The sequence below is a fragment of the Fundulus heteroclitus genome, chromosome 2, assembly GCF_011125445.2.
Source record: "Fundulus heteroclitus isolate FHET01 chromosome 2, MU-UCD_Fhet_4.1, whole genome shotgun sequence".
In the NCBI taxonomy this organism is placed as follows: domain Eukaryota; kingdom Metazoa; phylum Chordata; class Actinopteri; order Cyprinodontiformes; family Fundulidae; genus Fundulus; species Fundulus heteroclitus.
The window spans coordinates 12117347-12189435 of NC_046362.1; the positions used below are offsets into that span (position 1 = coordinate 12117347).

Sequence of the window (72089 nt, forward strand, 5' to 3'; positions counted from 1 at the left end):
TGGTGATCCAGGGGCAACTTTCCATGTTGGGTGTAGTGGGGAAGTTTGTATATATTTTACTCTGCATAATTCATAAAATCCACAACTACTCCAAGCTTCAATACTTAATTATTTCAAATTATTGAAGTATCACGGTAAAATACATTAGCCAAAAGCAAACAAAAGCTGAAATAAAGTATTATTATTATTATTATTATTATTATTATTATTATTATTTATCTCATAGCAAGTATAGCACTTTACAAAGCCTTCAAATGTGAAACCTATCATCAGCACATTTTATCGGTTCTTCCCAGTCAATTATTCGGCCATATTTAAAAATCAATATAGCCCATAAAAAACAAAAATCAACAACCTAGAATAAGATAAGCATGATGTGATGTCTCGCTGCGCTGTCAGGATCTGACCTCTTCCGGTGTCTGCTAACCCGTCGGCTTCTCTCTCCCATAATTTGTATTTTGCGACTGACTGCAGTTTCTGTGCCAGCGCTGCTGCTCATGTACGCAATCCCTGGATAGGTGGTTGCCATGGATTCCTGGGTCACATGCGTGGGTTTCCTATAGCCAGAAGCAGCAGAAGATGCTTGGACCAAAAAATTCACAGCCATTTTCATTCAAGAAAAGGAGCGGATCGCGTTGCTGACTGACTGGGGGGGTGGCAGGACAACACCCGGTTGTTCTTATTTCCAACTGAGCTGTTTTGTAAAAAAAATAAAAAAAAATCTTTTGTAATATTTTTCTAGAATTCGCAGCAAACCGGTTTTGTCCACATCCATAGACTGAAAACAGGAATGAGTATAGAAATTCCTGAGGGACTGACGGAGCTGTTACAGAGCTTTACCGTGGAAGTGTTGAGGAATCAGCCCAGGGATCTGCTCGAGTTTGCGCTACAGTACTTCACCCGGCTGAAGGACAGCGAGACCAAAGAGGCCTCCTTTGGCAATGACCAAAATTCGGCCCCGAGATCTGGGAAAGCGGTCAATTTCATTGACGAGGCCATGCAGATCGATTCGGAGAACGGAGAGGAAGAGGACGACGACGACGAGGAATTCATAGGTGAGCCGATGTGTGTTTTTTTTTTTTTTTTTTTGACGTGAACGTATGTGAATGTGGATTACCGTAACGCATGCTGGAGCATGTGCATGCAGGGCAGCGTGCACGGCTGCTGCTCGCTGGGAGATAATAGGGACGCGGCGCAGAGATGCTCGCCACCTTGCATCCACCACCGCCGCGCTGTCATTCGCCATATATGGTCACGGAGGCTGAGAGACGGGCTGTGTGCGTCCCGCGCCGCATCTCCAAACCTGTTTTATTCAAGTTAAAATGCATTGCGATCACAACAGCTGCGGAATCCTTTCATATTTTTGCTGTATCAGAGGGTTGCTTTTGGTATTTTCTGCTACAGCTCCAGGCCACGATGCAGCGGGCCTGTCCACCCCCATATATGCATGTGGGGGGAAATAAGGAAAATCATAAGATCTAAGCGACGAACAGCTGAACTAACAGTCATTTGGTCTTTCTTGGAGTGTGATTGTATTTCACGCAACTGTCTGTGCAGAGCTGCTATAGCTGCAGCCAAACAGACCTGACACAGCATCCCAATGAGCGGCGGAGTTTCAAAGGCTGGCGCTGCAGGGCCGGTCTGAGATTATATGGGGCCCTAAGCAGAATTTGATTTTTGATCGCATTTGCAGATAAAATTGCCCACGACCACCAGGTACCGCTTTCTTTCCTCCTGAGGGTTGGTTCCAGAAAATTTTGTAAAATATACCATGATGAGTCTATTGGTGACCGAGCATTATAAGCCTATGACAATGTATTCTGTTCTATTTAAACAAAAAAAAAAACAAAACAAAAAAACTAAATGCGCAATAAGTAGGACATTTATGGTAAAGTTTATCAAAAAATTCTCTAATTTGTCACACAGAATGTAACATTCCCTATAAACAACCTGTCCTCTCCATCAACAGTGTCTTATCAAGGTTTTGTCCTTTCAAAATTAGAGTTATGGTTCGGAATTTTGGTGCGATGTGGAACGCGTGTTTACTTCCTGGTTCCTGAACCAATCATATGCAAGTTCCCAGGGTTGTCAGTACAGCGCGCTGCATTTGGTATTTTGCATGGCAAAAGTGTTTGTACAACAACTTACCTTGGCTGAAGCGTCTTTTGTGCTGTTTTGTGTGTTGTTCCGATTTGAAACATTAGGTGTCATGATTACTTATTGCTCCTTTAAGGAAAATTTTCATTGCGATTGTACAGTGCTTGGTTGGTGCTTGGAGTGAATGACTGACATTCAAATAAAGACAATGTGATGGATAGAGAGACACGAGGTGCAGGAAATGGGTTTATAGTTCATGCTAAAATAAGAATAATTAACTACACAAGTTGCAAAAATGAGGACAGCTAACACCGGTTTAAAATCTTAAACAATTTAAAATGCTAAATCCAACACTTAAAACTGTAACTATGGACATAATGGGATACATTTCAAAGCTGGCTCATTCTTGACACACTTGGATAAAAACAACAACAACAACAATTTAAAAATATATTTTAGCTGTTTGGGGTTGTGTGTGTGTGTGGGGGGGATGGGGGTGGGGGGGGGGGGGCATCTAAGAAGCGGCTTAGTTGTAGCTTTGGCCTACTCTGACTGGGTGTAGTGCTTACATAAGGGCAGGTGCACCACATTCATTTGTTAAATCAGTGGGTTTTTGGGTCACGTTTGATGAGCTTCTTTTGGCCCCTGCACGGCTGGGACGCTATCAATAGACTTGGCACTTTTGCTGTGTTACATTTGAATGTTTTTTTTTTTTTTTTTTCACCTCATTGAAAATATTCAAAGACCTAAATCCACATCAAAGCATCTGTCCTCATTCAGGTTTTAGCATGATGAATATGGATCCCTTGAGTTAGGCTCCACAGGGGCATTAGCTGAGAAATCACAGCCACCTAAACCTCTTTTCCCTAATAGCTTTCAGAGCAATTCAGCTTATGATGAAACTGAACATGTGGCTTTTCATTGTTTACAGCACCCGTGATAAACAGATTCATCAGAAGAGCATCAGGTGAGTTGCAGTTTGTTGCTTGTTAATGTTGGTCCTTAAGATCCTGGAGCTGTGGTCTGTATAATTTCAGGGGGAATGAACAGCTTCCCTGACAAATTAAACTATTCTTTTTCCATCTGTCTTTTGTCCGCGTCTCCCTCTTATTATAATAAGGTTGATTTATAAGAGCCTGTGAAGCCGCTCTGTCTTGAACCTGGTTTATTATGACAGTGAGTGACGTGGGGGAGGAAATCAGGACAAGTGATACTTATAATTATCTCTCACTCACAATAGTGGGTGAGGTTGTGGCCCTGGTAGAAACATGGCTGCAGTTCTGCTAATATAGAACTTTGTACTAGTGTGTAGTACAACAACATACTGGATTGGCTATTTGTTTATATAGAAGTGAAGCTAATGCGCAATTAGATGTAAAAAAATAAATAAAATAAAATCAGCCACTGTATAATTTGAAAGCTTTATTACAGGACTCCTTATAGAAAAATATTTTACATACCCCCGCAAGTGCCTTGCAAAAGTTTACACACCTCTTGAACATTCTTCATGAGACAAACACAGACTTCAGTAAATTGTTTCGGGATTTTATGCATCAGACAAAGTCAGTGGCATGCATTGCATTCAACCCTCAATACGCTAACACTCAGTATAAATAGCACTGTTCTGTGAAGGCTTTGTTATAGTAAATTAGTAAACAAACGTTGTTGAAAGAAAGCCCCTCGACTTCCTGTTTCTAGCTTGCTGCAAACCATGTAGGGAATGCAGCAAAGATTCTTAAGAGGGTGCTCAGGTCAGATGAGACCAAAACTGATGGAAAAGCACTGTGTGTGGTAATAACACCTGAAGTCACCATTCCCATTTTGAAACACGGTGATGGCAGCACAATGCTGGGGTGATGCTTGGGCTAGAATGACTCAGTCATAGTCCAGTACTTATCTTTGTCAAGATTAAAAAATATATATTTTCACAGATACTCTCCATTCAGTCTGCATGAACTTGAGGTATTTTGCTTTAAAATGTGGGCAAAAAATATGTATTTTTAGCAAAGCTAGTAGAGACATACCCTAAAAGATACAAATCTCTCAGGGTAGTACAGCAAAACGCAGTACTACTAAGTTTTACGTAGCTTGTTACAAATGTATGCCATACTTTTCAGTTTTTAAGGTATTTGGAGAAAAGTATGAAAACCATGCATCAATTTCCTTCCAATTTGTATTTATGCACTCTTCTGTGTTGGTCTGTGAAAAAAAAAAATACATCAATGGGTGTAGTGGGACAGGGTATGAAAAGTTTGAAGGCTGTGAATACCTCCGGCATTTACTGTATTGTGAATGCCATTTTGATTTGATGCATTCAGTGACGCGATAAAAGGAGGGAGAACAACACTATTCATCTTTATCGTGTAGAAAGTGCTGTACCAGTATGAATAAACACAGCTTGCACTGTAGTAAATGTACACTGTGATCCGCAAAGCACAGTATAAATGTAACTCTATTTATGTTTGTTGCTATCTGTAATACAGTGTGTGCAGAGGCGTTCAACCCTGACGAAGATGACGACGATAAAGAGCCAAGGGTAAACAACAATCAACCAAAATTACGATTGAGTTTAGAATCCAACGACAAATTGGTCCAAAATATGACTCTTTACTTCACCATCAACCGCTGTAAGGAAGACTCACAGAAAAGCATTTTCTCTCACAGGTTACCCACCCCAAGACCGACGAGCAGAGACAAAGACTACAGGAAGCTTGCAGGGACATTCTTCTGTTCAAGAACTTAGATCCAGTGAGTACACGACCTGAACTTAGCCTCTTTAAGGTGCTTGTTTTGTACTCTGTACTTCATTTCAAACGGTGGTCAGTTTTAGTGGAAATATAGGTGTGTTTATACAAAACAAAAATGCAACCGGCTTTGTTTCTCTCACTCTCAGGAGCAGATGTCTCAGGTTTTGGACGCCATGTTTGAAAAGTTCTGCACAGAAGGAGAGCACATCATTGATCAAGACGATGACGGGGACAACTTCTATGTAATTGAAAGGTGCTTTGAGCAGTTACTTTTAAAGGATTTCCAGAGTGATTGTGGGTTTGTATATAATTGGTATACAAAATGCCTTATTTTGTGGCTTTGCTTCCATTCAGTGGGACGTACAACATTTTCGTGAAGGTCGAGGGTGCGGAGAAGCTGGTGGGCTCCTACGACAACAAAGGCAGCTTCGGAGAACTGGCGCTGATGTACAACACCCCCAGGGCAGCCACGATAATTGCAACCTCGCCGGGAGCCCTTTGGTGCCTGGTGAGTCAAACATTACATACCCGTGCAGCAGCACAGCTTGCTGCTTGCTCAGGGTTTTATGACATACAGTGTGCAGTCAGCTGGCACAGTTTAAACACACACCTCGGCTGCTCGTGGCCATGTTGCAGCGTGGTGCAAAAGAGGGAGATGGCGCAGTCCAGGCTGGAGAATGTAATGTACAGTGGAAAGCATAATTTTACTTAAACAGTATAAAAAGACACAAGCCTGCCTTGCTCCCTCTCTCTCTCTCCCTCTCTCTCTCTCTCTCTCTCGCTCTCTCTACACACACACACACACACATCAGGACTTAGTGCTTCCCTGTCCATATTGCTGAATTTGAGGTCAATGTTATGGACAGGGAATGTTGACAGATTTGGGCTCAAACTTTAACTTCCTGGCTGGTGTCATGCAATGTCAATTTAATATATCCTTATAAGGTCCTTGGATGGCATCCCTCGTGATGCCATCCAACTTGTGGAACGCACCAGTTCCTTTGGCAACCTAAAACCCCCACAGCATGATGCAACCACCTCTGTACTGAACAGTCGGAATGATTATCTCTGGCTTCACAAGTTTCCTCCCTTTTCCTCCATTGGTTGCAATGGTTCCAGTTTAATCCATCCGCAGGGCACGTGTCCAGACGTGTAGATCCCTGGGTGCATTTGGAAGCTACTATAATATGGCTTTTTATGTACTTTTGTAGTAATGGCTTGCCCATTCTCTGTAAGGCCTTTCAACGAATGTCGGTGCAGGACTCTCTTCTCTGTAGACAGCGACACTCTCTTATCAGCTTCAGTCATCATCTTCATGAGGTCTTTTGCTTTTGTTCTTGGTCGTAACTCACATTTCACACCAAAACAAGTTCATCTCTGTCTCCGTACTGAGCAGTACGGTGGTCGAATGGTGTAAAATTGCTGCATATCACTGAACAGTTGAATGTGGCACCTTCAGCCATTCTGAAGTTTTATGAATGGATGAACCAGATTTTAGGGGACTCATAATATTGTGCCTGATATCTCGACGGACTTCTTTCTATCCTCCATGATCCCACACGAGGACGCAGTGTGTTTGGGGTGTTGCCTTAAAATACGTTCATGGGTTTGCTGTTTAACTTAAACTTAAAATACTAAAAGTATTCAAAGTAACCTTAGTGTATGTAAATGTTGAAATTGAAGGACAAAACATGACAAAAAAAATTATCTTGCTAATTTTTCTGGCGTTGGTAAACAGAAAAAGATTTGATAATCCTGACTGGCCTAAGAGATGAGTGATTTAATGCCTGTGAGAATGAGTGAGAAAAAAGAAAGAACCATAACCTATGTGAATATCTGGTTTCATCTGTATGAAATCCATTGAGTGTGAGGATAACATAAATTTAGTAACTGTACTGCTTGATATGAATTTACATATTCATTAACACTAATTCTAAAGCTAATGAAACTATGCAAAAATAATTTGATAGGGTCTGATTGTCAGTTTTTAAAAAAGCTTCTTGTGGACCAATGAGCTGTTTGACCTGCCGTTGCAAGTCGGCCACTCCATGTCGAACATCCCACTTATTCATGACTCAGCAAGGTTTTGTCCTTAAAAAGCGGCTAACAGCTCTGTTATGTCATCGATGGGAGACGAGGGATGATGGTGCTGAACCCTCTGCTGACCTGAGAGTCTTATAGTGTGCAGCTTAATCTGTGAACAAGCAGGGAGGAGCAGTGGTGCCAGGGAGTCTCTGAGCTAACAGAAGATTACACTGGACATGTTATTTGGGGTCTGACGCGCACTGGTGCTAACCGTTTTATTAAGGCATGTGGATCACAAGCCTGTCATGGTGGGTCTTGGCTAGAGGGTGCCCTCTGCAGCTAATGATACTTCCCACATTGTAGTTTACGTTACTGCATGTTGACACCTTGTTCTCTGGTCAATATTTGACGTATTAAACCTTTTTGCAGATGGATCGCACAAGCAGAGGGACCGTTTCAGTGTCTTTGTTCTTTTTACTATTTGAGTAAATGCTTCTGTTGCCAAAAATAGGCGGCAGCTGTTTTTTCTATTTGGTTTAATTGAAAAGTGTTTAGCGGTTAATATCTTACCTGCATTGGACACGCCCCTTTACAATTTAATATGTAAATTGATTAGATTTTCTTGAAGCCTGCAGCGAATCAAAGGTGGACTATGAGGAAAGTGGACATCGTCTACCATCCTAAACCTGCAATCAGAAAGATTTCTGGAACATAATTTTATCAGACATGGAATTGTGTTCATATATTTTATCTTTACAAACTGCAAATTTTCAGCCTGTCAAGTTAAATTTCATATGTTTTTTTGGGCCACCAGCGCCAACTAGCTGCAGATATTGCCAATGCTTCAGGCTATGCAAGACAACACGTGATTTTGGTTTCATGTGAACATCAGGACACAAGATCTTTTTTTAAAGGACGAAATTACTTAAAATCTTATAATTTTCACAAAAACAGTAAAAATTTTCTAAAATTCAAATTTTAGTTTTTAACTCCATAATCAGTGTACGGTTATCCATTGAAGGTTTGACCTGTTTTCATAGGTATAGTTATGCACCTATTCTGGTTTTAGAAATACTGTAGAAATAAAAATCATTTTGAACTCGAGCTCATCAACTGCAGTCTGTACAAAAGTTCTGAAGTAGAAGCAAACTTTACCCTTGTAAGCTGCTGGTGGTTAGCCAGTTGGAGTAATTTTTACAGTGTTTACAAATGGTTTTTATCTGATCTACAAGGTACCCACAATGCTGACACAATAATGATTTAAACATGAGATAAGAAATTCCTTTATTGTGCCACAATGGGGAAATCCAGGTGTGACGGTGGCAAAGACACAGACAGAGTTACACAAAAGTGACTTCTTCAACGTATTTGTAACCAAGTAATGCCAGCCAGGTGACTTGATCAACTCAGCAGGTAGCTTAAGAACTACCTTCTTTCTTACTTCACAGTGAGTATCTGAAACTAGGTGTCAAGATAAAAGCCCACAGCATTAATTAGGCCCGAGCAGCGAAGCGCTGCGAAGGCCTATTGTTTCTGTGTTGTTTCTTATTATTATTATTATTATTATTATTATTATTATTTTTATTCTGCCCCCCTAAAGAGGGGCCTTTTTGGGGGCTTTATCATATTCAAAAACTCACCAAACTTTGCAGATGCATGGTGACTGTTTAAAAATTTTGTATTTTAAGGTCGTCACAAAAATCTAAAGAAAAATGCCTCAACGGCGCCACCTAGAAACTTTCAAAGGACCCTTTGCTATTCACTTACTTCATCGTAGAGTAATGAAATTTTGTACAGTTGTAGATCTAAGCAAGACGCTCAGAATTTACAATTAACGTCATAGTGCAAATATCACAGGAAGTCGGCCATTTTAGATTGAAGGTCGTAATTTCACCTCATTTTTGACGTTTACAGCATTGGTATTTGATCAAACTCGTCCTAGGGATTTCGAGCGAGCGGCTTGAAACTCGGTCAGTCTGATCATAAGGCATGGCCAATTAAAAGTTATCAAAACGGTGAGTTTTTGAGCATGTTGAAGGGGCGTTAGCAGGGGTCAAAGTTCACCTACTCGCCACAAAACAGAAAACTGTTATATCTCCTACACAGAAACACACAGAGGCACCAAACTTTCTGTGATTGATCATCATCGGGTCTTCTACAGTATCCAATGGTCAAATGATGACATCACTTAGGCCACGCCCCCTGACAACAGGAAAAACTGTTATATCTCCTACACAGAAACACACAGAGGCACCAAACTTTCTGTGATTGATCATCATCGGGTCTTCTACAGTATCCAATGGTCAAATGATGACATCACTTAGGCCACGCCCCCTAACAACAGGAAAAACTGCTATATCTCCTACACAGAAACACACAGAGGCACCAAACTTTCTGTGATTGATCATCATCGGGTCTTCTACAATATCCAATGGACAAATGATGACATCACTTAGGCCACGCCCCCTAACAACAGGAAAAACTGCTATATCTCCTACACAGAAACACACAGAGGCACCAAACTTTCTGTGATTGATCATCATCGGGTCTTCTACAATATCCAATGGTCAAATGATGACATCACTTAGGCCACGCCCCCTGACAACAGGAAAAACTGCTATTTCTCCTACACAGAAACACACAGAGGCACCAAACTTTCTGTGATTGATCATCATCATAACTTAAAATTACCTTAAAAGGACAACATTTTTAAAAGTCAAAAGGCTTATTTAATGCTTTGAGAACATCTCTTCTATTCGGCTACAAAACCAACCAAAACAGGATGATCTTTTAAGCTATAAGACCATTTTTAAGATGTCAATACATAGATTTTAAGCTGGTGGGTCGCCACTGCCTCCGGTGGCCAAATGCATCGCTGCATCAACTGATCTGCACCAGTTTAATCTCGTCATGGCAAAATTATTTTTTCTCTACATGTGTGGCCCTAATACTCCATCGTAAGAACACCGCTGTCGTTACCGCGGGTCCTGGGGAAAAAAAAAACGCTGCTCCTGGGGGGAATTTTTGATTATGCTCACGCATAGATGTGTAAAACTTCACATTGCAATTCAGACAGGCGCAGACTGAACTGTGCAGTTCATTTTTAAGAGGCAGTTTTGGCGCATATTCCGATAGAAACGGGCTGCGGGGAGCCTAAGTGTGTTGTCGTGGGCGTGTTTACCCGCTGCAGGTAACCGCTGTGAAACAATCAGAAAGATTTCCCTGATTAATAACATCTTTATGGCGCTCATCTTTATTGTTACTATGTGCTGCTTTACCAGTTCTCTCTCTCTCGCTCGCTCGCTTGTCATCGGACAAAAATCAAACTGCTTCGTGTTTGTATTTGAAATTGTGCGTCAGACTCAGATTTAGAAGTGTTGTTACGACGTTTGAGCTGTAACTGCAACCGTTTTATATATATATATATATATATATATATATATATATATATATATATATATATATATATATATATATATATATATATATATATATATATATATATAGTAAATTTACTGAATTTGCAGCTTAAGAAGATTGGGTTTGACAGACAACACCAACTGTCCCCTCAATCCAGTGCACACAATACCACAACAGACCTCATCATGCTCTACAGTACATCAAGAAAACTAAATCAACTAAAACAAGTTCACGAGTGCACATGAAATGAAGTTAATCCATATTTGTGTGTCAGGGTGTCTAAGCATTCTCCAGAATTTGACATCTCAGCAGAGCCTGTAATAATTATAGAAAGTAACATTATAGTTGTTCTGCCTTTTGTTAAGACAGCAAGGAATTCATGTCGTGAATACATTACATAAATAAGATAATAATTCTTAGTCAGAGGAAATCCAAGGCAAAAACAGTTAGAAAAGTTTTGGGTTCATATTTAATCAGAGTGAGACATCACAACTTTGTTAGATCTCTATGTGAATTACGTGAGATAGTGAGTGCTCTCACCTTAAAAAAAGATCTTTGACGTATTTTGCTCCGGTTAAAAGCTGCTTTTCAGCGATGAAGCTAGGGAAACTGCTAATGTTGAAGTTGAATTTGTTCTACACGCTTCTGCCTTGGAAAAATATTCGTCTTTTTACAAAAAGAATGTTTAAAGCCAGATTTGGGAACAAAGGTTATTCAGAGAATGCAAGAAAAGGAAGCTTTTGTGGGGAATTTTTGTCCTAGCTGTCTAGCTGCATATGGCCCCAGGACAGCACAATAGTTTTCTTGAAGTTTAATTTTGGAGAAGTAGAAACAAGTATTAATTTCAAAAGGTAGGTAAAAAAGGAAAAAAGTTTTTACAAAATCTTAAAATGTTGGATAGTCGTTATTTCCATCTTGCTGTGAAAATTGGTGAAATATTATCATTTTTAATGCTTAGATATAAAATCGCAAGGCCATTACTAAAATTGCCTTTTGTTGAAAATGTTTTTTGGCATGCCATACTTTATATTTATAGGTAGCCTAGATGTGCATAATAAAAGAGTGGAACTAAAACCTGGTCTAAAATTATTATGGAGCTTTAACTTGCTAAGAGTAATACTGTTAGATGATTATATCTTTAAAATGAGATAACTGTCTCAAAAAATGTGATAGTTTATTTGGTCTGAAGAGATGATGCAATTCAATGTTATTTATATAGCGACAATTCATGAAATATGTCATCTCAAGGCACTTTACAACGTCAAAATCAATCAGATTGTACAGATTGGGTCAGATTATACACATTGGTCAAAAAATTCCTATATAAGGGAACCAGTTCATTGCATCAAAGTCTTGACAAGTAGCATTCTCTCTTGAAGAAGCGTAGAGCCACAGGGAGAGTCGTCTGCATTGTCCATGGCTTTGCAGCAATCCTACCTACTGAGCAAGCATGAAGCGACAGCAGGAAAAAAAACTCCCCATTAACGGGAAGGAAAAACCTCCAGCAGAACCGGGCTCAGTGTGAACGGTCATCTGCCTCGACTGACTGGGGTTAGAGAAGACAGAGCAGAGACACAACAAGACAGACAAAAAAGCACAGAAGTTCTACATTAGATGGTAGTAGCGGGTCATTCAAAATTGAAGAACAATAGACCCTGATGTCCTGCAGTAGCCTAAACGTATAGCAGCATAACTATAGAGGTAGCTTAGGGTAACATGAGCCACTCTAACTATAAGCTTTTTAAAAAAGGAAAGTCCCAAGGGCCAGCTTCTAGTGGAGAAGTTCAAGTATCTTGGGGTCTTGTTCACGAATGAGGGGAAGATGGAGCGGGAGATCGACAGGCGGATTGGTGCGGCGTCTGCTGTGAAGCGGGCGCTATACCGGTCCGTTGTGGTGAATCTGCACCAGAATTTTTATTGAGTCGTGGGGGAGCGCTGCCGAACACGTTCGTGTAAATCGCCCAGTGGACGGGCGGGCAAAATGCGTGACAGCATCTGCGGTGGCGGGCGGCCGGCGGTGCGCAAATCCCAGCGGTGGCCAAGGCCGGAGCGGCGCTTTGCTGCGAGGGCCGCTCATCACCGCTTGCGGTTTTAATATTACTTATATTTACTAAAGAACACATTTCATGTTAACAAGAACTGACAGGTCTTTGTGAGACAGACTTAGCTCTGACTAACCTTACCTGCAAGATGAATTCTCACGGTGTTTGGGCATTCACAAACACACGAGAATCCACCTTATACCGCCCCAGCTTTAACCGTTTGTGTCTGAACCATGAACGGTTCGGGCCTATCACGTTGCCGTATTGTGGTTAAATACGGCAACGGCAGGACCTTCTTGCTGCAAGGCAACAGTGCTCGCAGTGAGAAAATACAGAACACTCCACCTTCATTCATAAAGATGCGTAAATGTGATTATTTTTCATGTATCAAAAACTGTGTTTCAGGATCGTCTGACATTTAGGAGGATCATAGTGAAGAACAACGCCAAGAAGAGGAGGATGTACGAAGCATTCATTGAAACTCTACCCCTACTTACATCTTTAGAGGTCAGCTTTGCTCCACAGTGTTGAACAAAGGGCTCCATGAATTCATAGTAAAAGCGCTGACAAGCTAATGTGTTTTCAGGTGTCAGAGAGAATGAAGGTAGTAGACGTGCTATCCACCAGGGTGTATAATGACTCACAGCAAATTATTGCTCAGGTAATTCATCTCTGCGTTGCTAGTTTCAGTGTGTTTGTTCTCTGCTTTGCACATGCGAGTCTGAGTCAACTTACCTGCCCCGCTGTGTTATAACAGGGTGATTTAGCAGATTGCTTTTACATCGTTGAGAGCGGCCAAGTTAGAATCACCATAAAAAGAAGCCGGGTAATTTTCAACCTTTTTTTTTTTTTACTTTTTCTTCTCTGTATCCACTTTGTTTTTCAACTCAGAGCTTAAGCTCAAAGTGCATGCTGGACGTATGTTTTCAGTTCTGGTTTCTTATCCTTGTACTCTTGTTTCTCACAAGACAAAAAAAGACGAGGAGGAGGAGGAAGAGGAGGTGGATATTGCCACGTGCTCGAGGGGCCAGTATTTTGGGGAGTTGGCTCTTGTCACAAACAAGCCAAGAGCTGCATCGGCATATGCTGTGGGGAGTGTCAAATGCTTGGGTACATTTTGTACACTTCTTTGATGTACTGTTCGAGGGGTCTAGGCAGCGTTTAATACTCGCTCTTCTGCTGCGCCTTTTTTTCTCTTCCAAAAGTATTTGTGCAGAATCACTCATAAGACAGAAGATATTGTTAAAGATACTCAAACCTCAGAGCGCATGCTACTGCAGCCACAGTGTCTTCTAGAAGTATTTATACCTTAAGAACTTTTTTTTTTTTTGCATTTTTGTCATGTAACAACCAAAAATGTGTGTTTAATTTTGGAATTTATAAGGTAGATCAAAACAAAGCACGGCATAATAGAGAAGGAAAATGATACCTAGCTTTCTATGTTTTTAGTACACAGAAATCTAAAAAGTGTGGCATGCATGGAACAGTCATTCAGCCCTCAAGTTCAGTCAGACTGGATGGAGTGCGTCCGTGAAGAGCAATTTTTAAATCTTGCCACAGATTCTTTACTTAAAATGAGCTTTGACTGGGCCATTTTTACTGGGTTCTAGGTTCTAACTAAATAGCTTTGGGGTCCTGTTGGAAGGTGAACCTTGACCCCAGCCCATCATCTGTCCTTCCATTAACTTATGTCTCTACCATAGACATAACAGTGCGTGACGCGGCCACCGCCACGTTTCACTGTGGGGATGCTGTATTACATAGACGTTATGACACTGATCTTTAAGGTGGCCTAACAAACCTCTGAGATGCATTTATACTGTAATTAAATACGTGGATTCTTTCAGTTTTCCAGTAGGGGTGGACAAGGGTTGATTTGTTTTAATCTATTCTTTTTTTTTCCATGTAAAAAAATATGCTCTACCATGTGTTAGTCCATCCCATAAACTAATTCAAGTTAAGAGGTGCTGTGCAAGTGATTCACCAAAAGAATTCTGCCTACGTAACATGCAGGTCTTTTCTTTTCTTCTCTGAACACACAGACGTCCACAATCTGAATCCTCTGGCACCAGTTTCTGTTTGCAAAACAGATACTGTTGCAGTCATTTGATTGAGGTTGTCAGGTCCTTAATTTGCATCTTTCGTTTGCCTTGACCCCAATGAGAAAATTTCGTTGTTTTTTTTTTTTTTCAAATGAGTTTATATGAATACTTTCTTTTTGACGTGGTCTTTTCTAATTTCCATATAAATTCTAAACTGCCTTTTTCCTCTTTTTTCTAAGTCCTGGACGTTAAAGCCTTTGAGAGACTGCTTGGCCCGTGCATGGACATCATGAAGAGAAACATCGCTAACTACGAGGAGCAGCTGGTGGCCTTGTTTGGAAATAGCGCCGAGATTGAGCAACAGAGTGCATAAAGCAACTCCAATGAACCATGACGGAGACAACGGAAACACACAGGCACACTGTGGATGTTTTCCACAATACTTCTCAAAACGGAAGAAGAAATGTGAATACCCACTACACTACATTTAAGTGTCTTACAATTAAGACTAAGATACGGTCCGTTTTAGTAGAGTGTACAACAGAAAGTCGCAACTTTGGCACGCCAAAGCAAGAGTTGCTTGAAGCTTGTTTTATTACACATACCATGACTTTCACTGTAAAGAATATTTGTGCATCTTACTTGTCGGTGTCAAGTGCTTCACTTTTTTGTAAACCGAAACACTTTGTTGAGCCTCACCACATTTTGTTTTTGACAATGGTATTCTGATAATGTGTATTATTGCTTGTAAATTTCTAAACCTTGCCAGTCGTAAATAGGACGCCAAAGCTGATTTCTGTTTGGATAATTCTGAGCAAGTTTGCCACAATTACCCTTCTCAGTGGGAAAAATCCACATGATCCACATGTGGAGTGCAAAAGCGTTTGCCCTCTTGCAAATTTCGAATGTTTTTGCTCCTTTTGTCAGATGAAAAAGTTTCAGATAGTCAAACACGTTTTAATATCTTGCAAGGATAACCTGAGCAAATATAATGTGCAGTTTTTAAATAATGATTTAATTTATTTATACCAAAAAAAACTACCCAAACCAACCTGTTCTTAATCTAAGAAAGTAATAAATCATGATTTAATTATAATCAACCATATTTTTTTGAAAGCTGAGTGAAATCTTATTTACTGGACCGAGATTACATTACTACCAGATCTTAAGAAATCACAAGAAATTATGTCTCTAATCAGCAAGGTTCAGCATTGAATTGTACGAAAGAGACCGGGCATACATGTCATCCTTTAGAGGGTTCCAAGGCCGAAGCCCCTGCTGACCATGAAAAATGCTTAGCCCTGTCTCACATTTGCCAAAAATATCTTGATAAGCCCCAAGACTTTGGGAAAAATATTCTGTGGACTGATGAGAAAAAAGCAGAACAAGTTGGAGGGTGTGTGTCCTGTTACATCTGGCAAAGCACTACCAGCGCTTTATAAAGAACATCATCCCTGCAGTTGGGCATGATGTTCAAAGTGTGATGGTCTGGGGCTTCTTTCCTACTTCAGGACATAGATGACTCGTCCTAATTAATGGCAACAGGGATTTTTCTCGCCACCCTGAAATCCTGAAGTAGAAAGTCAGGACACCAGTTCACGCCCTTATGCTCAAGCACACTTAGGTAATGCTGCTGGGCAATGATCTGGAGAACAACACAAAGTCTGCTTCTTGGTGGCTCAAAGATTGTGGAGTGACCTAGTCAAAGTCTGGACTTCAGATACAATTGAAGGGCTGCAGCATGACCTTAAACAGGCTATTCATGCTAAAAAGCCGAACAATGTGGTTGAAATAAAAAAATATTTTTTTTACCGAGAACAGTCAAACAAAATACTTTTTTTGCACAAAGCCATGTACGATTTGATAGCTTTCTTCCATAGTTCATAAAACAATCACTTCAAAAATGTTTTATTTATTCAGGGTATCTTTGGCTGATCTCAAAACGTGTTTGATAATCTGAAAGTGTTTAAGTGTGACATCCAGCAACGACATTATAGATCTGTATGGGAGTGAATGCCTTTTCACAGTGCTGTATTTGTAAATCTTACATACTGTGTTAAACAGCAGTACTGAGTTCACATTTATACAGAAATACATCTCTGTTTATCAGCAGATCCTGACTTTGATCTGATAAGCAGGATTTTATTGTCGATAAGTGTTAGTGGCTCTTTGCCTAAATGCTCTGCTTTTACAACAAAGCCAACATCTGAGGGAGAGATAGCTGATAGTTTTGTAAGAATATACAACACATTGCTGTACTATTTTCAAACTGAGTGTTATCTTACAGTATAGGCCCACTTTTAATTTAATATGTTTCCCCACTGGATTGTAGTCATTGTAGGCAGCGTCTTGAGACAGTTTATTTTGCTGTGTTTTTAACGTAAGATCAAGTTCATACTTTTTTGTGTAGTTGATATATACATTATTGCTGTCTACCTCTGCCAACAGCTTTTACAGATACCTGCTGAACAGGAATCTAAAATGGTTCATCTTCTTTTTCTTCCCCCAACCAAGTTCTACTGTTTTCTTTTTCTGCAACAATGTTCTTCTGTTTACTGTCTGCTAACTGAGTTTCCATTTAAAAACTGCTGACCCTCCCCTTCCTTTAGTAGCACTTTTATTTTTTAAGGCAAAAATCACGATAGCCAGAACAACAATCAAATGTTTCACTTTTCATGTCATTAAAGAACATTTTATATTTGTGTGTGACACGAGATTATTTGTTGTTACCCACAAAGTCACAGCATTTCACCCCTAGGTGACCAGTTGTTCCTGTGGTGTAGCGGGAAGGCCACTGTAAGGGACACTGTTTTTTTTTTTTTAGTTTTAAAAAACTAACATCTTCTGGCAGTATGTTTGGAAAAAAAGGTTGCAAAAGCACCTATGATTGAGAAAAAGGGCAAATAAAAAGTAAAATTAAAACATTTCTAAATTTCAGATATTATATATATGATCACAAATACCACTAGATGTTTAGTTTGATGCTTACCAATCTATTATTTTTAGTTCAACACGAAAAAAGAAAAGACAAAGCTTCATATTTCTTTGTTTGAACTATATTATTCTTAATATTAATCAAGGTGTCAAGGATAAATCTCTCATTTATGACCCCCATGTGAGAAATTAACATGCTTAGAATGATGACTTCAGTATGCTTCAAATGATTTTGAAAATGATTATGTCCTAGTTATTATTTATGAACTACTCACTCTATTTTTTCAACAAAACTTCAAATAGAGTTGGCGCATCGCAATAAATCAGGATTTAATAATTTCAGTGCAAGTGAAATTCACAAATTACACAGATTTAATCATACACAGACTGATTTAGTTATGAGGCTCATTTCTGTTAGATTTAATGATTCTGGCTGATGGCTAAGGAAAAAAAAGCTAAATTTTATTTACATAAGACCAATTAAGAAGACAGAAATGTTACGTCATCACCAAAATCCATACAAAAACTGCTGACTGGACAGTTGTCTAATGGACAGTCAGTGACAGCTTTCATAAAGTTAAAGGCAGTTACTAAAAAGGACTCTCATATCAAAGCATATGAATGGAAAGTTGAAGTAGAAGGAAAATGCGTGAAAGAAGAGGATACAAAATTAGTCTAAGAATGATTAATAAGGTGTTGACTGGGTCCAGGGTCCACATCTGAAGCATCTTATCTGAAGATTGAAATGAGTGGCCTGTTGCTTGCTCCAAAACTCTTCTAATGTTAAGTGAACTTTCACATTTCATTTGAAAATCAAAATTCAGATGTGTGGAGGAAGAATAGAGAGTAACAGAATCCAAGATGCCTGAGATCCAGTGTGATGTCCCACAGTTGGGAATCATGTAAGTGGTAAAAGTCCTGCACTTGTATATATCTATCTTAACCAGCCTGGGATGGCCTAATGCCTCAGCAGTGCCACGGGCATAACACCACCATACAACGAAGGATCTGAGCAGAAATCTTATGTAAGTCTCACGTAAAACAATCTGAACTTTTGGGTTTTCTTAGCAGTAAGCAACGTTACTCTAAACTGAAAAAAAAGAAACGCTAGAAACTGTATTGATCTTAATGTTCTGAATTGAACTAGTGAAATTAAATGGTATTCTAAGTTATTGAAATGCGCCTGCATACATCTTCCAGTAAAAACGCCCATAGAAACACTTTATTGTATTGTTGGGGGAAAAAAAAGTGCAATGTGCAACACTGCAGAGAAAAACTAACCATGCATTGTTCATTTTATTGCCAATCAGCTGTTACTGGGCTGTAACAAGCACATACTTTCAGCCAATCAGAACATGATCAACAATCTCGGCTCCGCCTTCTTAGTGTTACACAGCCATATCAGCCAATAGCATAGCGTCTTTCATGACGCTGATACTGTCGCAGACCAATAGGAGGCGTCCTCTGGAAACCTTCATTCCCACCCCTCGAGTGAAAGCCACAGAGTTTCTTGATGGCGATAGAAAGAAATGGTAAGTGGGAAGTTGAGACCATATTGTCGAAGATTTAACGGTTCAAACTGGGCTTTGACTCGATTTTTGAGCCATCGGCGTCTCCGCGGCCCTAACGCCGTGTTTCAGCGGGGTTGTCACGGCTTTATTTGACGTCAAAGGACAGATTGAGATCGACTATGTTTTTTTTCCCCCCTTTCGTTGTGACGCTTGTTGTTTCTGTTGATGATGAGGAACCCATCCGACATCTGTTTTGTGAAATTAAGTAGATTATTCAGTTGATGAAAGTTTCTCTTAGCCGGATGGAAATGTGTTTGTGGCCATTTTTCGATGTTTTCGTGTCATTCATTTTGAACGCAGCAGAGGTTGCGTCATGTCTCAACTTGTTGACATTCTTTTGTTTACAGTGTTAGACCCGACAGGCTCTGCGTCTCAGAAGATGTGCATTGCGTTTGCCTTTCCGTAAAGAGGACCCCACGGACCTCTCGTTTACCTCGTCGTTTGCAACATTTTATTGCTTTGGAAGCGTTTAATTACCAATGTGCTATCAATGGATCAACGGTTACGAAAGCGAAGCCTCTGGCTTTCCTGTACGCGGAGCGCAAAAGCTCGCTCTTTACTTCTTTCCTATCTGATTCATCTTGGCGTAAACAGCTTCCTTTTTACTTTAACCCCATGCCAATATAGAAAACCTCCCCTTTTATAGCTTATACAACAATTTAAGTTGCCATAAATATCATTCTCGTTGTCCTGCGTTCGTGTTCCAAAGTTGCGTTTGACAGTTTTTAAGAGGATTTTCTGTTATTTAACTCTTCTGCTGCGTAGCCGTGAATGAATGAGCTCTGATGCGCATGCGTCAAACCCCCTCTTAAGTTTATAAACACGGCCTCCATGCAGCGAGTCACATGACCACTCATAGAGACAAAGGATTCCCTAATGGCTGCCCACACTTTCCTTGATATTCATAGTTAAAAGGACATTCGTGGCTTCAGACAGTCTGGAGCTTTTAATTTATTATTATTATTATTATTTTTTTTTATATTTTTTACCAAGGCTGAACGTCCTTGACATCTGAAGTGTGTTGTGTAATGTGGGCTATGAATTAAAAACTATTTTAAACAGAGCAAAGAAACCCACACTTAAGCAATTAATGGGACTTAGCATTTGTTTTTTTATTGAATTCAATAAATTCCAGTGTGTGTGCATATTATATATATATATATATATATATATATATATATATATATATATATATATATATATATATATATATATATATATATATATATATATATATATATATATATATATATATATACGCCTGCATACATCTTCCAGTAAAAACGCCCATAGAAACACTTTATTGCATTGTTGGGGGAAAAACGTGCAATGTGCAACACTGCATATATATATATATATATATATATATATAGATAGATAGATAGATAGATAGATGTCTTGAACTGTCATTGGAAATACAATTTGTAAAAGAAGGAAAAGATAAATCTTACATATCTATTCTTCCTTTGTGCTTCATCTGTACGCCACCTCACTGAGGCTAAAAATCTGATTTATGAGTTTCCAACCGTTAGTTACGAGTCAGGACCTGTCCGTTTGAAAATCATATGATTCCAGCAACCAGACAACTTCATATCTAGCTACACAGAATACAAACTGGTCTAAATTTGGTTATTAATATTTCTGTCATAATATTAAGATCCAGCTGCATAGAATGTATTTCAATCCAAATTCTAATAAAATAGAGTTGGTTTCAGTTGATTGTTTCATGTCAATTAATAAAAAATATTTATCAACGGAAATCGAGGTGATTGCAGAGATCCGTTGAACTTAACTGTGTTTTTTTTTTTTTTTTTTTGTCTAAACCAGCTGACATTACTAAAGATGCAAGCTAAGTAAGCCACTTGGCAATCTGTGTCGGGGAAAAAAAGAGGAAACTACGTATTTCAAGAATGGACGAGTCCTTTGATCCACTCAAGTGTAATGAGGACCTGCTTTCCTCACCTGGCTGCCCCATGGAATACGGTGAAAAGCTAAACCAGCAAGACGTTTTTTTTTTTTCTTAAATTTTTTTTAATGCCATGCTCAGGCTGAATTTTGCTTTTTTTTGTAATCTTTCTTCAGACGACATGCCTGAACTGCAGGAGGTGGAGGAAGACCAGAGGTCTCAGGGCTTATTTCAGGTTGGAGCCGTGTCCCACCAGGAGCTCAGCTGCTCCCCTAACACCAACTGGCTCGCCGAGCTAGCCAACATCGCCACCAGTCCCCAGAGCCCTCTGCTCAAGGATGTGCCACACAAGAGGTTCATTAATATTTGCACTGACTTGAAAATCAGCCAAGGGAAATGAATACATTTAGACACATTAAGCCCACTGTGAGACTGAAACTAGCAGTAATACTCCAGTACACCCGAGGGGGAGTTTTCACAAAGCAGGAATGGCAAGTTAGCAGTGTACCTTAGAGGAGTTGTCGGTAAATACCCATGTACCTGTACTGATTTCAGCCTCTGTTCTGTTGAGATCATTACTATCTAAAACAACAAAATTTGCAAGATGTTGAACTTTTTCCAGATATATGCACCACTTTAAAACTCTACATTTGTCACATACACAGTAAGTGCATGTCCAAAGTAATGTTGGTTTTGTGTAAAATAAATAAATAAAAATGACTCTCCAACTGTAATATCAATTCCAGATCATCTCCAGTCCACATCTTTGGAAACAGTAATAGTTTACATTCCTATGCCCGGCCTCCGTTAGCCAGCAGCGCGCCCAGCCCTTCCAGAGGCCACCTCAGGGAGCGCAGACGCATCAGGGTAACCTTCACTCTCCACCTACCCTCTAAGCGACAATTTCCTGTTAAACTCTTATTATCTGGCTTTCTGTTCATTCGTCTCATTGTGAGAATTATGGCTTTCTACCTACAACAGGCCAGCAGTGAATCAGAGTCTGGGGTTTTCTCCATGTCCTCGTCGTTTTCTGATGATGAAGACATGGCGTGGTCTCATTCCTGGCCCTCCACGGCCTGGCACTGCTTCCTTAAAGGTGAATACATATGGATAAATATTTGCACCGCCCTACAAAGGCAGTCATACACCTTGAACGTTTGCTTTAACAATTTAATATGTTACAACCACAAACTCCAATGTGTTTTATGGGGACGTTATATTGTAGACCAACACAAATTAGCTTATTGTTTTTAGGAGTGGAAGGCAATGGACGCATAGTACTTAAAGTTGGTTTTACAAATAAAAATCTGAAAAATGTGTACAACTCGAAATACACAGCTAACGTTTTTAGATTTTTGTTTGTGAAAAATGTGTTCCAGACACAGTGGAAATGTGCTGCTTTCTGTTGGTCTTTCACATAGAATGAAAATGAAACATCCTGAAGTTTGTGTGTATAGCTTAATAACATATGAACAAACCCAGTGTGCGATTTGCAAAAAAACCAGGGGGGAGGATAATTTCAAAAGTTGTATTAATGAATCAAAGTTTTATTAATAATGGTTAGCTAGCAGGTGCTCTTTCAGGTAGCTAGCTAGATCCAGTAGGTTAGACTTTTGTTTTTAAACTTGCGCCATCTACTGTCGGGACTCAGGAGTGGGTATTAATTTACTTTAACCGCTTTGAGCAGAAAATGTAATAATACTCTTTAAATACAAACAACAAAATTAATTTACAAATGTGAAGGACACAAGACATGTATTAATATCAATTTTGAAAAATCCATCATATTCAGGGGTTAAAGCAAAAACAATCAATTTGACTGAAAACATTTTCTAGTCAGCCCATATATTCCCGGGCCGTGGACGTCATGCCACCTTAGTAACCTCATTTGCTTATTGTAACAAGTCCACTTTAACCAAATCTGACATTTCCATTGACAATTCCTGTATCTCTGCCACCTTCCAGCTTCAGAGCCTTTGCCCCAACCTGGACAGCCCTCTACATAATCTCCTTCACTTTCCACATCCATAACATCACCTGGTTAACTTTCATATTTGCAGCATCAAGCAAGTTCTTCCTTCGCACTTTTGCCAAACTGGTCCACAGTCCACTCACCTTTCCACTTTACAATTTCAAAACCCTCCATAAACTGCAGCTAATTCAAAAGACAGCAGCTTCATCATTACATCATCTTCTTCACACCTGTACATTAACTCCACTGTCACATTCAATATAAATCAACCCTATATACTCTGTGTCCCCGCCTCTCGCTCATTGACTGCTGGAGATGGTCAACAGCCCCTCCACGACCTTCTTTGTTACAGAAAAGCGCAGGTGGAATAATATTTATGATTTTTTTAAACTTTTTCCAAATCAGACCCAGTCAAACCGGGACATCGTTTCACATTCCGACCCTCCTTCTTCTTCTTAAAAAAAAAGCGCGTCATGCTAAATTAGCCGAGCTACAGCGTTACTCTTTCAGTTTTAAATAAAACATAACAGCAACAGACACACTTACCGAGGGAAGTTGTTGTCAGCTGTTTTATGCACTGAACTTTCTGACCTGCTGGTTTACATAAATCCAAAGAAAACCTTTGACTACCGCTACTTTCATTCATGCATCTGTGGTCAGTTTGAGATTTTCTTTTAAAAGTTAAAATGATTGAACACCGATAAACCTCAGACTGGTAGATTTCCGCTTTGCAAAGACCCGCCCTACTCTCCTTCTGATTGGCTAATGTCCTAGCTCTGCCAGATTTCATTGGTTAAGTGCAGCTTCTGTTTAAAATCTTGAATAAAAAGTCTACACGGAACATTTTGCGCTCATTTTCCAAAGTCCCTCACAGCGACGGAGAACATTAAACCCCTGATAGTATTACTTATTCAGATCAGAAGGGGGAGGAATGTATCCCCCCCAGGGATAAAACACGAATGACCAGAGGGGGGGACGTCACAACCAGAGGGGGGGGAAATCCCCCCCCATCCCCCCCAGCAAATCGCACCCTGAACAAACCATTTGTGTGCACAAAAAAACTAACAAATCGTATAACACTGTTAAACTTAAGCAAGTTATTTCACTCAAGAAAACACAATTTGATCTCAATGAAGTCAGACTCCAAAGGTCGTGCAATAAATGAATGTGAAATCTGCACTCATTAGGCAAAGGTTTACTCTGCACTCTGATCTGACAACAACCAGTGTTTTTTTTATTTTGGGACAGTGTGGAAGAACTCTGGTGTTCAAACTGCTGTCCTCCGTCACATTTCCATGCATTCTGCTTGTTGTATTTTACTCACCAGCCTATTGATCTTGTTCCATTGTTGTGTCGATTTATTCAGGAACTCGCCTGCGCTTCCATCGAGGTCCTAACGTAGAATGGCAGGAAGCTGATGAACTCGGGGAGTCAGATGACGACTCTGATGATGAAAACCTGTCAAAGTCCTCATTCTCAATCAAAGTAAGGCAACGCAGGCCTCGATAGCTGAGAAATAATTCTGAATTTTCAGACTTTTCCTGAACTGGCCACAAGATGGCAGACACGTTGCCAGGAACATTGCAGTAGTCCAGTAAATGAAACGATTTGCATTGACAGAAACAGAAAGAGATGTTTCAGGGAATGAGACACTGACCTGTTTCTAGACCAACTGCACACAACACTGTGATTTCAGCTTGCTCATTATGCTGGTAAATAGTACCCTTATTGGGTTTGTATGCTTCATTCACAGAGATTTGGTTCAGATGGACTTAAACTGGTAAACCATGAAGATACAATATCCTTTGGCCAGGCTGCCCTCAAACTGACCTTTGACCCCGGCTCTCCAGAAAAAGGCCTCCTTACAGCTGAATGCAGATTGGATCATCCATTTTTCGTTAAGAACAAAGGTACCTTTGGACTTTACCGTCAAGCAGTGTGAATTTATTTGTTATTAGGCAATAAAGATTAATTATATTTCCAGCCATGCATAATTCGTTGTCTTTTGCACATCGCAAGCCTATTAATATCCCCTAAATATATTTGCATTTTGTTATGCAACAGCCACAGAATTCTGTGTCTCTTATTGGGGTTTTATGTAAAAGATCAACACAAAGTAGCAAATTTTCAACAATTTCAAAATCTGTAAAATAGTGGTGTGCATTTGCTTTCAGCTCAATTTCCTTTAACAAACTTGAATAAAATCCAGTTCAGCCAGCTGCTTACAGAAATATTTGGTAGGTTGTGCCTTTTCAGGTATTATGCAGTCAAGCTGTTTTTGCCAATATTATGTTTAGCCATATAGATGGACTTTCTTTGACTTTTATAACCACACCGTATCCAGATTTTAGTGATGTGATACTAAAGCGCACGTAGTGGTGGGGACATTCCGACACTGGAAGTGAAAGAGGAAAAGAACGAAACTCGAGTTAACTAAAATCTATATTGTCATCTCAATATTCAACAATTGTGCATCTCTAGCTTAGAAAAATCTATTTGAGATTCTACAAGACCTGTGAATTGCTTTCACTGATGCTCTCTATCCAGTCTGATTGAGTTGTTTTACAAAAAAAAAGGCCCTTGGGCTCGAGATTCGCAAAGCTGCTAATAACAAACCCTTGTAAGAATTTGCTGCTGTAACTACAGTGAAAGGCTGATCTGAAAGCTACTGAACCAGGGGCTAAGTACATATGTAAACCACATTTATTTGTTAAAAAAAAGACAAAACACATCCTTTGTCCTCCACAATTATAAACCTCCTTCTGTTGGTGCTGCTTGTGGTTGTAACCTCAAAAAATTATCATGGTTTTGTTTTTGAAATGGCTTTACATTTTTTTTTTTTTTTACCAATTTATAAAGTTTCATGTGTTTCTGTTAGGGTGGTCTTCCTTTTATCCAAGTCTTACTGTGGTACACCATGGGATTCCTTGCTATGAGATGCAGCTGGGAGATGTCTGCCTTCCACCAAACCACCCAGATGCTATTAACTGTGATGACTCAGTGGTCTTTGACACTTTCAGAAGGTACACCGTTTGCATCCTTTTTTTTCTCATCTCTATAGTTCGAAGACCGCACAATGATACATCGATCAGAGATGAGACAACAGCATGTGTCCGATTCTGTATGCATGCTGTTCTTTTGTTCATAACTTGTATCATTAAAAACAGTCCTGATGTATTTCTGGACATAAATATGCAATATTCCTAGCATTGAAAATTAACATAATGACATTTTAATAATAAACGTGCATACATTGGAAGCACTGTATTGTGCACAGGGAGAAACGTTATTGTAGCTGTTACAAATTAAATGCACACCATGCTACAATGTCTCCCATGAAATTTTTTTCTGTTCCAGCTATGACTTCACCCCGCTGGATTCGTCAGCAGTCTATGTTCTCAGCAGCATGGCCCGTCAGCGCAGAGCCTCCCTGTCCGGCGGGGGCGCTGTCAGTCCAGACTGCGACAAGCTGGTGCGCTCCTGCTCCCCGCAGTCTTCCAGTAGCAAATCCCACCGCAGCCACCACTCAGGGACAGCCAGCAATGCCACGCCTACAAAATGCAAGCGGCCAATGAATGCCTTCATGCTGTTCGCCAAGAAGTACAGAGTGGAGTACACGCAGATGTACCCTGGAAAGGACAACAGGTGAACTATGGCAGTTATAGTCCAATTACTTCTTTTTTTCTGTAGATGTCTTTTTTTATGGAAAAGATTGTTTTGCAAAGGTTTGACAGTTTAGTATTTTCCTTCACCCGTAGGCGATGGACTGAGCAGGTATTATGTACATTAGATATGCATCATGAACACCTCAATGATCACACAATAATTTACTTTACACCGCAGCTGCCTCTAACAAGTCCCTTTCAGCCTTGCAAGTAAAGTCATTCTTTGTGTCTTTCTTTGAAATAAACATACAGGACCATCTGCATCAGCTTTTTTGGGGTGTTTTACCTTAGTCACATGTGTACAGACCCCAACTCCCCAGAAAGCCTGTTTTTTTTTTTTACTTAAACAAATAACTAAATAACGGCTCTAAATGTGTACTAAGTTATTACTCTGTAAAGCTACTCAATATGTTGAGTCACAGTCCTCATTGGAGTATCAGTGTGTGCAAAATCGTATTCGCTTAGTACTACTTTGATGCAGTATTTAAAAGATCATTACATTTTAGGTGCGATGGATTCTCTTTCTTCATACCAGTCAGGCCCGTTGGACCTGATGTAAGCTCTCAGTGACCACACCTGATACAGAAATTAGTGGCTGACATAATAAAACTCATGCAGAATGGTGAGGATGTCATGATGCATGAAGGAAGAGGAAAATCCAAGTTAATTAATCTATTATCCATAATATAACTATTATCATGATTGTAATGTGCACCAGTAATTTTGCACTTGATCTGCTAACAGTTTTCCCAGTCATGCAAATTCAGATTGCTAGTAGTAATTTTGTTTTAAATAATTATTTTAATATTTGTTTAATTGGTAATAATTGACACTAACTTTTTAAAACCCTTTTAATTAGGCGTTAAAAGAAAGAAAATTGTATTTCCATATTTGATTTTGCTCCCCAAATCCAAAGCTCGAGAGCTCTTGTCCTGCAACTTTACGGTGCATGCCTGTTCCAACGCACCTGAATCAAATGAATGGATTTTACCAGCCTCTGTATAAGAAATGCTGAGGAGATGTTGGAACAGGGATGCAACTAAAATTGGCAGGACAGTGGATCTCAAGGACTCTAGTTGGAGATCAATGATGTAGACACTTTTGGGTTGAACTGTTGGTGCTATTAAAATTTGGCAGGAAAACTGAATGGAGACAAATCTTTTTTTTTTTTTTTTTTTATAAGTGCAAAATAATTGCTTTTTGTTTTAAAGCAGATATATTTTAAAGCACATTAAAGTGTTTTTATCTTGGTTGTTTTCCAGCTTTAACAGGATATTGGTTGTAAAAAAAAAAAAAAGTGGATTCAATTGTATTTATCCCCTTCATTATTTTTGAGTTCCTGAAGCAAAACAACAGGCATTTCTTTTGTGTAATTTCCCCTTTTCTGTTCTCTTTTTTTTAATTAGTCTAAGTTTGTCCTTCATTTAGAAATGATCACCTAAGTAAAATAATTCATGAGAGCTTTAGTTTTAGATCCTGTAAAATTGACTTCTCAGCATGTTTTTATATTATATTGATATTAAGAAAAAGGGAAACAAAAGTAAAACATTTTGACATGTCAGGAATCCTTCTCCTTCTGCTTTGACGTCTAAACCCCAGGGCCATCAGTGTCATCCTGGGTGACAAATGGAAGAAGATGAGGAGCGAGGAGAGGAGGATGTACACCATGGAGGCCAAGGCTTTGGCAGAGGAGCAGAAAAGACTCAATCCAGACTGCTGGAAACGGAAGCGAACCAACTCCGTAAGACACACAGTGAAAGATCTTTAAAGTCTGCTAGCTTTTAATAACAACATACACAGGGAGTTCACCTGCATCTCCTGTTCTCCTCTTTCAGGGCTCTCAGCAAACCTAGAAAATCCTCCAGACTCTCTGGCAGCTGGTGTTTTTGGCCTGGAGACGCGTTTCGTCGCTCGATGCCTCTTTGCTCTCCTGCATCCTTGAGACTCAACTGTGATGCTGAATTCACTCGCGTTTGTAACCTCAACAAATTATAGTGACAAAACAGAACTGAAATGTATGCAAAACATGTAATCTAGTCACTAACAGCTTATATATTTTCATGCATGTATACTTTTTAAAGATCTCTTATTCCCTTGAAAAAAAAAGTGTGAAACCTCTCACCTACTTCAGGTCATTTCTTATTCAGTTGTGAAGAAAAACTTACTTGCACAGAAAAAGCTGCAAGCATCTGTTAAAAATGTAAAAAGGGGAATTTTTGAAATCTTTTATACTGGTTTGTATTCATTTTGTGAGGCATATGCACAAATACGTAACTCAGTTTGTATTACAGTGTATATTCTACTGCTTAACTATGGCCAACAGTTTATATGAATCCCTATCATGCCACCTGTCAACTTTCTGCACTTTATATAAATAATGTAATCTGAATCCATACAGCCATTGTATACAGGTAAACAAGCCTGTTTGTATATTAAAACTAGTATCTTAATAGTTAGCCATTTGACACAGTGATGGCCCAGCAGCCATGCGCTGATTTCAGGTTGAATTTTAAGTGCTGTGTTCATAATGTACAGGTTTCACTGCACCAATGACCCCTCTTGCACAGAATATCCTTGTATCATATTATAAATAATTTTTTTAAACTTCTCAACTGTGTGTGTGTCGTTTTCTTATTTTTATTTTACATGGGTCAGAAAATGGATAGATGGATGGATGCACATTTAGCGCCTTAGCCCCATGTTGAATGTAAAAGTTGAAGGAATCTGAGATGTCTGGGTAGCTTTCCTTTTATGTCTATCTGGCTAAGATCAAAAACATTACTTGCAAATGTTATTTAGGAGGCATTGTCATAAAACAAAATGGGGAAAAAAAACTATGACATTTCTGCGGGCTGAGTGTGGGAAAAAAACATCAAAGGTTTTAACTGAATCTATCCTCACCGGAACCTTGGAGATTCTCAAAGGAAATGTAAATTAGATGAAATGGTTTAATTGCAGACAATGTTTTCAAGGCAAACTTGTATTTTCCCCAGGAAAAAAAAGCAATCCTTTGATGTGGAAAATTGTGAATCCCTTGCAAAATGCTGCTACCAAAGGCTTAAAAAACACATAGAAGATAAGCAGTTAAACAGAAAAAAGTGTCACCAAAATAGAGGTGCAGACAAGTTTATTTTCTCACACACTGGAAAAACAAAACAAAATCATCTCATAAGATTTCATAAATACATGAGAAACAAAGCAATATATAGTACACCTGAACAATCTAAAGCATATCCGTACTTGAGCAAGTATTCAAAGTGAAGCTATGTTTAGGAGTAGATATATTTTTAAATGTACTTAATTTTAGCACAAGGACTTCAAAATAAGCTAATAATAGTGCTGTAAAACAATATTTCCCCATCTTCTCGTTTTTGATTTTTGTCACTTCCATACACAAGATCATCAAGCAAATTATTCAAAGATAGCTCGAGAATATATTAAATAATTTATAAAATTATGATTTCCTCTATTAGAGGCAAAAAGTTGTTCAAACCTATCCATTGAAGTAATTGTACACTAGCAACAGCTGCTTTCAACCTTTGAATGACTTTGTCCCACTGTTTTTCTTTTAAAAAAACGTTTTTAATTAAACTTCATTGTAGGTTTTTCAACCCCGACTGACATTTTTCAGGTCTTGTCCCACTATCAGTCAGATTTAAGTCAAGAGGACAGCAAAGCCTTAATTTTCTGCTCTTTTTTTAGCCGTTCATGGATGGACCTCTGGAGTGCTTTGGATAAATGTCCTGCTGCATAAAACAATTGTGCTTTAGCTTAAGGTCACAAAGGTTAATAATCAGATGTTCTCATTTGTGAATTACAGTTGTAGCAGAATTTATGGTAACATCTCCAGACATCACACCACCATCACCATGTTTGACTGATGGTATTAATGTTTTATTTCTGAAATGTTAGTGCTACACCAGATTTCACAGGACATACATCTTTCAGTAATTTTCACTTTTGTCATGTCAGTCCACAAAATATTTTCTTCAAAGAGTTCAAGAAGATCATCAAGAGAAGTTTTTTTTTTTGGTCAGTCTTTCTTTTGTTGGTTAATCATGAAAAGTGAGCTTATCTGAGCCATGTGAGGCTCACAGTGGTTTAAATGTCTGTTTTGTGCGACTTTCTGCAGTTGATGTAAGTTTTGGTTGTCTGGGCACTCCTGGGAAATTTCATCGCTGCTCCTCTATTTGTGGATAATGACTTTAACTGTGGTTCACTGGAGTGCCAAATCCTTAGAAATGTTTTTGTTAACGCTTCCCAGACTGATAGATATCAATGACAACAGATGCAGACAAGTCTTATCTGTTCTTAAAATTCTTCACATCAGGGCCTGATAAGTTGCTTTTTGACATCCTGTAACCTGCTTCATATTGTCTGGCAAGTTTCATTTCAGTGATTGATTTTCTTTCCCTCTTGTGCAGGACTGGGAGTAATCAGGCCTTGGTGTGGCTAGTTAAATTCAGTTTTGCTTTTGTGGTCAATCACAGACAAGTCATGATAAAACAAGTGGGCAATTTCTTTTTTACACGATCAGATTATTTTTTCTCAATACTAAATTAAACCATTATTTGAAAACTGCTTTTTGTATTTATTAAGGTTTTCTCTGTCTAAAATCTCTGAAACACTTAAATATGACAAAAGAACCACAACAAAATAACATCTGTGAGGGGGCAAATACTTTCTCTCAGCACTGTACTACCTTGACGTAAGAAGACTGCCTGCTTATCGGAGCACAAGCGGACTGATAATCTATTTCCATAACGAGCTCACAACCCAAATTCCAATTCTCTCTTTGCAGACCTTGACGATATTGTTTCATTTTGGAAACATCAAAACACCAAATCACTAGATTTTAATGGCCCCTCTCTGGATCTTTTCGAAACATTTTCAAGTTAATGCAAATCATAATCTCATGGAACATCGTATTGTTACTTAAGTGAGCAAATTTATTGTGTAACACTACTCTCAAAAAGTCACCTGTCTACAGCAGTCAATGGCCGGAACATTAATATACAGATGCAGACACGTTCACTTAAAAAATGACAAAGGTTTTTTCCATATTCGACATAAATCCAACTGTGCCTTTGATTATTGAATTAGACAAATATTTTACATAACTAAAATGAAACAGGCATGGAAAAAAGTGGTACCTTATTTTGTTGTGCCCCATTTTCAGCAACAACTGCCAACAGATGACCTTTATACTTCACAAAAGGACATCTGCATTTGCCTACAGGTAGTTTGGCCAACCTTTCCCTGTAAACTCCTTAAAAGCTCCTTCAGCGTTTGTCTCAGGTTTGCAGGAAGGATCTCTGCAACCCCCATTTGACACAGTCATGAACAAAATTATCAGTACTCCTCTGAAAAAGAAAATCCCAGCTTCAAAGGGACATGTCAGTGGGTGTGGGATTGTCCTATCATAAAAGAAGACCTTTAGCTAAACTGTTAACCTTTGATATGGCTCATGCTACATACTCCGGTACAGTAGGTGGCGGTATGCACCTAAAAGTAAAGGTTGCAATCTGCCATCAAACAAAAAGAAGAAGAAGAAGAAGAACTGTTTACCTGTTACTTCAAGAATAAAGCTCACTACTTGCTGAAACAAACCACTTTTCTAGCATACTGGAATTTGCTAACATAACCAACAGTTCAGGAATAAGGTGGATGGTATTGTTTTCTTAAATGGCTCAATCTGTCCTGTAGTAAACACAGATCTGATATGACTGGCCAAAAATCTGCATTTTGTCTGACCAGTCCAAAGGATTTTCTCACAGAAACTGTTTGTGAACATTGATTTTGGCAAGGTCCAGTTAACTGGACTCCAGTCTGGCTAGTTTGTGTTTTCCTCTCAATAGTTACGACCTTCCTTGGCACACATGATGGATTCAAAATGTGACAGGTGGCTTGGTTAAAAGGTGACGTAACTTGACCTTGGAGCTCGACTTGAATGGTTTTGGAAGGTCTCCTTGGCACTTTTTCTAACATCTGCACCATTTGTCGGATCACCCTGGTTGCTTCTCCATCCTCATCCTGGGAGCTTGGCTGCAGCCCTATGAACCATTTGGAAAGCATGGTCACAGAAACACGAATCTGCTTGCAGATGCCCTTACAGCTTTTACTTCTAACACTGATGACTGTAATCTTCTTCCTGAGCTTTTCAGACAGCTCTCTCATTTGACTTCTCTCTGGTCCAATATTCACTGGGGGGATCACAACAAAAACACTAACTACACAGCAGAATGTTTCTTCCTTCAAACCGGCTTAATACAAATGAAATACAAAGGTTAAGCACTTGGCTTGAAGAAATAATGTTATTGTTAGGGGTACCTAATCTGTCCATACCAGTATAGTACAAAATAAAATAAAAGGAAATAAAATAAAATAAACAAACAAACAAACAAACAAAAAAACATAAAATGGTTTCTTTCATCAGTCATTTGTTTACTATTGCACATAACTCCATTAATTATTATTGTTTCAATGAGCTGTAAGGGTACCAACGCCTGCACCTGCTGTTTTCACCAGAGGGCGCTGTGACTTCACTTTTCCATTAATGAAAAGATTATTTAAGACATGACAAAAGGTTGCCCATACATAATATAGGTACATCTCAATAAATTAGAATAAATTAACTTTTTTAATGATACTCTAACAATTTAATTCAAATCTTGAAACACATAGCTGCATCGCAGTTGTTTATGTTTATTTCTGTTAAATTTTAATGATCATGATATTCAGCTTCTTTGAAAATTTGAATATGATCTAAAACCAACAGTGGAGGACAGCTGAGTGTAGTTTATGTCATCATACTGTACAGTATTCAATCTCTGCTTGATCAGGCCTTCTTCTTCATGAATCACTAAATCAGTGGAGTGTGGCATGGAAAAAAATCAGCCTGGGGCTCTGCTAAAATGTTAAGGAAGCACTGGTTTGTTTAATAGTGGCCTTCAACTTGTCTGCACTGTTGTGTCTGTCCTCCCTCATCTTTCTTTTGACAATGACCTTATAGATTGTCTGTGGGGTTGGACTCAGGCCATTTTGCTGTCCAAATGAGCACCATGATACCATGGTCATTAAAGCAGATACTGGTACTTTTAACATGGTGGGCAGGTGCCAAGTCCTGCTGAAAATCTACATTTCTTTAAAGCTTGGCAGTAGATGAAAGCACGAGGTGCTCTAAAATATCCTGGTAGACTGCTGGTGGACTGATGCACAGACTTTAGACTTGGAAAAAAACACAGTGGACCACCAACACCAGCAGATGGAGCGTTCCTGGGTCTGCATTTGCGATTGGTTGGGAGGATGTGATGACTGTAGTATTAATCTACATCACTGGCTGTTCAAACTTCCCACTGGACTTCAAGCAACAAGGATTCTGCACCTCCCCCCTCCTCCTCCAGTTTCTGGGAGTTTGATTGTCAAATGAAATGCAGGGTTCACTTAATTTTAAAATCAGATTTTGGACCATCAACCATCAAGTCAGCGGTCCCTCTGACTGTGTACACAAGAGCATGGCTTTAAATAACATTACTGTATTTGAAAACCTATATTTTTTATTGGTTTTACATAATATTCTGAAGAGAAACAGAGTTTCCATTAGTTGCAAGCCAATAAGATCTAAATGCCAAGGTCAGAGTCCAATTTATTTGTATAGCACATTTAAAAATAACAATAGTTGAACAAAGGCTTCAAAAATACACAAACTATATATATATATATATATATTAGGGCTGGGCAAGTTAACGCGTTAATTTCGCGTTAATTCATTAGACTATTAACGGCGATATTTATTTTATCGCGCATTAACGCATGTTGCTCACATCATGCTTTCAGTCAGTGTCAGTCAGCACGCGCGCTGACTGCAGCGCGCTGTCTCACGGCAGCACTCTCTGGCCGTTTCTCAATATGCGTTCTTGAGCGTTCTCGTGTGCTCGTGTGCTCGTGACACGTCATCAGCCTCAGACCGAGCACTGTTCCAATGCTGAGAACGCCAAATCGAGAACGCGCCGAATTCCCCGGATGTTGTTCTCGCCCGCCCTCTTTATCGAGCATGCATCAGAGCAGACTTGTGCGTTCTTCAGACTGACCGCTTGCCCAGAATGCACCGCGGCCGCAGCTTGATTCGAGACAGCGCAAACAGAGCTCACAGCGGTAAGTTAAAAAAAATCGCTTTTCTGCTGCTGTTGTTGTTCAAAAGTACGTTTTAAGATCGTTTGAGGCGAGAACATTATACTTTTAAGCTTCCCTATGTGGCCTGTTTACAGAGTTAGTGCGTAATTTAAAAAAAGTAGTGTGCATAATACTGCTGGTTATGATTTATTTGTTTTGTGTTTATCTGACTGACGTGCGTTACTTTATTAACTCAATACTTGCTGGAATAAATTGTAAATGTCTCCCTAGGACGGCAGCAGCATATAAAATAAATAAATAAATACATTCTATAAATGTTTTTCCTATCTAAGTGAGTTTATTCTGAGTCAGGACACGAATAATTGAGAGGAGAAAGAGGGAAAGAAAATAATAGTAATAATAGTATATGAAAAAACTGACATTTATTTTATACAAATGTTTTATCTTTGGAACAGAATGAAGGTGTAATATATTCAACAAATTATTAACAGTTACTAACATGGTTTAAAACAATGAAATAACTCATTAAGATCTTATACAAACAGACAATGCCTATAAACTTACAATTAAAAATAATTGGTGGAATGGAAATTAATTTGCGCATTATTTTATGTATTTTTCCAGGTGGTGAAAACAAAAGAAATGAAGCAGCATGTGAACAAGACTCCAACTGATCTACATTAGGTCAGGTGTAGTCATGTTTACTTAAACATGCAGCCAGCTGGAGCAGCTCCCTGTCTTCAGCAAACGTGAGGCGGACCTCCAGCACCCTGAAGAAGATGGAACGCCACCGTGTCTTCAGACCACCAAAGACACGGTCAATGATGTTTATCAGCCTTGGCGTGGTGCCTGTTGTAGCGTGCCTCCACTTGACCTGTACCAAATATAAAATTAACTTGTAATTTAGGTAATATGCTGATCTGTCTTAATCTTCTATCCAATTAATATCATCTATCAATTGTGTGTCATTGCTAGCTCTATTTAAGGACAAGAAGGTAAGAGATCTTACTGACAAGCTGTTTCCCTATAGGATGCACCACAGGCCAGCCAGCAGAGGGTCACCAGCACCTCTATCTCCTGTGGCCATCCATGGATCTTCTGGATGGGCAGCAGCTGAAGGAGGACGACGATGGTGGCCCTGTTTAGCCTGAAGGCTGGTTTCAGGTCCCCTTCATTAAAAAATATTTGGAGGATTGGCACAGAAGTGTTTATCCTCATATATTCTGTTTCTGTTTCTTCCTGTAAATAAAAAATGCCAAATGTTAATTGTTTTTTGTCACGTTTTCTATGCATAAAACTATACCTGTTTAACATGCAGATTATTATAGTTCTCAAGAAAGAAAAGATAAAATGTATAGTGTTGTAAAACTAGTCAAGTATAGTAAATAACAAATGGCTTCCCTTCTCTGGTATTTTTACCATTTCACTGAAAAAATGGGCTGAACTAACTGCACATAATTTATAGATTAATCACTGTAAAGGTGGACAGACATAAAAATGTTTTTTTTTTCCTTTCTTAATGATCAATGCTGTGAAGGTTAGGAGGTGCAATAAAGTAACTTAACCCTACTGTTATTAATGTTAAAACTGGGTCTTCATTTTTATTAATATAGGAAAAATAGTCACAATTTCAACCTGATCACGTTTTTAATATCATCATCAATGGGTTTTTTTTTTAAAGATAAAAGTAGGAAATAGGCTGTCAATCTTAAAATGCCTACCAGTTGGCAATAGGTGGGTGAGCAAAGCCTTCCTTCTGAGCCTCCTCTGCTGTATCAATCTTCTCCTTGTCGGATTTGCCTCCTCAACTGCATCACCTCCTCTTCAATATTGCTCATATCGCTCATTTTGCTTCTACAAAGTGCTGATTTTTAAAGATTCAATCGCCTCTGCAACTACAACAATTATAACTCCCCACAAAGAAATTCCCGCTGTTGCTTGTTGTATACCCACAGTTCTGTAATTATTTTAGATATTTTATATACTTTTTAGAAATGAATTTAAATAAAAAACGTTTTCAATAAGATATGATGGTGTAGTGTATAAATAGTTTTGAACGTTAAAGGAATGCTCAAGCGCTGTGGGTGTGATGACGTCACGAGTATACTTCTGTTCCAATGCACAATACGTGCTGCGTGCTCGCGTTCTCGTCAAGTCCGATCTTCCTGTGTTCTTACCGAGAACAGACTTGACGAGAACGCGAGTACGGACTCGCGTTCTCGTGAATTGAGAAACGGCCTCTCGCTCCCCCTCCCCTCTCGTACATGGCTCAGCGGCGCCAGCCAATCAGCACGCAGGCTCAGCCTGGCCCGCCCACTCAGCTCTCACACAAACTTAATACACAAACAGCTGAGAGAGAACGCAGCAGCGAAAAAACATGAACAGAGGAAGTAGCACCGTTCGGCTTTATTTTAATACCGTAAATGAAATCAAGCTGTATGTTTTGTAAAAAGCCGGTTCATTTAAGTGGAAACACAACAAATTTATCTAAGCACGTGAAAAAACATGAAAACGTCGAGCCCCAGAAACGGAGAGAGGAGACGAAACTTCTCTCACTGCCCCGACAGACCCACAGACTGACGTCTCTGACTGAGGCGTTTCAGTCCTCCAGGGAACATCCAGGTAGATCAGTGGATGGATGGATGGATGGATGGATGTTACTGGAGCCCACACATAACATGTAATTAAGACCTTGAAAGAACCCAGTACATATATTAAAAAGTGTTATTTAAGATAAGATAACATTAGTTAATCCTTTTTTTATCCCACGACGGGGAAATTTATAGGATTAAAGCAACAGGCAGGTGCATACAACACAGACAAAATTACATAAGGATTGAAATAAATAAGAGGTGGATTAGCGAAAAAACACTGAACATAACATTATTATTATTATTATTATTATTATTATTATTATTATTATTATTATTATTATTATTATTATTATTAAATTGTAATAATAAAATAAAAACCACAAAACCCAAAAGGTCAACAGTTTCATGATACATCAAGCTTAGGGACTGGCTAATATACAGCAGGTCAAAAAAGGCCATATTTTGGCTGCAGTGCTTGTTCTCTTATGAAGAAAAGATCAACTAGTGCACTAAATTCAATAGATGGGTTGAAAATATCCAGTATAAAATAAGTGGTACAAATGTTACAACACTTTTGTTCATATGGCAGCAGAACATTAAAATAAAAGTGCTCTTTACACTACTTTTGAATTCATTCTTGGAGTTTGTAAATACAATGCGATTAATCGCGATTAATCGCGATTAATCAGGGCGATTAATCGCGATTAAATATTTTAATCGTTGCCCAGCCCTAATATATATATATATATATATATATATATATATATATATATATATATATATATATATATATATAACACAACTGTATTAAAATACAGTTGACAGAAGAGTTAAGACTGTTAACAAGTATTTCGTTTCTCGTGCTCAGTCAAAATAAACACTTGAAATATATCATATTATTTATTATTATATATTTTTTTTCTTTAAAGGACATCTCTCAGTAGATTGGATAGGACAAATAATCTTTATGTTTGTGAAAATATTGAGACCACTGCTCGACTGTGAATATATTCAGCAAAAGCTGATGAGAGACTGTTGTCAGAAATGTACTTGTCGAATGACACTGATTAAGAACCGGCTTACTTTTCAGCACAGAGATCTAATTAAAACCCATCCATAACAGGCTGCTCCAACAGGAATGCAAGTCTAGCTCTGATGTAGTTGAGCGGGACTCGAGAAGCTGAGCCTGATATGCTTCTGGCTGCACATCACTTCAAATTCACAAGGAAGACTAAAGAATATCATTACTGTGGTTGGAAATTAAAAGCATTTTTCAAATCTTGTCACACTTTTGGAAATTAAAACAATGTGTCACTGCCAGATCGCACAAAATGAAAGCAAAGTTATATTATTTATGAAGCCGACTGCGTGGACACTGAAGAAATGTGGTATCTTGACACAAAAACACATTTAATGTTGTTTAACAGGCGGGCAGAAAGCTTGATTTCGCTCCAAACAACATTGCTCAGATTGGACTGAGCCGTGGCCAGAATAGAAACATGTCTCAAGTGTTCAAAATGTGCAAATCATATATTCATTTGAGGTCACTGGCTTGCAAATTTAATCCACGCAGGAACTGATCCAGGAGAAGTGAAGAGGCAAACTGGTTGCCTGTATGCATGACATCCTGTGACAGAACACATAAAGACATGAATGCTAATATGATCGGCAGAAAATGCAACAGACATCATCGCTGCTGGCTTCCCCCATAAATAAGAGGCTGCACCTCAATCATGGCTGTCTAATTAGGGGCAATTAGCTTAAGTAATTCACTGAGAGAGAGCAGACATCCAGTGTCTTTGTTAGAGCAAGTGCTTTTGTCTGGAACAATTGAAAGGCATTTTGAAATAGATATAAAATCTGAGTCTGTCTCATGCACTAGTTATTACAATCTGTCCAATCACACATATATAAAAAAAGACAGCGTGCAAAAGATACAGCTCCTGCCTTCCCCCCTTTTTTTCCTTTTTTTTTTACACTGGCACATTAAACATCACTTTGACAAATAGATCATGCCCATTTGTCTCATGTTTTAAATGACTGGGCAAGATAGGGGCAATTTAGACAAAAAGGAGCCGACACCAGAGAGAAAAGGCAGGTAAAGAACATAAGTGGATTTCTCCCTTACTTTCTCAGCCGTCTCGTTTTCCAAGAGAGACTAATATTTCTGCCGGCTTATAATAATGTCAGAGATGACAGAGAGGAGGTATGACACTAAGGAGGGGGGGAGAAGGGTTTGGTGTCAGACTTTTCTATCCATCTTCTGTCCTAATAATCCACATATTTGACTCCTTTAATGCTGGGAAAGAGTGCTGTTCAGAAGTTTACATACACTCATCCTTTCCTATTGATATAAGGCCATACATGATCAATTTAAGCCATTCTTAAAACTGAGTAGGCATGGTAAAAAAAATAAACATACTAGTTGAGTGTCTATTTAAATAATTGTGTTGCAGAGGTTTGAACATATAGACCCCCGTTAACATTTTGGACACATTTTCTACAGCCATCAACAAGTTTCTCCTCTGATTCTGACTGGAAGAGTTCAGTTACAGTTTGGAGAAAGTCCTCCTTGTTCATGTTTATCACCACCTTGTGTCATGATTTGGGTTTTGTTATGGTTTATGTTTTGTTCTTTAATTAGTTCACTCTCCTGTCTTAGTATTAGCTCTGTTTTTTATTTTTTGCTTATGTTCTGTTTAGTCTTAGGTTTGGTCTTTATGGTGATTTCGGTTCTGGATTAGTTTAGTTTAAGTTCTGTTTTGGTTTAGTGATTCTCTTCATGTAATCAATTCTGTCTTAGGTTTAGGTTCTGTACTAGTTTTGGTTAATGGAATAGTTTGGGTTTTAATGTGGTTTGATTTTGTACTTTGTTTTATGTTATCAGTTTCTTCTGGCCTGCTCTGATCACTTCTGTCACCAACTTTTATTCAGTTCACCTGCCAGCATTCTTTCGTCTTCCTGTCACTCCCCTTCACCAGTCACCATCCAATCAGCTTCAGTTTACTTCCAGCCACTCACCCCCCTCCCCCAACCAATCAGCTCCACCCATTCTGGTAATTAGTTTCACTCGGTTCACCTGCTCACTCCTCTACTTATACCTGCCTCTGTCTCCTGCACTCTGCCAGATCATTGTTTTAAATGAGCAGTTTGGTGAATTTTGTCCAGCATTCCTTCGTCTGTAATCCTGTTGACGTTACCCAAACGCTGCCTTTTTGACTCCTGAGCCAGCCTGAGTCCTGATCCTGATTTTCCTGCCCTGTTCTGATAGCTTACCAATTTACCGACCTAAGCCTGTACCTGTTTCTGATTTTTCTGCCTGTTTTTGGACTTCCTCTCTGTGTACCGGTTTTTGGATTCCCGTTTTGACCATTGAGACTGTCTGTTCCTGCACTAACCAGTTCTGTTTATTAAAACCTGGTTAATCCACGTACCTCGCTTGTTTTTGGCTGAATACTGGGTCCATCTGTCCCTGTTTCATGACACCTTGAGCAAGTCACTAGCAGCAAAACAGACCCTCAGCGTGATGCCACGCCTCACAGCTGAAGCATGGTGGACCATTTTTAGGCTGTAAAAGCCTTGCTTTGACTCTTCCAAACAAACCTTTTGTCACTGACGTTTTAAAGCTCAATCTTTGTGTCATATGACCATAAATGCTTTCTTCAGATGGCATTTGGCTTGTTCTTGTGGGTAGCTTGATTTTTGGAGTGGATACTCCCCTTTTGGTTGGGCAATGGTGACCTAAAACTGATTTTATTACTTTTGACAAGGTCACTGGTATTTTATTTATAACAAACCTTAGCCTTCGTGGTTCTTGGGTTGTTCCGGAACATTTTAACCACATTTCTTTCATCTCGGTCTGCCAGTTTGGTTCAGGTAGATGACATTTGGACAGAATATGGGGGGTTCCAGCAGAACAATGATCCCACATATACGTTAAAGCTAATTTTGGAAGGCTTACATTGGCCTTCCCGAATTGCATCTCAAAAGCACTGACTTAAACTTTATTTACAAATTTCAGATGATGCTTAGAAATTTAGTCTGTGGCAGCCAGTATCTTTTCGGATAGAGCTGATAGCTACAAAAAGATGAGGTCAATGTGAAACTTTTTGTGGGTACTAAGTAATAGGGTGTTTAATGTATTAATGTGAGGCTTTATACATAATTTTAAACTTTGAATGCATCATTAGAAGCAAAATTAACAATGCATTCATGGTCATTATGGGTGTATGTAAACATATGACCAGAACTGTTAGAAATAGATTTGAAGAATAATATCTCTAGCTTTCCTTTTGAAAGATCTACAAAGCTGATCACATTATTTTTTTTGTAATCCTTTGTTGTGATATATTCATCATCTTGGCTGTACTGCTTATTTTCCTTCTGTTTTAACTGAAGGTGGAGTTATTTTTATGCAGTTCAGCAGCCCTGACTTTGAAAAACTCTATAATGATTTCTGTGTCAGAGAATAAAAAGCAAAGCCACCATTTCTAACCTTATCTAAAATAGTGCCATTCAGAGATATATGACAACAGCAGTAGAAATGAAATGATGGACAGCTTAATACTTAACCTCAAAAGCACCCAATACTTCAGTTCTGCCTTTTTAAGAGACCTGCAAAAACCCAGAGACTGTTACCTGGTCTGCCTTTATTAGGTCGTGATTCAAAACTGACTTCAGACAGAGAAAAGCACAGGTGATTACAGGTGTAAGAGCATTTCATAACCTGTGACAAGTAATTGTTGGTACTCAGTTTTACAAATCCCTGTGAATGATTTAACAGAAAAAGAAACAACATTGAAAACAGAGCCCAAGTTGATTTTAAGAATGCATTATAAAAGCTCTACACGCATATATCAGCAAACATAGTGTTCAAAGGCACCGTGCTCTGCTTAATTCTTGTGCTTCTCATTCTGTCTTTTCTGTAACCTGTCACACTGCTCCCTATTCTTTTGTCCTTTTATAATATCCTCAGCTCTGCCTGCATACGCTCCCCCGAGTCTCCCTCTAATTGGTTGGTGTGTGAACACAGTGAAATGGGGGAAAATCATTCCATTATCTTGGTCCACAGGTTTCAGATGAGGGAGAAGTGGACCTGAATTTACTCCCGCTGATACAATTTGCTCTTTGCTCCGACAGCCCAACAACAGAACGACTGAAAGGACAGAAATCACATGAGAGTCAAACAGAGCGCCAGACAAAAGCTGCTGCTTGAGATTACATGCAACAGTTGTTACGGCATATTAACGACCCACAGCCAAGGTACAGTACCTAGCAAAACTGTTCATGGCTCTCAAGGTTTTTCACATTTTGTCACCTTACAACCACAACCTTCAATTGGCTTTATTGGGTGACAGAACAACAAAAAGTAGAGCACGACTGTAAAGAGGAAAGATTTTCAGGATTTTTACTTTTTGTAAAACAAAAAAAAAGGAAGTTTGAGAAGTGCAGCTTGCCTTTATGTTCACCCTTCTATGTCTGATACCACTAAATGAATCCATTGAAAAAATAGAAATTGCCATATAGGGGACACAGACAGCACCTAGCTATACAAATCAATGAATGCTGTATTATTATATTTTTAAGAATTTATGAATAAAAATAGAACGTTTAAAGGATTTATTAAAAGCAAGAGTTTTTTTTTGTTAATCTAATGTAATTATATGATATTACATTTGCAGTATAGTTCTATGGACAATAATTTCCCAATCTGACTTCTTCAATTAATACTTATTTCCCTTTGAATTAATCAGTTACAGGGATGAATCATTGTCTTACAATCTGCAGCATTTCCTCAGGTTTTGGAAACATAATTACATTAGCGCTCCACTTTGTTCTTTGAGATTTGACAAATGCATCATCAGAAAAAGACACGGTGTTGTCAGTTAATTAAAACAATTTAAAAAGTAAAACGACTTCCCTATTTCTTTGATAATTTCTGCATTATTGGTGATGGTGGCAGAAAAGAGGACCCAACAACACTCGATGAGCCTGTTTGTTCCTGCATGTATTCTGTGCAATCTGCTTTGTGGTTTAAGTACAAGAATGAAGCAAATTGCAGGAACAAAACCGTTAGAAAAGTGTGATCTATATATGTGCAAAGTTCATAGAACGTCTTGAGACACACACTGCAGCTAAAGGTGACAAAGGGCTGAATACAAATACATGTCAAGCTTTCAGATTTTTGTTTAAAAAACCCCACATCATATTCCTTTCAATTTACAATTGTGTTCTACTTTGTGCCTGTCAGTCACATTAAATCTCAATCACATACATTAAAGGATGTGTTTGTGACCTGAAAATTGTGGGAAGTGTTTGGGGTGCATGAATACATTGGTAACAATTCAGAAAATCAGTAGTGTAGAAAAGCATAACAAGATGGCAGCTATCTGATTGCAAAGTTTAAGAGCATGAAAGTCACTGAGAATAATCACGTGTCTCATATTATGAATTTGTAAATGATCTAAAATACCACAGAGAAATTTCCAGGAAACCCTCTTAGCTGATGAATCAATTTTTAGTTTTAGTAAAGATGTATGAATGACCATAAAAGTCCAAGAAATGAATAGTTCATCAACTTCTAAAAACACACTGGATCGAATATAATGTGGCCTGATCTAGAAAGTTTGCTGCAACATCTTTCCTTTTACAATAATAATGGCTTGAAAGGTGAAAGCACACATACTTAGTGTTAAATCTGAATGGGTAAATTGTACTTATATCCTTGAATTTGATCCTCCCTCTCAGGTGCTACAAGCCCACACTCTGACATGCAGCTTTGAAAATAATAACAGACAATTTCTTGGTTGTGTCTAATAAAAGATTTCAGGAAAAAAAAGACTCAATTTGAATAAAAATGCAAATAGAAGGAGGGGATCAACTTTTTTTTTTTATATAATTTTAGAAAACAGCTGTCTTTTTTTCTGCCACTGATAGAAAAGGAATTTGGATTGTCTCTATAAATTGAACAGTTGGTCAAAGTCTTTATGACCTGAATGGATTGGAAAAGGCGTTAGAAACTAATGCAGTCCACTTTGAGAAAACAGCCATACAATATGATCCATTACGCTCTTACTGGGCATTCATTAGCAGGTTAATATTTTCTGTGGAATTAGACTCAAAGCTAGAGTCACATGAGTTTGCCATTTACTGAAAACAGTAAACACAACCAGCTTCACATCCTCATTTCCTGTGTTTCCTATGTCGAAGGATACAATTCATGCTCAGATAACACAATTAGCGTCTCCCGGAGATCAATAGCCCCAGAGCTCACAGATAATTAGACATCAAGACATGGCAGAGAGGGAAAAACTGAGACAAATGGACTCATTTGACTCCTTTCTTAATGTTTCTATGATCTGCTGTGGGTCAGTGGGAGCTCACTATATTTGATTCTTTCAGGGTGGTAGAAACAAAGTAATATGTGCTAGCAGGAAGATAAATGTTGATTGTTTTCCAGTTTTCTGAGGTCAATTTCTCTTTAATTCGCTCCAAAGCCTTTGTGAGTATAATCACAACCAAACGTTGGGCTAGTGATTGAAATTTGTGTTATGGCTACAAACGTTTTTGCTTCTCCCCCCCCATATTTCCTTTTCTGAACAACCGTTGAACATTTCTTACTTACAGAATTGGTTGGTTCTGGTTAACCACCTGCATTGGGAGAGATAATTCCAGTGTCATGATTTCTAAGCCAATCTGTTATCACTTTTATCTTGTGAAGCCGTGCTCCACCGTGCTGAATGTGTTACCAGGATGGTTGTCTTTAAAGACAACCATCTGTCTTTGTTCATTCCGGAGATCTTGACGAGAAATGGGGGCAAGCCAACTTTCTTGAATGAGGAGAAATCCACACACATGGCTTGTACTCGAAGCGTTCACCTTTTCTTTCCAGGAAAAATCAGTTTTCAGATGTCCCCAAATATCTGAAAGTGGATTTAGTAAGAAAAGGACATTTGCACCGGTCCTCTGCTGTCTGTCCTAGTACTTCCAGAAGAGACGAGGAGTAACTTCTTTGCAGTTTTTCTTGTTACAACACTCAACTCTTCAGTGTGCATGTGGAAGCATCAGCTGTAAACTCTCCACTAGTTGCAGAATAATTTAGTAGCACACTCCTCAGCAGGGTACGATTACAATGCTCATTGAACACTCTGGGACAGGCTTGTCCAAAGTGCGGCCCGGGGGGCGTTTGCGGCCCCTCTGCTGATTTTGTGCAGCCGCCCAACTGCATTTCAAGAAACATTTGGCCGACCAGCACTCCTGGCTGGTGCAGATAAAACCTTACAATTGAATATTAGGTAGAACACAAGACATTTCTCTTTTAATAACCACACATTTTACTTGCTTTTTAATTTCATAGTAAATAGGATTACATCTGTCCAACGGCTTTTACTTGTCTTGTGTCTTTATTGTTTTTTTTTAAATGTTTGGCCCTCGAGTGCATTTGACTTGACAATTTCGGCCCACGAACCCAAAAGTTTGGACACCCCTGCTCTGGGATGTCTTGACGTTCCTCACTGCAACCAAACCTCTCTCCTAGAAGTTCTTGATGATCATTAAAGTTTTTTTTTTTTTTTTTTTTTGCATGCAGAGATTTTTCCAGCATGAAATGACTGTAAATGCACTGGTGTCATCAGCTTAAGAAAGACTGATGACATTTTGAAAAAAGGCAATTAGTAAAAACAAAGAACTCGTCTTAATTCTTTTTACCAACACTGTGATCGTTGTGATGGCATTGAGTGGCATTAAATTTTATTTGTATATCAATATATGTATGTATATATATATATGTATATATATATATATATATATATATATATATATATATATATATATATATATATATATATATATCAATGTAGGGGCAATGAGTAAAATGCATCTCAATAATTAGTCTGAAATTGTTTTTATTATTTATAATGATTCATATATTAAATAATACTATTTATAATAATTATATAAATATATATGAAAGTACATTAAAGTTTGTGGTTTTAACACAACAAAATGTGACAAATTTAAAGTGGGATCAGTAATTTTGCAAGGCTTCAAACATGCGCCCACAGCACAAACTCTTCCTGACAATAAGAGAGAATTAGGAGCAGAGAGGGCTCATGGTTAACATATTTTAAACCTTCAAATAATTGTAATTCTTAAGAACAAAAACGAAGGTGAATATGTTATGTATTTGTGTTAACTCTCTACAGTCAATGAAGATGAAGAAACAGCGTGGTTTAATAATACCGTTGCTTTGACACCTCTGCTTTCTACTCCCAAAAGTGTTGTACACACTCGAGAAAAAAATCTCATTATCATCTCTGAATGTTCACCTCTTTAATTTCATTATTTTAATCCTGACCTTATCCATGCAATTTACATATGAATTAAAAAGGATAATGTCAGTGGTTATGGACTGAAAGCAGTGGCAGCTCACATTTGCATACTTTTGAAGGGAACCAGTGACTGCTTTTAAAATAACAGTGTGAGCAATATTGCCTGTTACAGTCGCTGTTAAGCATCAACACACTGCATAGAATGTGACCTATTCATGTGTGGGCTTAATAAACTAAAAGTGTTAATGGAAAATGTAAATTTGACCTAAAGAAGTTGGTCGATAGAATTCTGAAGATGGCAAGTCTACAATTCAGCCTGATGGAAACGGTAAACTACAGTGGCTGTCCACACAGTTTTAGACTTTCAGGTACTGCAGATGTTGCAATTATTTCCAGACAAGTGAAATTCTGCCTGCAGGCTTTAACCCCTTTATCTCATGCATTTATTCACTCCATCAAACTACATTAAATAGCTGGTGAGGTAACAGGGAAAGACATTTCAGCGACATACTGTATACTATTCAAATTTACTGATAACGCTTTCCCAGACATCTGACTCCCTAAAACAGACAGAGATTCAGTTCTTCGCATATTTTGAAGAGTTTGTTGAACTAAATTACAAACATCAAAGTATGTCTTTTGGATTTTTTGTGATAAACTACTCCAATACCCAAAGACCAGGCCATTCATACGTATTCACCCCCTTTACTCTGATACCCCTTAACAAAATATTGCTCAATCAACTGCTTTTAAAAGGTACCTGAATAGAGTAAATATCTTCCCTGTTGTTTAATTTCATTTTAGTTTAAATCCAGGTGTTCTGTGAAGACCCCGGAGGTTTGTTAGAGAACATCAGTAAAAAAAAAAAAAACATTGTGAAGATCAGGGAACACAGCGGGCAGGGCAGTTATATAGTCAGGGACGAGTTCATAGCATGGTCTTAAGCTTTGAACATTTTCCTAAGCACCTTCAAATTTATTGTCAAAACATGAAAAGATAATGGCATAGCTGCAAACTGACATAGCAGCCTAACACTGTAATCATTTAGACAGAGGACCTGAAAATTCAGCCATACACAGAGTGCAAATTAAAAGGTTTATTGAAACAATTAGCTGTTGGGAAACAGGAAACCACTGGAAGAAGAAGAGACAGGTTAGTGGCCAAAAGGGAACAAATGAGCAATGTTGAACTCAGAAGAAAAGCCAATATGCTTCTCAAAGTCCAGGAGACGGCGTTGGCTCTGATCAACAGTTTCTGCAGCTTGGTCTGAATCCCAAAGCTGACAGGAGAGAGTGTGGACACGTCCCCACAGGTAAGAGCATTTCCCTCAGCTTTTCATTTAGCAATGGTGTCAGGAGGAAATCAAGGCGGAAATCCGTAATCCAGACACTGGTCATACACAGAGAAGCAGATGAGGGCAAACAAATCCAGGGGTAAGCCATGAAGTGAGATCCGAGAGACAGGCACTTGATCGAGGTCCGGGAAATAGAAGCCCATGAGAGATCTGAAAAGATGAGAAAAGGAAATCCACAAACAAGAAGGAGGTCATAATCCTCACAAGGCAGGCGATGAAGAATGCTGAACATCTTCTTACTGAGGGCTTTCAATAATCTGGCAGTGTGAGGCTGTGGGAAGCCAAAAATAGGTGTAAGCAATTAACTTCATCCTGCTGTGGGGCGGAGCTAACAAGTGCATGAATTCAAGTAATCAGCAAGATGCCGAAAGAGAGTGAGGGGGCGAGCAGACAGTCGAGCCAGAATTATAACAATCACATTATTTATCAAGTTGCTGAAAAAAGTATTCAGTTGAACCTCCAACTCCTTGGAAGCCTTTAACTTTTCAACAGGGCATTTATGCCATGGTTCATGGATTGTTTATAGTTTAGCTAATTCAACTAGTCTCAAGAGTGAACTGAACACTGTCTTCATGGGAAACCGTTTAGTACTTAATGCAGAAAAGAGAGACAACGTTGTATCTCCAAACCAGGACTTGGTTGATAATGTTAATGTAGAATTCTATCCATGTTTAAACTTGACTAATGCCTTCTTTACCATTTTACACTTTTTAAAACTTTTACCATTTTACACTTTTTGAAACTTTTTTTTTTTTTTTACCATTTTTAATTTATAAGAAAGTGCTTTGCGATGTCAAAAGATTCCTTCATGAAAAACTTCTGCTATTATAGTATTGCATTCGTCAGTTTTCGTCTAATTCACTGGGATATTGAAATTAGCCCAAAATACAAGGCTTCTACATGCTGGAAAGGCTATCATGGCCCCTGTGGGATTATGGCCCCTATGGGATTATGGGAGTTGTATTTTCTCAACCTGCTGACTAGCAGTTCTGTTTAGCCGCCATGCTGATTACAGATTTTTTTTTTTTTTATCTTAGTAACCCTTACTGTATTTCTGAAGACAATTTCACAGAAATATTACAAAAATCTCCTCATCTTGTTCTGAGGGGTGAATCCAATATTGCGTATTATATGTTATAAAATTTATCTGTTTTCCAAAAACCACCGACCATCTTCACAGGACATGAGGACAGACCAAACCATTTTAACAGTTTTAAAACCATGCAGCATACACAAATAGGTTTCTGGTGATGAATGCATTTAAAAATCTTGTAGTATAAATGTCAACAGATAAATTATAAAACTAAGCATTGAAAGAAGAACCTTTGGAGACTGAGCACTCACAGTCCAGGTAAACACTCTAACTTGGCAGTCAATCTGCACTTCAGAACAAAAATTGGACAACATAACTGAGTCTGTTCCAAGGACAAAGATGAAATGAGGTGCTGCTTTGTATTTGGTGCTTTCTCTTTGTCTGAATCTCAAGAGACTTCTTACCTGATAAGCTTGGTATCTGCTGCCCAATCACATGTATTACATCCAATATTGATTGGCCCTAGAAGTCACTTCTCTCAGATTTTTTCTCAGGTAAATAATATGTCAGAGAGCTTTGCAGAACAGTAGATGGAACTGTTAACATTTTTAAGCTACAGCATGTAATGCAATAGTCAATAGGGATAAATGTCTATAAAGTGATCTAACCATGAAATATAGCTAAATTTATTGTCCGTTTTACATATACAGAAACCATATATGAACATCAGGCTCAGCTTAATAAAATATTATTAGTAACTGCAATCAAGGAGAGAGACGAAGCAAACATTATATGGAAGGCTGAAAAACAAAACACAAACACATGTCGATCTGTTGTATTTCAGCTATTTAGCAAATTGAGTTTCTTTCTTGTTTTCATTTACACAGCAATAGTTATGATACCAGGTCTTTAAAGTAGTGGAATACAAACTCAGATGAGCATCACATCATGCCGAGTGCTGAGACACTGGGGCATTTTGGTTGTTTTATTTTTCAGCCTCTGCGTTGTTGACTGGTCAGTAAACTGATGATTATGGTGCTGGGGACAAACTTTAACTGTAAATAGATGGGTCACCATTTGATTCTGGAAGAAAGACTGAAAGCCTTTCACTGCTATGATGCTATTGTTGTCATTCATTATACGACCAATAGAGGTACATTACAGCTGTGAGCAAACTACAGCAAGCATCGGGTATATTAAGTTGTTTTATAACCTATAGGCAAAAACCTATAGCATTTAACATGTAAAACTGAGGCTTTAGGATTCTGAAGCATGGCTCTTTGTTTTTTTGAGAATAGGAAGGTCTGACTTTAAGGAAAACTGGTAGCTGTTAATCTTTTTCCATTTTTGGTGAACACTCTCAACATCTTTTAGAGATGGCTTCTTATCTCCTTTGAGATACGTAGGCAGTATCAGTTTCTTCTTTTCTTTTTTGACTTAAATTTACACACTTGGATGGTGTATAGCAACTCTCATGTTGGCTGAGGATCCATTAAGCAAGTGCACTGATTTGTAGCAACTTGCTGCTATCTACCTTCTTAATTCCTGTTGCTTAATCAGATGCAATTTATTACACACTGCTTCTGGATTCTGTCTTAATGCATTTTGATTGAACGCTGACACGGTGTGATATGTTGTGTTGTTTATTTCAGGCTGTAAACATTGTTTTTACTTATCTTTGACAACTCTTTCAGATAGTAGATTTCATTACGTGAGATACATTTAAGTGAAATCATTCACGTTCCAAGCAGACTTAGGTTTATAGTAATCTTAATTTTACCAAGATGTTTCATCCCAAAGGAAGCAATATTAATGTGTTTCAGGTGTGGCCCAGCAAGAGTCCCGACTTGAATCAGATAGGGAATCTATGAAGGAAGCTAAAGATCGGGGTGAGTGCAGGGAGGCCTTCCAGCCTTAAGGACTTGGAGCTCATCACCCAAGATCTTTCACCAAAATAGCAGTGGAAACAATCAAAAAGCTGGTTAGGAAACGATCATCACTGTCAATGAAAAAGAGATAATTCGTTTTTTGAAAAGCAACACTCCTTTTACATTGTTTTATTATGTTTTCAGAAATAGCAGTGTCATTTTATACTACAAACAAGTCTCTTGGTTGAATAAAAATAATTGTGACTATTCATAGTTTTGGTTTTATCTTTATGCAAATCTTAGAAATAAAGAAGGCAATCTTTTCAGCTCCACTGTGGTAGCAGAGCAGGAAAAAATTAAAGTGTTGTTTCTGCAGTCAGAGCAGAAAAGTCACACCTAAAGAAAAAATTTAAAAGGGTATAATCATAATTAGAGTAAAGTGCAGGGTTACGTTAACACCCTCTTACACATATTTGCCCTCTCCCCTACATGGCTTGTAACAAACTTTAAATCTGACTTTTTATGTATTTCAACAATGGCTTTCTTCTTATAGAAAGCAGGAGTACTAGTTCCCCTCTCAACAAATTCTCCAACTTGAGCTGTGGATCTCTGCAGCTCCTCCAGAGTTACTATGGGCTTCTCGACTGTTTTTGTAATTAATGCTCTGCTCTGCAAAGCATGCCAGTTTAGGTGGATTGTCCTAAACTGTGCTGGTAGGTTTGCAGTTCTGCTGTACTATTTTGAATAATGGACTGAGCAGTGCTGTGATCTTGATATAACTTGGGATATTGTCTTTCACCCTTTTTTGAACCTGCTTTAAACACGGTCGGTTGTGTTCCTTGATGATGATCTTTTTCTGTCAATTTATACCAATGGTAAATTACACTATTACTTTTAAAAGAGATTCAAGAAATAGACTTGTAGTTTCTAATTAGGAGCCTTCTGAAAGCATTGAGTTGCACTGGGTTTTATTAAGGGGAAACAGTTGAATACATTTGCATATCCCACTTTTCCCATTCTTCCGTTTCCTTCTACTACAGTTATGTTGTATTTTGTGTTGGGATCATATGGAATCCTCATAAAATGTATAAAAGTTTTTGGTTTTAACATGACAAACTGTGGAAGGTGAAGGGGTGGAAATATTTTGCTAGCATTGTTTACTTGAAGAAATTTGGTTAATCTAGCTTTGTTGTGGTTTTAGAGGATCTTTTCATGATATATTTAATTAAATCATTAAATCTAAAACCCTATAATGAAATGAACTACATTGCTTTCTTGAAGATTCAACTGAGTTTAGACTGAATTTGCTGACAGAACACTCTTCTACCCTCTGAGCTGGATTTAAAGATGACGTCTCGGAGACACATTGATCCTTTCAAGTTGCTTAAAAATATAACATAGAGCCAACCTGTTAAAGCTAGTCGTCTCTTAAAGAGGCGGATGCAAGACTGTCTTCCAGAAGTCTGTTAATGTTTAAATGTCTGGCCTAATCCCTCTCTCTCTCTCATCCTCACTGTAATAACAGACAAAGTTGGTAATTTTGCAGACCTCAGAAATCATCACTCAGCTGTCATCTCCTCCTTAGGCAATCACCTTGCAATTCTGTCGTACTTCCACTTTAAAAAAACATAGCTGCTATCCTTGGCTAATAAATGTTAAATATTCCTCTTAAACTGTATTTTGATTTTATAACTACATGTGCCATGAACAGTGACACAGAGAAAGAGGAATGGCAATCTTCACCTTTAATGTGGCACAGTATTACAAATTGAGAAAGATTGTTCAAGTAGCTTCTGTTTGCTAATGGAGACCAGGCATAAATACTAAAAGTGAAATGGAAAAGGAAAGGGGAAGAACTGCAATATTTGGCTGGAGCTCAGCTTGGCTTTCAAAGAAAGTAGGGCAAGCCTGAGCCCCCTTCGACAGGGTTGAATATTTGGGTATGAAAGGAGAGGAGGGTTGTATGTCCATGTGGAATGGGAGACGTGAGGTTAAAATGGGAGAGGTTTAAACTTGGTCTTTTTCCCCAACTTATTTCTGGTATTTTGATGTACTATTTCACAACAGCACTTTGCTAATGCAGACTACACCTCTGTCATAATCCACCATAACACATTTCTTGATCATTTTTCTTGACTGTTTTCCATGTCTATGCATTTAAAAAAAAAAAATGTCCTGCTTGTACAGCCATTGATTCCATGTATAATATATCATACTTTTCTGGAAAAAAAAATAGCAAAAAAAAACAACAACCCAAAAATGGTCAAGCTCTTTTTAGCCAAATGCCAGAGTATTCCCAATTTAGTTTCAAAACAGATTACTTCCTGCCAGGGAGTATAATATTTCCAGCCAGGAACAACAAACACCAACAATTTTTACTTTCAGAGGAGAAATTCTCAAAGAAGTGAATTCTTGTCGATTGTTTTTACCTCACCTTCAGGTCTTCTGTAATATGAAACTGTGCTCATGTACATAAACTGTTTAAGTCCATTATAACCTGCAGCCATAAAAGATGAGGAACATTTTTATTAGCAGGATTTTGGGATGGAATCCACCATCAGTTGAACGGCAATAATATGTGAAAGCTTTTATTTCCTGTTTTTTTTAAGCCTTCCAAAGTCAATTATAGGCATAGATATGAAATATTTCCTTTGGCACTACGAAATATAATTTTTTTATTATTAATTGTTTTCTGATGCTATTTTTCCCACCCATAAGGAAGACGCTTACCTTCACTGCGACACCCCCTCTCCCCATGTAGGGTCGCTCCAGAGATGTTGCAGCATGGTATCAAAAAAGGATGTTTCTGTTGCTGTGCAGATTAGGTGCTGAAAGAGGCATTTTGTCTCAACTTTGAGCAGAAATGATCGTGCTCTGCTTCACATCCCTTGTTATTGCTTCACCTGTTGTTGACTGGGCAGGGGCGGGGCAGTCAAGGTAGGGGCTTCCTGGTGGGGGCGGGTAATGATGGCACTACGTAGACCTGTCATGACAAGTGGTTCTCCAGGACAGGGAGGGGCTGATGTTCAGAGATCAAAATTCATGAGGATTACTCAGACACGCCTGAATCAAGCAAAATACCACTTTGCCCATGATTTTGATGATAGAATAATATCATAATATAGTCAAAAGCTAAAAAAGTAGATTTTTCATGATATAGGCCCTGTAACAACTTCAAGTTAAAAAAAATCTATTCTATCCAATGAAATTTTAAAAAGTAAAACAGAAAAAACTGTGACGATGTGTATGTGATTGAGATGGTGTTTACGTTTAAATGTTAGAAACAATACACTTTAAACAGTACAAAATGCTTTTAGATGCTTGAGCACACTAAAGACTGCCATATAGAGTTTACCACAAATGTGTTTAAGTAAATGTACAGGAAAACAGGGGCATGGCAGCAGAAGTTTATACTTCTTCATACTTCATGCTAACAACGAAAATATGAGCAGTGTATGTATTTGTTTTTCTCTGTACATGTGGATGCATCTTATAAACAGTCAAGAATATTTTACATTTAATTTCAGTGACTCAGTTCAAAAAGAGAAACTTAAATACGTTATGCTATGTCTCGTACAATCATTGGCCAGACTGTTGGCATGACAGCTATCCAGCTGGCAGTAATGGACACCCTCAACAAGGAGGGTAAAGAACAAAAGGTTATTGCTGTAGAAGCTGGCTGTGTTCACAGGGGGCTGCACATTAATGGGAGTTTGAGGGGAGGGAAAAAGCGTTGTAGGGCAAGAGTCACAAGCAACAGGGATAGCTCAAAAGGATTGAGAAGCAGTGAATAGGCACAGAATCCCTCTTGTTTGATGTCAAGGGTGATGTTTCCACATTATTTATTTGTGAGAGCCATGCCATCTACTTGTGTTGGTCCACTGTGTTTTATTACTTGCAAAGTCAGTGTAGTAGCCCACATTCCAGAGCAGGGGTCACCAACATGGTGCCCACGGGCACCAAGTAGCCCAGAGGACCACATGTGGGACCCACAAGCCTGTTCTAAAATAAAACACAATCCAGCAGTGAGCTGCATCTAAAACTTTCTTTTATTCTGTTACTCTTCTTCTTTAATCACACTTGCATTTATATAGATTTAAAAATGACAATATCTATAACAAAGCATAAAAAAACATGTTTATTTTACATAAAGTTAAGGGGAACTCTGACTTTTCTAGTTCAAAGGTCAGTACTGGCAGCCCTTCGTATGACACAACACCATTTAAGTAGCTCTCAGTTTCAAAAAGGTTGGTGACGGTTGGTTCAGAGCGTCGCATACTTTATCCATCTATCATACAGATGGCTGGCTAACATCAATACAGCACATATGTAGCACCAGTCAGCAAAATATTATTGCGATGAACCTAATACTTGCTCCATATGGTTAACCATTTGAACAACTGAATGGGCCACAGACGCAGGCAAACCTCCAGGCTGGACTACTCCAATCAAGATGTTGGGAACCTTGACCAGCATGGCAAGGCTAGGTATGTTCCAGACACTTCTTACATTTTATTATATTACAGTCTCTTCCATGGGCTGCACAAGACAGTTGCTGAATCACTGGCCAATCAGGAATCAGCAGGCTGCAAAGATGAAGACCAACCAACAATTTACTGGAAGTCGATTAGAAATCCTGCAGATGATCTGGGATGAAGAGGGATGTGCATGCCAGAGTATACTTCCAGAACTTTGACTAGGTCTGTCTAAATTGACCGGGTGATGGTACTTCAACATGAATGTGCAAAATACTAAAGAGGTCAATTCCACAAACATAATAGAATAAATGATGTAAAACATGAAAGACCGTTGCCCAGATATAAAACTGAAAAGCGCTCAGTATACATACTAGTAGGTGATGTCAATTGTTTTCTGCTGTCCCACTGAGAACAAGTAGAAGAGGCATTTTATGAGCAGCCACAGGAGTTGGAGCAGACTGTTGTGGACAGTACCTGTCACATGGACATTCTGGAGATGAATGACAGCTGAGACTCTGCAGCAGCTGCTCTTACCAGCAGGCCGCAGCCGCAGAGTCTGTAACCTGATCTGACCATGATGGATAATAGTGTCCACCTGGCAGGACCAACTGCCTCATAACACACAAAAACATAAGCTTGCAAAAAAAAAAAAAAAAAAGAAGAAGAAGAAGAAAAAAACACTTTTAAAGGGTTTTTAACAATGTTTACCAACACTGGGAAGTTCAGAGCACCAGCGAGGCCAATAAAAAGATCAAATGCCATAAGGATGCATCTAAAAATACTGCCATCAATGAATGAACGGGTTTGAATAAAGCCTAACAAATATCAAATACTAAATCATTAATTATTGTTATAAATAGACCGTTCTCTCACATTGTGGCCAACCCAGTGTGCTATTCTTACCACATCAGTGGTGTTTTTTCTCCTCCGAGGACCCTTTTTACAGAGAAACACAAGTCTCACACAGCCCTGCTGTGATGGCAGCTTTTCATATTGTAGGATATGCAACCATGTCTACTGGTTTCAAAACCTATCCCACCTTTAACATTGCATATATCTAGTCAAATTAAACTGCTAATCCAGCAGAGAAAAATGCAAAAAAAAAAAAAAACACTCTTGAAATGTTTTTTAAGGATGTTATGTTTTTATGTCACAAAAACATGGTAGCTCAACAGAGGTTTTCAGACTTTCCATATCCCCTATGTAAAAAAATCCAGACTACAGTGATGTTTCTCTAAGCAACTAGACAAGGAGAATGGATGGACAGACAGAAAGTACTAGAGGAATTATAACCTCCTTTGATACAGACTATAAGACATTGAAAAAGAGAGGGAAGAATGTGCCTCGCATAGCTAGACTGCAGGAAAAGGCAAGGCAGGTGGCAGTTATTGAGAAAATAAAGGTGAGAAAGAAAAGAAACACACAGAGCTGTCATGGTAACATTCTAAAAATGGCAAAATAGCAGTTAATTACCACCTCCACCCACAGGTATGAGACATACTGTACATAATGGTGAAGGTGACAGGACACCTGCTACAAAACCCTCACCTAGTTATCAGCTGCAGGTATTTCTAGAGGGCATGCAATGTGTCAAGAGACTACAGCAGTTTCCTTCCCGTGTTTTACTACTTTCTTTTTTGCAGCAGGAACACATGGGGATAATGTAAAATGTGTGAAGTAAATACCTGGAGAGTTACTGTTCAGTTTGATATGCAGGCTGACATGAGCCCTGCTGGATGTGCAGACCATGCAGAGGTTGTACTATCATCACTGTCCGGGTGTTGATTTTCAGTATGCTGAATTTGTATCAGTGTTTCCAGGGTAAGTCAAATGAGGTTATGAAGTTGCAAATGCAAAAGGTATTTAGACCAGTTAACAGTATTTTTCATTAGACTGATGTCATCTACTCAGAAACATGTTGTCTATACTGTATGCAAAAGAAAACACTCCCAGTTTTTCATTGTGTTAAAAGTTATCTAGACCACATGTATAGATACGGCTTATTTCTGCAAAACCGAGGTGGGTAATCCAGGTTCAGAGAGTAAAAACCCTGTCCAGAGATTATTTTCAACCATTTGCATTTGTAACTCCACAGCACATACAGGTACTGTATGATCTGGTGAAGTGAACAGGATGAAGGAAAAGCAGGGAGGGTTTTCCGGATTTCCCTAACCTTGCCTACAAGATGAATTCTCGCATTATTTGTGCGTTCGCGAACACACGACAATCCATCTTGTGCCGCAAACTCTCTTACTGTTTTAATTTATTTGGGCACATTTGGGTATAGCTCCTACTAGATCAACCACTAGATGGCAGCAAAAAATACTTCTATTATCCCTGTTATGAGTAGAATAGGCATCACTCAGCATTTGTGGGATGAAGTTGCAACCTTGGCTGCATTAAAATTAAAAGCGTATTAAGGTGATTGTTTGATGATAGTCTAAAATGGGCTACAAACTGATAACCCCTTCATTATCTATGTCTAGGACTCAGATGCTCTTATATAGCAGCTATTTCAGACCTGTGTTTATTGTAACAACGAGCTGAAGTTCTAGATGTATCTATAATATTACAACATTGCATTGTCAGGTTTGTGTTTTCCATTACCGACCCCCGGACGGAGGAGCAGCGGACGACAGTAGTGCCAGGAAGGCTCTTGAGATCTGGAACTGATACTCGGGCAGGGGATTTTCTCAAGAGCACTGAGAACGATCTGAGTGAGGTGTCAATGGAACATTGGCTCACCGTTCAGGTGAGGCCTTCCATCTGTCTCCAGTTGACTTAAATGCTCCTCCTTAATTGCCGTGGATGGGAAACACCAGTGGCTGGTGTCGGCCCGTCGCACCCTGCTGAAACCAGGTGAGAACAGCACAGCACACAACCACCAACAATCCAACATATGACTGCATACTTCATATGCACGTGTGCTTTGCACTAATGCAAGAAAAGGCACAGTAGTAAGAAAATTAAGCTGCAGCTTCTCCTGTTCCTTTGTATTTCATGGCACTAAATCTGGGTGCCACAGATTCTTTGGACATGTAGAAAAACGGGCTAAAAGCATTGCAAACCTAAGAAGCTGTATATTGTACATGTCCACCTCTACAACACAGAATTTATGGAAGCACTAGCCAAATGGTGCTGAAAAACTGACAAAATAATATCAGGGAACCATGGAATATGTGATAATGATGGTATATGTCACGATAATTATATGACTTGCGATAACAAAAAAAACTTAAGTCAACAGGGCCAATGTATTTGTGTTTTGTCTTCATTGCCGGGGTTTGCATGTTCTCACCGTCCATGCGTGGCCTCTTTCGGGATTTCCCCATAGAGTCCAAAAGCATGCCTGTTTGGTCAACTGGTTACTCAAAATTGCCCACAGGCCTGAGTCTGTGTGTGCACAAGTGTTTGTTCTGTCTGTCTTTCTGTTGCACAGACACATGGGGCTGGTGTCCCGGGCTTACTCTGCCTCTCAGTCAGTGACCACTGCAGACAGGCAGTAATTCCCCAGGACAGGACAAACGGGTATAGACAATGGATGGATGGATGTCCACTGCAAATATAGAGCCCAAACAGTGAATGACCTATCCTGCTGTTGGTACAGATGGAATCTGAACAATGCTTTATTTTAAAAAGTTGCCTCTGGCCTACATCTGTGAGTGTGACAGTGAAACACCTTACATGTAGTTTCCTTGTGAGTTTATCAAAAAATCTTAATGTCTGTAAAAATATTTTTTTTGTTGTTGCACTCAACAAGCAAGGTCAGTCAATATATCCTGACAAAGAGAGTCTAAATGCATGGTACTCATATAAATATTGTAGTCTGAGCAGTTCTATGTAATACTGATATTCTGTAGAGTGATAATGATAAATGTGACATATAGTTTGCATCCCGGGCAATGACTCAATGATACCATTACTTAATATCACGCTACACTATGCAGATGATCTCCTAACGTCATTTAATTTCTTTAAACACATTCGCAAATGTTGGTAATATGTGTAAAAGAAGTGTATGACGCAATCAAAGTTTAAATTTGCTAGGTAATGATTTTACATGTGTGTAAAACAGTTTCTGAAACACATTTCTCTAGCAAAGAAAGTCTTTAAATAAAGGCATCAAAATAAAAGAAAAGGATGGGATTTGGTCTACATTAATACAGTTTTCTATTTAAATGTGTTTGCCCCAGTGCTAACAGGACGTCAGTGTTGTAGTCCATGCCAGGAAAAGGAGAGACTTCTGGAATGTAAACATAGCAATGCAGATGATCACAAAGTAAAAATAAAGCCACACTGCATTTGTCACATTATTTCCACAACTTGGCTCATTCACGTCTGAGATCAGAATAAACTCTTTGATCCTCGCTTCGGAGATAAATTAATTCTGCTTTTAAGTTTTGCATTTTAGATGGTTTATTTTCCCTATCAGGTCACTTTGAAGTAAAGTCTTTACAGCTCTCCTCTCTAGGTTCCCATCCAGTCCAAAAAGCTTTTTTTGATGTGCAATATTTACTCTACATGTAATGCTATAGCAAAAAGAAGTTTTTTTCCCCCTTCAGATAAGGAAGGAGTGGCGGAACATTTACACCATTAATAGATGCAAATGTATTACTGCGCTTCAGTTTTCTCACTTTTCTGATGCATTTTTTATTTTATGCAAATGATGGAGAGTGTTATGGCCAAGTCTGTTGGACTGTTCAAATCCCTTCAGCCAGCAACAAAAAAAACACAAAACGAATAAATAATAACTGGAAGATCTCCATGAAAGAAAAAAAATTAAAATGGATCAAGGTCAAAAAAATTACCTCTTATAAACTTTAGGCCAAAGTAAATTAAGCCACAAAGAAAGATGAGAGGACAAAAAAAGAAAAAAAAAAAAGCCAGAGCAACAGCATGATTAAAATATTCATTAATGATATTAATAACCAACCCCAACACAAATACTTAAAAGTTGGACTTAAGGAATACTGTTTCTGCAAGTCATCCATATGTATTACAATAATTAAGCCAACATGCAGCTCATACAGGTATCAAATCTCTGAAAAGTCCAGTTGAGAGCTGTAGAGATGGAGAAAGTAAGATGAACCACCAGCACAAACTTTGTTTAGAGGAAAGAGGATCCTCAAAGCTAAACTGAGCTTGCTCCACGAACAGATATTATACCCCTGGGATGGGAAACATTGGAAGACAGAAGGACCAGAGACAGTTGAGGGGACTGTCTTGGCGCCTGTGCATGTTATCTGATTCTTACCATTGAAATTATCCCTAATAAACAAACAAGGCAGCAGTTATTTGTAGAGGGAAGGCTTTATCGGGAGATTAGATTACTGTTTTTCAAACTTCAGTACTCTGAGTTCTCCCAGTTCACGGCCTGATACATTTTTCAAACTTCGAATGTTAAGTATTGAACACACATGGCTTTCTGGCCAGCTTCACTTTATCGCTGATGAGATCTGTATCACAAGCTAATAATCACCGTTCCCTGCTGACAGATGGCGCGAGATGTCTGGACTTTCGCACTTACAAAAGGTGACAATTTGGAGAAGTGGCACTTCACAAACTCTGGCTTTTCCAAGTGTTTGCTCTGTAAGGAGAGCAGAGTCAAAAGCAAGCAGCTCTCACCAGGACTGCAGAGGAAGTCTACCCAGATGCGTCTACTTCAGAAGTTAATTTCTAAAGACAACAAAAAGAGCATCCCGAATGAGTTGTATAATTTTTTTTTATGAGAGGTGAAAGGAGGTCAAAAAGTTCCATCTTTGCATGATCTTAAGTTAAAACTATAGATTCAAGTGTTCTTGGCCAAATGATTTTGTAAAGTGTTTCAGGGGCTGCAATCATGTGTCAGGCAGTTCATAAATCTTTAAAAGCAGTATATTCTAAAATTGTCTGCAAAGCAGTAAACAAATAGACAATGATAAGGTTGCCTGAATGCAAATGTTTTTAGTTGTATCAGTAACATGTTTTTGTCTGTTTATTTCACAAAAGTCTGACCACAATAATTACAACTTTCTATTGGTGCTTTGCTGTTGGTCGTATTAATACTGCCTCTAAATTCATCCAAATGACAGAAGATATCAGCAACAATGTGTGTCTGTATGTCTGTCAAAGTCATAAAAGTCAGCCAGACCTAAAGTGAACCCGGTGAGCAATTTCAGACATACATTACTATGTTTGCTCTTTTGTTGCACCTGATTGTTTCAGACTATCAGACAAATGTTAGTACAAAGATAGCTTGAATAAATGCAAAAAGCAGTTCTAAATTAATGAATCATTTATTAGTGTAAATAAATTGTCCAAAAAACCTGGACTTACAGTATGTGGAAACTTGAGTTCAATTTAACTGGCCATGACCAAGCACAATTACTGTGCAGAGGTGAACCTACTCAGGAATGGTCAGCCTTACAAAATTACTTCAAGAGCACATCAATAGCTCATCCAGAAGGTCACAAAAGAAGTCAGAACAACATAAAAAAAGAACACAAAGGCTCATCTCACGTTCATCAAAGAACATCTTGACAACACTCAAAATCTTTTGAGAAATATTTTGTGGACCAGCAATCCAAGTGAAATATCACACCAACAGTAAAACAGAGTGGTGGTGGTAGTGTAATGGTCTGCCACTGCCACAGGACCCAGATGGCTTTTCATAACTGATGGAATAATACGTTTTGCTCTCTAGCATAAAATCCAAAAGAAGAACATAAGTTTGTGACTTAAAGCTCAATCACATTACTTTTCATATTGGAACCAGGTTGTATAGGGGAGATTAATAAATAAAGGACATAATTGGAAAACTTTTTTTATATTGTCTCTGGTTATCTTTGCCTAATTTTAAAAGGTGTTCAATAATCCTACATTTGAGTATGACAAAGTCAAAACAAAAGAAATGTATGAAAATAAATACTGTACATAGGTTCACATTCTGAAAAGTACATCAACATCAGTAAAACCAAAAGCCCAATATATCAAAGCTTTCCACATCCAGTAAATTCAATTAATCAGAACTCCTCTGACACCATCATCATGTAAAATTGTAAAGAATACATGAAAGAATCCTGGCAGTGGGACTCAACATATTGTTAATTTTGTTAATTATGGGGCCGTGGTGTAGCAAATTGCTTTGTTACCGAGGTTTCCAGTCACCCCAGTGGATGAGGGCACATGCTCTTGATTAGCACAAAGACAACTATCAGCATCATTTAGATAAATGGCAGAACACAGCAAATGCACAGTTAAGGGTTACAGAAAAACAGACTGTAGCCTTCAATACAGACAAACGAGGAGCAGCACAATCAAATGTAGCGTTACAGTAATCTTACAGGTTTCATTAATTTGCTACAAGCAGCCTTTTGTGATATTTACCTCCCTCTCTGGCTTCGTTTTTGTTTTGCCTGTTGTTTCTTTAACAATAATTAGTCACTGGTATGCGTGAGAGTAACTGATTGTGGCACGTATGCGACACACAATTTATTCTCTGCAAATTTATGCAGAACCAAAAATCTGTGCCATGGACAACATTTGTGATTTGGGTTGAATTCCTTGCTGGTGGAAGGATTTTCTAACTGATCCAGTTAATCTGCAGTAATTTAAACACATTGAGGCAAAAAAGTATTTAGTCAGCCTCTGATTGTGCAAGTTATCCTACTTAGAAAGATGAGATAGGTCTGTATTTTTCAATCTACTATGAGAGACAACATGAGAAAGAAAATCCAGGAAATCCCATTGTAGGATTTTATAAATAATTTATTAGTAAATTAGTAAAGATTATGGTGGCAAATAAGTATTTTGTCACTAATATCTAAAAGTTCAACTCAATACATTGTAGTAAAACCTTTGTTGGCAATCACAGACTCAGACATTTCCTATAAGTCTTCACTAGGCCACTCCAGGAGCTTGGCAAGGCTCATGGTTGTCCTTTTTGTACTTGTTGACTTTTGAAATGCTATTTGAAAATTTGCTATTAACTATTTTTCTAACCACAGACATAAGCCATACTTTAAATATGGTAATATCATAAGCATTCTTTAAACATAATATCATTAAAGTATTTTACAATTGGGCCAAGTGTCCTCTGTTGCAAATCATAATATCATCAGCCTACATAATGATCATCTTAGAAATAGACACGCACAAAAGTCACAACATATGTACAAGTCAAACCTGGACCGGATATTCCACACAGACAAAAAACAAACACATTTTATGATTTTTACCCTATTAGTGAAAACCAAAAAGGTGGAGACCTTCTGTTTTACCAAGGATATTGCTAATCTAATCTTATCTAGGTTTTATGAACTCATTTACATGTATCGCCTCTTCTGTTGACCTGGATGTATTGTTGTATCCATAAAATCAAGTAGTCGCTCCTCTTTGTATCCTTGTTCCCAGGCTGTTGTCCAGGATAAATTAAATGAACTGCTAGCCACCCCTCTGCATAAAATCACAAGCATTCCTGGTTCTTCAAACTTCTTTCTGAGAATGTACAGTTAAATCCTGAAGTTTGCATGACCTATATAAAAAACGCATAAGCTTTTACATAAAATCAAAATAAGCCTTTCCTGTCTCAGGTCTGCTAGGATTACCAAAATTATTTAAATTTTCTAAATGCCAAAAGGATACGATAATTTTTTAGACATTGCTACTTTAGACACTGATGTGTTTACGTTGACTTTGCACTCTGAGCTACTTGCACATTTTTTTCCAATGCAGGTAAAACTGCAAATGGCTAATAAAGTGAATCTGAATCTGACATTATTACTTTCTTGAAGGTCAAAAGTTTAGATACATTTTTGTTAATATTTCCTACCCCTGCCCTTAAACATGTCTGTGCAAATTCTCAGTTATGTGTTGGACATCCTTCCATAAGCTTCTCACAAAACTTAACAGGGACTTTGGCCCATTCTTCTTGACAGAAATGTTGGAAATGGTTTGTGGACTGCCTTGCTTGCACACGCCTTTACAGCTCTGGCCATAAATGTTCAATAGGATTGAGATCAGGGATTTGTGACGGCCACTCTAACACATTGACTTTGTTATCTTTAAGCTACTACGGCTACTTTCACACTGCAGGTCTTGATGCTCATTTTTTTTGCTGAAATTAGATTGTTTTTGAGGTGGCTGTTTATATTACTATTAAATGTGACCACCATCATACTTCTGTCTGAACAGTTCAAGACTGCAAAGCAACCGTGACGCACAGATAATAGAAGGAGACGTCCCACAGCAGTGCACTGTTTACGGAAATAGCAATCATTTCTAGAAATGCTTAATAAAGTTTTGTTTAAAAAAAACTAAAAAAAAAACTAAAAAAATCGTGGATACTGGCCGGCATCTCTCCTTATTATTAGAAATCTGTTGAGCAATGGGAGCTGATAATATGAAGACCACATCATAGCAAGACAAAATAAGGTAAGAAGAAAGGAGCACTGACTACTACTACTGTGTGTGGATGTGTAGTGAGAGACAGGATAGGAACATAAAAGATGGATAAAATGCGACATGACTGTTTAGATTGAGGTCTCTAAAAAAAATCTGATACGTATCCGAATTGGTAGCACATATGGAGGTGGAACAGATCAATATTGGGCCTTTTACGCTGCCGTGAAAAAGACAGATATGGATCAGATATAGGCAAATGTTTGCTACACATTTCCCTGCAGTGTGAATGTAGCCTTTGTAGCCAGTTTGTCTGTATGCTTCAGGTCAATGTCCATTTGGAAGAACCATTTGGTCCAAAGCTTGAACCTTCTTGCTGATGTCTTGAGATGTTGCTTCAGAATTTCGACAATATGTTCTTTTCTCGTGATGCCCTCCATTTTGTGAAGTGCACCAGTCCATCCTGCATAAAAAAAAAAACGCCACACCATGATGCTGCCACCCCCGTATTTCACAGTTGTTCTCGGGTTTGAAAGCCTCCCCCTTCTTCCTCTAAATGTAACAATGGTCATTATGGCCAAACATCAGACGCCAGGACATGTCTCCAAAGATGTATGTTCTTGTCTGCATTTGGAGACTGTAATCTGGCTTTTATGTGTTACTTTTGGAGTAATGGCTTCTTCCTGGAAGAGTAGCCCTTCAGCTCATGCCGATACAGTACTCATGGATAATGACACTCTTACCAGCCTCTTCACAAGGTTTCTTGCTTTTGGTTCTAGCTTGGTATGCACATTTTGAAATAAGCATGTTTATCTCTGGGACACAAAACCCATCTCCTTCCTTGTGTATAATTGGTGTTTAATTGTTTGAACAGATGAACCAGACATAATGAATCCAATAACTTTAGCAAACAAGTTATTGGATACCATTGCCTAAATTTTAGACTATCTCTTGTATCACCCTCAGTTTGTGAGAGTGGGAGACAAATTTTCTGATCTAAATTTAACAAAAACTGCTGCATCACAGGGGACAGTTTTATCTGCTTTTTTATTCACATTGTACACAGCCGATTAAAGGCATAGTCTTCTATATTGTCATCTACAGAAGTTTCCAGATGACACTGCCCTACTGGGCCTGATCTCGCAGAGTCATGACCAGGCTTACAGGGAGGAAGTTAACTGCTTTGTACGATGGTGTGATGCCAACTTCTTGCAACTTAATGTTGGCAAAACACAGGAGTTAATTATTGATTTCAGAAAGAAAAAAGAAACTTTCACTCCAGTAGTCGTCAAAGGTCAAACTGCTGAAATTGTTGAAACATAGAAATATTTAGGGGTGTACCTTGACAGTAAATTAAACTGGAAAAAGAGCAGTAATACATTATTGTCAAAAATAACCTGCCTCTCATTAGTCTGGCATTTAGCAAATAGAAATCATTTTGGTAATTCAAACAGATCTAAAATAGGAAAAGGTTATTCAGATTTCATGTCTGAAAGTGAGAAACAAAGAGCTTTTGTGTCTTTTTATATAGTGGATGTAAACTTCTTGTTTCCTTCCTCTTCCTCTTCCTTTTATGTGCAGCTGGGGCTGGTAATGAGAGTTGTAGACCACTGTATTACAACAGAGCTAAGGCACAGGTGTGTGTACTTTTAGTGGCTCATAGCAACACTATGCTGTATCCAGAAATAATGACGACAGCAACTTCAATCCTGGGGCAAAGTATAGCCATAAAGTTAGTTTTAAGAAAAATAGGACACGAAGGAGCAGCCTTTGGGCTCTACAAATCAAAGCATAGCATTCAAAAGAAATCCAATCTTATGTGGTAAACTGGTGACTGTAATATCTTTACATTGTTCTAGTTGGCCATAAAGAAATATTTGAAAGAAATATTTTCATATACCAGTATACATATGCAGTATACATATGTGTATACCAGCAAGCACACCCATGGAAAGATCCAATTATGTGAGCTGAAGAGTTGAAGAACGCGATTCAATGTACAGCAAGAGGTAAAAGAGTCACATCTTCAGAAAATATTACATAACACACACAGGCACACAATATATATATACACACACATATATATATATATATATATATATATATATATATAGAGAGAGAGAGAGAGAGAGAGAGAGAGAGAGTACACAGCATACCATAACTTACTGTACATCCCTGTACTATACCTTCCTAATTCTATTCAGGGTTTCTTGAAATTCATTGTGAAAAGTTTGGGTTGGTTGTTTTTATTTTATGAAATCTTATTGTACAAGATTTTCAACTCTTCTGGGATTAATTTCCATGAGGTTAAGGACTGTTTAAGAAATTTTATGACCGTTCTTCCAGAAGCATGTTGGTGAATTCAGACTCTGATGTTGGATGAGAAGGCCTGAGACATAGGCTACATTCACACTGCAGGGAAATGTGGCCCAAATCCAATCTTTTTGCCAATATACGACCCATAGCCATCTTTTTCGTGGCAGTATGAACTGCCCAATTCCAATCTTTTCATCCCCCCAAAAAATCTGATTTTTGCCACTGCAATATGTGCTACTTATTTGGATTGTTTCATATATTTTCCAAAGCGTCCGCAGTCTGAATGGTCATGTCACATGATGAGGTTGAGGTCAGGACACTTTGCAGGCCCTGCACTGTCTCATCCTTGTCTTCATATCTAGACTAGCCACTTGGATTGCCAGGCCGAAGGGTATGATTTATGACTCCAGATAACTTTACAGTGCTCTAGAGTCCAGTGATGGCCTTTACACCCTTGCATTTAACTACTTGCTTTGTGCTTGGTTGTGTAAGGCTTGGATGCAGCTGCTTTGCTTTGCTTTTCAACTTCAATGAAAGTCTCTGTAGATGGTTCTTAAGTTAATCTGGTGGCCACATAAAGTTTGGAAGTCTGTAGCTATAAATGCTGCAAAAAGTTGTTGACTTCTGTACACCAGGTCAGAGGTCTTCAACCCTGGCTCCAGAACCCACTATCCTGCATGTTTTAGGTGTATCTCTGCCCCTACACACCTGGCCTAAATGGATGGATGATTAAAAGGCCTCTGCAGCCCCTGATTTCTCCTTAGGATGTAATGTAATCATTCAATTCAGGTGTGCTGGAGCAGAGACATCTAAAACATGCAGAAAAGTGGGTCCCGAGGACCAGGGTTGAAGACCTGTGATCTAGGTGACTCACCAACTGCTGACCCCACTTTATAATTTTACATGGCCTTCCTCTTTGCAGCTGTTTCGCTACGATACTTCTAACAATGGACTGTGGAATATACAGTTGCAATGAAATGTCATAAATGAGGCAACGCCTACAAGCTCATTCAGGCAGTCACCCTGAGCTGTGCTGCTGCCTCATACATAAGATTTCTCAGGCACTGCCTAATAGATCAAGCATAACCTTATGATTTGGGCAGTCTATCTAAGGTGCGAAAACATCCAGCTGCACTCTGCATTTCATGCAGTCCTCCTGCCTGCCTCTCTTCTACCCCCTGTACACCTCCTGACCGTGGAAACCACGTTTAGAAGAGATGCACACATTACTCCACGACATGTTAAGCAGCATGACCATGGAGTGATGAAATTGGGTCACAGATGTTAACCTCAAATTTATACTGTATTCTTTAATAAAGATGCATTTAAATACATACACTAGTTGTCTGACTGAGCTGGACCTATTGCACAGGTGGCATCCTATCAGGGTACCATGTTGGGATTTATTGACCTCCTGAGCTTGATTCTTTCACAAATGTTTGTAGAAGCAGTATGCATGCTAAGGTTTTGGATTTTATGCCGTGGGAGTTTTTGGACGACCTAAATTTAACGATTTACTTGGGTAAGTCAATACCTTTCGAAATACAGTGTCAGTAAGGGGTAGTTTACACGAGGGCACAAGCCCTTGCTGTGATCTGAACTCTGCATCTTCATGCTTCATTCTGTCAATGGTTGTAGTGCTGGTGGTACATGGTCGGCAAATATAAAGTACCTGCATGTTGGAAAAACTACCGGACTATTTTCCATGGCTTGGAAAATAGGTGCTGCATAGAGATGAATAGCATTTATGATTTGAAATGCTGTAATACAGAAAAACAACAAAGTAGCACACAATTGTAAAGTGAAAGTGTGTTAAGTTTTTTTTTTTTTTTTTACACCTACAAATATGAAGTCTGCTGCACATTTGGATTCAGTCCCCTTTGATACCTTCAAATAAAATCTGTTGGTATCAACTGTTGATAAAGCAGACAGGCTGGGAATCCAATATTTGAGGCAGACGTGGTGCTGTGCTGAAAAAGGTTGGCGAATAGAGAGCTAGAGCAGACAGGAGACCTCTACAGGAACAAGTTAGAGATCTTGGCAGGGACAAGCGGGCTGCTCACAGCAGAAGATGTCAGGCAGGATGGCAGAGGCTTGGTCTGAGTCTGAGGAATAAGTACTGTTCATGCACGGACAAAAAGGGCAAACAGATTCCGTGGCTTGGCTTGGTTTTGGTTCAAAACACGAAAAATAAACAGGCATGAAAATTTCTGCCAATCTACTTGCTGAAGGCTTTCAATAATCAAACACTGTCTTCTTCTTCTTGGTTTTATTGGCAGTTGGCAAACAACTTTCCGGTGTGCATTACCGCCACCAACTGGTGAGGAGTGTGGGTCAAAATGGCCATACTCCCAAATATACTTATATTTATGTATCTATATATCTATATCTATAATATTAAATTTACAAATACTAAATCCTCATAATTATTCCTGTTATTAAATATTTAAATAAATATTGATAACATTTATTTTTTGACTTTTTCTGCAGAATATCCATTATATCAAATTTAATTTTCTCCTTATTAAGATCTCTAACCAAAATCCTTCTTTCCTCTTCATATTTCTTACAATACATCACTACATGTTCTACTGTTTCATCTTGTGCACAATATTCACATTTGCCCGACATATGCTTCCCTATTTTGAATAGTGCAAACACTGTCTTGCTGTCTGAGGAGAACTTATAAGCAGCATGAAACAGCTGTATGGAATCAGTTGATTGAGCAGCGGAGAAAGGTTTATAGGTGCCTTTCATGAGGCTTAATTAACAGCAGAGGTCTGAGGAGTGGCAGGATGTCAGCAGATAGGCCAGATCGTAGCACCCACTAGTAGGTAGCGTACACATTCAATTTCACAATTAGGCATTCCATTGTGTTGGTCTATCACCAAAAAAAAAAAAAATGCCAATGGTTGTGATGTGACCAAATTTTAAAAAGTTTAAGGGTTGTGATCGCTTTTGTAAGGCATTGTATTGCATAAATAAGACTTGCCAACTCTCTAATGAAGACATCTAACCTCCAGTTCATGCTGTGTGAACTGTATGCCAGAAAGGATTCTGGTATACAGAATCCTTTTTCAAAAGCAAAGAGTCATAGCTGTGCATCATTTTTCTGTTCATTCATTTCATATTCAGGCATTCAGGAGCTGTGCTTAAAGAGCAACTTGCATGCTGTGTGATTCATAAAGTGTGTTTATAACACTTTCAGGAATTATTTCAAATTCAGAAAAAGGCACTTGGAGCAGGGCTTGTATGAAGGCAGATTTGTGTCTTTATTATTCAATCAAAAAAAAGGTTGCTTCAATCAAAAAATATATTTTCAATTAAAAAAAAATTCACTTCAATTAAAAAAAAACTTTTCAATCAAAGAAAAAAAGTATTTGAATCCAAAAATATATTTGAGACTCAAAAAAATACATTTGAACACTGATTTTCTTTGATTGAAAATGTTTTCTTTGATAGAAGTCCGTTTTTTTTTGTTTGAAGCAATGTTTTTAATTGAAGTAGCATTGTTTTTTGATTGGACCATATAATGGGTGGGACATTTGTGTCTTTATCATTCAATCAAAAAATAAGTTGCTTCAAACAAACAAACAAGGGAATCAATAAAAAAAGTCACTTCAATCAAAAGATAAACGTTTTCAATCATAGAAAATAGTTTTGAATGCAAATAAAATATTTGAGACTCCAAAAATTGCATTTGAACACTTTTTTTTTAATTGAAAATGTTTTCTTTGATTGAAGTAATCTTTTTTTGCATTTGGGGTATACATGGGTAGGACATTTGTGTCTTAATCATTCAATTCCAAAAAAGTTGTTTCAATCAAAAAAAATATTTTCAATTAAAAAAAAAAAATTTAAATGCAAAAAAAAATTACACGTCAGAGAGACATAGGATTACCCTTCTGTCACTTTTTAATCCGATTTTGATGGATTAAAAAGGGGCGGGGCGATTAAAAAGGGGTGGGGCTTATTTTTTAATTGACCTTTAGATGACGTAATAATTAAACGATATAAAATTTATATTAAACGATATAAAATTTATATTAAACGATATAAAGTTTATATTAAGCGATATAAAATTTATATTAATCGATATAAAGATTTATTCTTATCTTAAGCAATAATTAATCGATATAAAATTTATATTAAATGATATCAAATTTATATTAAATGATATCAAATTTATATTAATCGATATAAAATTTATATTAAATGATATCAAATTTATATTAAATGATATAAAATTTATATGAATTGATATCAAATTTATGTCAAAATTTAATTAATCCATCAACTTGCCGGAAGTCCCGCCTCCATTACCATTAATCGGATAAATAATCCATCAACTTGCCGGATGTCCCGCCTCCATTTCCAGTCCCCCTGCCGGAAGTCCCGCCTATATGACATTATTAATATAAACCATTAATTTTACTTTATTTAATTATTTAATTCATTTATATACATCCAAATATTTTAATTCATTTATTCACATTTAATTATTTAATTCCTTTATTCACATCCAATTATTTTAATTTATTCACATTTAATTATTTATCTTATATACGCTCAATTTTGACGCTCAGCAGCAGCATAGCAGTCAGACTTACGTAATCTTTGCTGAATTCCTATCATACGGAGCAAAACCTCCCGCACCGTTTGCGCAGAAATAATCCGGAGGACCCTTTAAGAAAACCTCTATTCGTCTTTAGTCCTCCCTCCAAACTAAATGCATTTACAGCGGTGTCTGTTGGATCACGAACTCAGGAGATCTGTTAGGGCGAGAGCACGCGTGCGGGCTTTGGACGATGCAAATCAGTTATTTCGCAGTGACCAGCGCACAACACCTTTTTTAGACATAGGTAATAAGTAGAAGCAGGAAACAAATCAGTTATTTCGCAGTGACCACAGCTCTGCAGCTGACCAGCACACAACACCTTTTTTTAGACGTAGGTAATAAGCAGAAGCAGGAAAAAAATCAGTTATCTAGCTGAACAGACGCAGCTCAGCGATACACGTAACAACGGTTTCAGATTATGTCACTAAAACTCAACACTCTCTTGGTAAACGCAACCTCTCAGAGACTTGTATAAAAATCCTGTGCAATGCATTCACGGGATGCATCATGTCAGAAGCAGCACGGGTCGTAACTAACGCTCAGATTCACGCAGACTCTCACAACGCT

General features: G+C 38.3%; 2 protein-coding genes across 2 annotated transcripts; both read left to right on the forward strand.

The window, feature by feature from the left end:
- Positions 1 to 422: 422 nt before the first annotated feature.
- LOC105938467 (cAMP-dependent protein kinase type II-beta regulatory subunit) lies at positions 423 to 17075 on the forward strand. The gene is made up of 11 exons (XM_012880214.3): positions 423 to 1055; positions 3029 to 3064; positions 4581 to 4633; positions 4762 to 4845; positions 4991 to 5097; positions 5199 to 5352; positions 12737 to 12838; positions 12918 to 12992; positions 13089 to 13157; positions 13300 to 13441; positions 14613 to 17075. Exons 1-11 carry the CDS (start codon positions 791 to 793, stop codon positions 14744 to 14746), a joined length of 1221 nt encoding a protein of 406 aa, XP_012735668.2. The 5' UTR covers positions 423 to 790; the 3' UTR covers positions 14747 to 17075.
- Positions 17076 to 18756: 1681 nt separating this feature from the next.
- On the forward strand, positions 18757 to 29030 carry hbp1 (HMG-box transcription factor 1). Its single transcript, XM_012880382.3, has 11 exons — positions 18757 to 18839; positions 20706 to 20861; positions 20961 to 21138; positions 21531 to 21651; positions 21766 to 21880; positions 24123 to 24241; positions 24510 to 24666; positions 25635 to 25779; positions 26114 to 26401; positions 28021 to 28162; positions 28257 to 29030. The coding sequence occupies exons 2-11, from the start codon at positions 20789 to 20791 to the stop codon at positions 28272 to 28274; spliced, it is 1356 nt and encodes a 451-aa protein (XP_012735836.1). The 5' UTR covers positions 18757 to 18839; positions 20706 to 20788; the 3' UTR covers positions 28275 to 29030.
- Positions 29031 to 72089: the final 43059 nt, after the last annotated feature.

What these genes read in the sequence shown, in the direction of transcription:
- LOC105938467 (XM_012880214.3), top strand. Translation starts at nt 791, where the DNA reads ATGAGTATAGAAATTCCTGAGGGACTGACGGAGCTGTTACAGAGCTTT. An exon ending in AACTTCTATGTAATTGAAAG is followed by an intron (nt 5,098 to 5,198) that starts GTGCTTTGAGCA and finishes GCTTCCATTCAG; the next exon opens with TGGGACGTACAACATTTTCG. An exon ending in CGGGAGCCCTTTGGTGCCTG is followed by an intron (nt 5,353 to 12,736) that starts GTGAGTCAAACA and finishes ACTGTGTTTCAG; the next exon opens with GATCGTCTGACATTTAGGAG.
- hbp1 (XM_012880382.3), top strand. Translation starts at nt 20,789, where the DNA reads ATGGACGAGTCCTTTGATCCACTCAAGTGTAATGAGGACCTGCTTTCC. An exon ending in TGGCTGCCCCATGGAATACG is followed by an intron (nt 20,862 to 20,960) that starts GTGAAAAGCTAA and finishes ATCTTTCTTCAG; the next exon opens with ACGACATGCCTGAACTGCAG. An exon ending in AGTCCTCATTCTCAATCAAA is followed by an intron (nt 24,242 to 24,509) that starts GTAAGGCAACGC and finishes CTTCATTCACAG; the next exon opens with AGATTTGGTTCAGATGGACT.